Consider the following 72,089-nt stretch of genomic DNA (forward strand, 5'->3'; position numbering starts at 1 on the left):
TTGGATGAATCCAAATTCTGTGAATCAATCATTTTTCATTTTTTAATAGAGAATAAGAAGTTGGCCTAGTAAATGACTTACGTTTGGAAAGTGGGTTGACTTTTTGGCTTTTTGGCTTTTTTGGCTATTTTAACCTGGGCTAAAAAATTTGGTTTGGGAAGAGTTTTTTAGCTTTTTGACTTTTTTGACTTTTTTTGTGAGAGAAGAGTGTAATGATTATGGGTTGGATGTGATGTTTTGTTTTTTGTGGCTAAAATAGCCTATTTTGTCTTTTGTGGCTAAAATAGCCAAAAAAACTCCAAAATTTTCTTCCCAAACGTAGGCTTAGAAGACCATATGTCTTGGGAGAGGCCGAGTCAAGTTCAAATTGAGCAAAGAGATACAAAAACAGCGCTACGTCGATTCCAAGGAAAGAAGAACAAGAAAGCTTTGGTCCATCTATTTTGTCAAAATCCAATCAAGTAAGTTCCAAATCAAAGCCTATTAGGTGATTGCACTCCTCACTTAAAGCAACTTTCTCTATATTTCCCGGCAAAACTCCTTCAAAGTGAATGATCAACCTAGCTTGTGTATGAAAGGAATATAACCCAATCCTCATTTCCATTGTTTGAACTCAAAGAGGGGAGTACCAAGCCAAATGGACTCCCTATATTCTCTTTGTAATTCTTACTGGTCCTGTTTGTATTTGTACTCCATATATATAGGGCTCAAGTTAAAGCAAAGTTGCCTGAGCTCTTAATCTGAACTGAACAGGATTTAGCATTCTTTTCTGTGGTGTATACATGAAAAAGGATCTCACCCTTCATCTGTGTGGTGGGTTCATTTGAGGTATTTTGGCTTCAAGCCTTCAACCACCGCCTCTCTCGAAGCATACAGAATCAGTAATTGGGAATAGAAAATAATCAAATTTCAATACGAGGTTGCTTAGCAAATTGCCCAAGCCAAACAGTCGTTCTCATCCAAGACCAAACCAAAAGCCTCAAACATCTCACCAAGATTTAGATGTTAGTGATCAACAACCATCAGAACAGAACTACACAAGAAACATTTGAAACTACAGGAAGTTCAGTGATGTTCCACAGAGTAGAATTCTAGACAATTATGACGTGCTGATAAATTATTTGCAGATTTGAATTACCTGAAAACTAAAAACAAGGAAGTTCTGAAGAAGCAGTATGAGGAGGTCACAGAATAGCTCAAGAGCTTTATAAAAATCACATTTTCAATTCAAAAGAAATTATGGTCCAAGTAAGACTAGAACAATGAAAAAAGCATTTTTATGCCCACAAAATGTAGTCACCCTAACTTAAATTGAGTAAATGCACGCACTGTAATTGGCAACAAAGGAATTGGTGTTACCACCCCTTCAATAACTCGGGATAATTCAAATCAATTCACAAAAGCAAGAGCAAGCTGGCCTGAAAAATTATTCATTATAGGTGCTAAAATCCATATAAAATCTACTAGAAGAGTACTAAATTCCGCACTGCATATCTAAAAAAAAATAACCTTGACAATTGAAAATCAACAATGTAGATATAATTGCAATACCAGTTCCCTATACAGTAGTTCATCAGACGCAGTCTCCAGAACTCAGAGGCAAGAGAAAATTGTGCTCCGAAAGTCATATGCAGAAAACCACAAAGGAAGCGTACAGCTGTTCTTCACGGAATACATCTCCTTCCAAAGTCTGCTATTTCGATAATACACCAACACCTGCTTATGGGTGGCCAAGAACACATATTGACTGGCCTGACTTATTGGAAAAATACCCGGCACCATTCCTCTGATACATCTAAGACTCACTCTATCCACCATATGCCATTCTTCCCTCTCGTAATCTTTCATAACCCAAATAGTCATCCAAGCCTCTGAAATCTGAACTACGGACAAGTCCCCATCCAGCTCCAACAAATAAACCCTATTTCCAGATCCGGAACACAATTCATCCGGCAATGAAATTTTCCTCCAAATGTCACAATTCAAATCAAGAACAAGTATACAAGAGCAACTACTGGTCAACCAATGCAACGAGCCATTAACATAAACAACCTGGTTCCTATTCATTTGGGTGAAATAATCATCTTGCAATGACACAAACTTCCTCCATCTGTTCGACACTGAATCAAATACCAAGCATATGAAAGTCTTATCAGGCCTATGCCCAAAGGATCGATGATAACCCGCTAAGACAACATTAAACCTTTGCATTGACAAATCACAAGCCAAACCAACAAGGGTGGCTTCACCATCTGGATAAAATCTAGTAACAGGTCTCTCCCTACTTCTGGGAAGCAGTTTATACTCTCTAGTCATGGGATTACATACATAATACACACCCTTATCAGGTATGCTAGAGCAACACAACAAGCCATTACATGAAGCCCTAACTTTGACTCTATCTTTAATGAAATCCAAAGAGAAATCACAAACACCAGACAATTTATCAATAAAGATCAAGCTTGATTTTGATTCAGATGACTCTGAGACCTCGACTAGTACCATAGGGTTCTTGACAGAGAGTTTATTGTAGAGTTGAATGAAATACTTGTCAGAGGACAATTTGTGCCATAGTTTGCAGACAGACTTGGATCTGAGGAGGTCTTTAACGGGTAACCTAGCAAGAATTTGGAGAATGACTTCATCGGGGAAAAACCCATGTTCTGAATTCGGACGATTCATGATATAATTTGCAAGAAAGATCGAGAGTGCAAGAAAATCGAGGAAAGCTCCGAATATGACTTACCCAATTACATCTCCCAGATGGGCATCCCGTGAAACTCAAGCTCGCGCAAATGAACCGAGAGAGAGAGAGAGAGAGTACGGTTGGATCTGAACTATAAAGAGAACAGGGATTTGAAACATTACAGAGGTAGGATGAGAAAATGAAATGAATGGGGAAGAAAAATCGAGATTCGTCGATGTGTGGATGCCATTTGCAATCAACGGTTGTCATTAAACTTCAGGTTAAGCGGATTTTGGCCCTGTTTGGTACAGCTTAATTTCAGCTTATTTCAGCTTTCAGCTTAATTTAAGTTATTTTGATGTGTTTGGTTTTGCTTATGGCTTATAGCTTATAGCTTTGTGGAAGTCAGAAAACAGCTTATTCTTTGAGTGGGGCAGGAGATGCTTTAAGAATAAGCTGGAAATCAGCTTAAGCTGAAAGTTATAAGCTATAAGCTGTTTAGGCATAAGCTATAAGCACTTTCCCACAGCTCTACCAAACAGGGCCTTTGTGGGCCGCGGATTTTGAATAGTAAGGGATGGTTTGGGATGATCTAAATAAGTGCACTTTTTGACTTTTTATGAAATATTGGTTGGATATGTGTTGGGTTTGAAGTGATGTGTTAGAGAGGTGATATGACTTAAATAAGATGATGTGACTTAAATAGGATAGTGACTTTTTGATTTTTTGACTTTTTTAGATCATGCCAAACAAGGCCTAAGTTAAAAGTAGGGCTTTTTTTATAAATTTTATTCTAACTGTTTTATTCTATAAAATTCAAATTATTTTTAAATATTCTATTAAGTCCTTTAATTATAAAAGGACAAAATAATCCTCTTCTGCCTCTCTCGCGTGTTACCGATTCTGCAAAACCCATTCTCATTCCAGCTATTCAATCCACAAAATTTCCAAAACAAAAACTAAATCCACGAAACCAGATTCACATCGTCTCCAGTAATCCTAGATTCACATCGCCTCACCAACGTCGTCGTCGTCCACCGTCCACTGTCGACCCCAGATTCCTCTTCATCTCATCGCTGCGAAGGTTCACATCGGAAGGAGGGTGCTTCGTCGTTCGAAAATTCATGTCGTTGGATTGAATTTCTTTCATCCACTGAGTGTGGTCCATACCCACCCACCATGAGGAACAAAAGTAAGCAATACCATTCTACCTTCTGCTTTTCAATCATAATGTGATCACCGATGTATACATCCATCTTCTGGTTTTCGGATTTGAGTTTGTAAACATAGATGTTTTCGGAATTAATTTTGTAAATATAGATGATGTAAACATTCACATTAGTGTTGATTGCTGGCTAAACTTACATTAGTAGATACTGATGTGAACATTCACATCAGTGTATAACGATGTGAATGTTCACATTACTGTCACTGTTGATATTGTTAATTGTTGATGTCCACAGAACCCCCAAACTTCACTCAACAATGTGATGGAATATGATATAAATATTCACATTGTGACATCAATGTCAAACTTGTTTGTGTTGTTGGGTGTTGTTTGGTGTTGTTAGTTTCACCCTTTGATTTTTAGCCAATTATAACATAATGTGATCACCCATGTAAACATTTACATTGCCCTATAACTGTCGTTATTTTCAGAATTGATTTTGCAAACATAGATGATGTGAACATTCACATTACTATACTGGGTAAACTAACATTAGTATACACTGATGTGAACATTCACATCAGTGTACAATGATGTGAATGTTCACATTACTGTCACTGTTGATTGTTAAATGTTGTTTGGTGCTTTTGGTTCCATCCTCAGCCAATTATATGTTCTTATTTGAACACTCAGGTCTTCCCCATAGATTTGATGGCAAGTGAAAGAGAGGGGAATCCCGTGCCAAAGCCAAACCTGATCAAATAGCTATTCCTAAAGAAGTGAACATGAAAAAAGTTAACTATCGGTCAAATATAACTGGATTGGTCAAACTGTTAAAGGATACAAAATTTACAAGTGGCCAATTGAAGTGCCTTAGAAAAACACCGTTTTGGCCATTATTTGATTGCTTGATCAGTAATTAAGTCGACCTCAACCACTGCATGAAATATGATGATGTCATTGTACATATAGTGCAAACATTCAAGCCATCTAGTGGGAGGTTTTACATTGGGGATAAGAACATCCAGGTTTTTAGAAGCGATGTATCATTGATTTTTAGGGTGGACTGCGGCACCAAGTCGATGGACCTCTCTTATGGTGCAAAACCAACAACCGGCATCATACACCGAATGTGCAAGGATGTTAGTTGGTTAAGTGCTGCCAAAATACGAGAAATTCTGAGCAAAGCATTAAAAGGCACAAAAAAACAAGACAATGAAGAGGTCACAAGATTAGTTTGCATACATGCGTCAAGCTATTCTTTTCTACGTTCGAAGAAACAATTGGATGGGCTTTTTACTCATACATGGACCCATTAGACAACATGATCGAGTATGATTGGGCTGAGAGCATCCGGACAACCCTGATGGATTCATTAGGCCAAAACTGTGGAAAACCAGGATGAGTCACCGGATGTGTGATGTTGTTAATGATAAATCTCATAAAACTTATTCTATGTTTAATACGAACATTTACGGGGTCTGCCCACTCTGATGTGAATGTTCACATTTCTGGGCAATGGTGTAGAAGTTGACATCAGTGATGTAAACATTCACATTACTGTTCAGTAATGTATAAATACACATTAATAGATGCTGGTGTAAACATTCACATTAGTATAGATTGATGTGATGTTAGCACCAAAATAAATGTGGAACATTCACATTACTGATGTGAATGTTCACATTACTAGGCAATGGTGTGAAAGTTGACATCAGTGATGTAAACATTCACATTACTGTTCAATAATGTACAAACACATATTAGTAGATACTGCTGTAAACATTCACATCAGTGTAGATTGATGTGATGGTAGCACCAAAACAAATGTGGAACAATCACATTACTGGGCAATAGTGTGGAAGTTGACATCAATAATGTGAACATTCACATTACTGTTCAGTAATGTATAAACACACATTATTAGCCACTGGTGTAAACATTCACATCAGTGTTAATTGATGTAAACATTCACATTACTGGCCACTGGTGTAAACATTCACATTAGTGTTAATTGATGTGAACATTCACATCACTGGCCACTAGTGTAAACATTCACATCAGTGTTAATTGATGTGAACATTCACATTATTGATATTTGTTATTTGTTTCAGTACTAGTTGTGTAAGCATACAATAATCTTACAACCCCGCAACCCCAATGCCATTCCGCGATGTGTAAAGTGGGACCTCACAACCTTATATAGAAACATGAAGTCCATATCTTTGGCTAAGCTTGGTTTAAATAAGGTAGAAGTACAACCAAAAATATTGTGCCCATTCACATAGTGAGACAAGGAACTATCTAACTAACATAATGTCTCCAACTGCAGGTATATGGCGGCGAGCTAATGGCATCCCCAACTGAAGCGAAGATATATCATCATACAAAATTGAATGTGGAGCCCAAACCTGAGATTTTGTCAAGTGCACCAGCAAAGAAAGATGAAAGCAATGATGATGAAAGCAAAGACAATCAACACAGTGACGACAGGGATGGATTTTCTGTCGATGCAATGGACCTGAATGATGTTGGACATGATATCAACCCCAGCTGTAACACCCCCAATGCTGAGAGAGGTATCATCATAGCACAACCAACTGAACCGGACATTGTGGATGTACTTATAAAAGAAAACCAAAAAGCTTGGGTCTTGTACGACAATAGGAAGCGAAATACAAACAGTTGGAAGAATCATGAGAGTTGAGGGCAAGGGTGATTGCTCCCCTTGAAGCCAAACTATTTGACCAATCAGGCCCATCCAATATGGACATGGACATGAAGAATTGAATGGAGTGGAAAGATACAAAAATTCAGCGGCTGACAAAGTTGGTCATCAACTTGGAATATGAAAAAACAATTCTTCAAGACCTTTTTGACGATCAGTCCATCCACATTATCACTCAAGTTGAAGTACAAAAGGTTCATGACAGCCTTAAGAAGCATCCCACTGCAGCATTGGAACACATTATCAGCCCACCATTGAGGGTAAAGCGCATCAAGCAGAAGGTAAGGAAAGAGCACCGGTGGATGAGTTTGAATACCCCAACTTGCCTAGTCAAAAGAAAGGGAATGAGGGAGCCGAAGAGCAATCCCACGCAGTCCAAATTGCACAAGATTTAGACAAGCATCCACAAAAAAAGCAACCAACAAAGTACAAGAAGTTAACCTTGAACAACAAACTGAAGGTTTGGGCCAACATGAGCAAACTCAACAAGCAGAAGGTTCAAAATTTGCACAAGAACGGCGGTGATGAGTAAGTGATCTTACATATCCCCAACTGGATTTTTTTTTCCGCTCATGTTCAGTTCACATACATACTTAATAAATTAGATCATTTCATAAATGTGCAATGTTGACATTAACGTTTTTTGTAATCACAATGCACAGGTTGCTAGTGTGGCGAGGGGACTCAAAGACTAAAGATGTGTATTTTGATAACATCATACGCATCATCAAGGAAGAATCAATAACCAACAACGTATGGCAACTATAAATGTGTACAAAACACACACATACTGTAAAGACATTGCAAATAATATACTGCCACCCCTCTGTTTCTGCAGGTGATAGATGCATATGGTGAAATTCTACTTGAACTACAAGGGCTAGTCAACCCAAGTTTGGAGGATTCAGCATTCATTTTTACAAGCACATATTTGGTAACCACTAGACTTTTGCTTTGTTTATGTTTCAATAGATGTGAATGTTCATCTCAGCATTATATGCTTATATTGTTAACTTAAATGATAGGCAGATGTGAATGTTAACAATAACATAAAATGACAGATGAGAAGATTCACATTGACAAATATGAGCATTAACATCATTCGCAGTGAACATTATATGCTTATTATGTTGTTAACTTAAATGATACACAGATGTGAATGTTAACAACAACATAATATAACAGGTGTGAACATTCACATCTGTAATACATTGCATGACTGTTTCACAAATTAATAGATGTAAACATTCACATCATTCACATCACTAATCATTAACAGATGTGAACATTCACATCAGTAACATCACTCATATTAACAGATGTGAACATTTATATCAGTAACATCACTCACCATTAGCAGATGTGAACATTCACATCATTCACATCACTCACATTAACAGATGTGAACATTCACATCAGTAACATAACTCACCATTAGCAGATGTGAACATTCACATCATTCACATCACTCACCATTAGCAGATGTGAACATTCACATCATTCACATCGAACATTGATATAAATACTTGGTACATCATTGTATACCCTTTGTGTGCAGAAAATCATGCAAGAGTCCCCCCCCCCACAAGAGAAATAAACTGATTGAGTATCAAGGCCAGAGATTCTTAATCTTCCCAATATACGACAACTTTCACTAGACAATTGTTGTGTACGACGTGAAAGAGAATGTATGGAGGCATTATAACTCGTTGCGCCCAAGAGAAGGCATACATGACCCACATATTGACAAAGCACAAATAGTAGTAAGTGGCTGACACATATAATACTTGTCATGATGTGTAATATTTGAACTTTGACGTATGCACTATGTTGGTTGGTGCCTGATATGAAATTTCATTGTTGGCAGAGGGACTACATCGAGGCTTTGGTGCACAACATTGGACCATCATCACCATTATGGACCAAATTATCAAGCCAAAATACTTTGCAAACAGTCATATCAGTAGACATCTGTCCTCAGCAAGCGTCAAATTAGTAAGCCTAAAATCGATTTGTATACATGTTCCACAACCATTACCCACCTAAATTTCAAAATCTAACAAGAAGTTTGCATTTTCAGGGTGGATTGCAGGCCTGCAGTTTGTGACATCATGAGGGCGCGTGTATACCGTGAAGACATTGTTGCCAGCCTAGATCGCTTTGAATGGTGTCAAATAAGAGACTCATTAGTACACCTTTTTCTGAACCACAGAAAGACAGTGCAATGTGAAAACCTATAGGTGGAGGGTGTCCACCTATCACGGTTACCCAAATCTGTTATCCACATTTAAGACAATTTAGTGTCAATAGATTTTACATATTGGAGCAGACTAGCTTAATTGTAAATCAAGTCTATATCACTGCTTGTACAGATATTTTTCAGTCAATATATGTATATGAATTTTCAGGCCTATTTTGCTTTGGTCATGCACATTGAGATTGTATTTTTTTTTTTTTTGACACATGACATGATGTGAATGTTCACATCACAGAATGATTGTACACTTTCTTATGTTTTAAACCATACTATATGGATGTGAATATTGTTTAAAATGTTCATGTAACACAACATGACAGGTGTGAATATGATATTTCTTAACACAAGTCAATATTCACATCTAATAATTTGATGATGTGAATATTCACATCATAACTTCTGATTATTTGAATGGCAGCAACGATGTCATGAATATTCACATCATAACTTCTGATTATTTGAATGGCAGCAATGATGTCATGAATATTCACATCTTATGAGTGGATGATATGAATGGTTACATTGATGTAAACGTTCATGTCATCTACTTTGATGCTGTTAACAGTAACAAAAATGTGAACATTCACACCATAGAAATGTTTAAAAGTTCAACCCATGTGCAATTATTCACATAATGTGATTATATTACACAAGTGCGAATGTTAACATCATGCATTCATCCAAAACACCACAACATAAATGTCAGATTGGTATCTTAAAAAATTAAAAATAAAACACAAATCAAATACTAATGCATTATTATGTTTGCCAAAGCAAAGTAATCTTATTGCAACACAATGTTTGTCAACACAACACAATCTTATTTCAAAAATGAATTTAAGAATCCAATGTAAAACACAATGTTGAAATGAAAAATGTACATCCTATATCGGCTCCGTACATGATTTCCGATTATGGCTCCCCAACTTATCATATCTTCCGCACCTTATTTGCTTCAGTTTCTCACCCCTTGATGGGATCCTATTCTTTTTCGGTCTTCCAGGTGGTCTTTTCACAGTTTGTGGGTATATAGAAGTCCATGGGATCAAAAGGCGGCTTCTCCACCGATGGTATAGGGAATATAGCACCCAAATAGGCTGCACGATATGTCTCTACATGAAAGTAATGTTCCACACAATCATTGAGATGGTAGCGGCTCTTCTGAATAGCAATAACAGCATGGTCACATGGGAATCCATTGATATGCCATTTGAAGTAAGAACATGTACGCCTCGCAACATCAACTGTAACAGATGGTATCGAATGAACTTCAAACACATCCTCATTGGCTTTGCTAACTTGCCAAGGCCTGCTGTCATTGAACGAATCCATAAGCCTTGTTTCGAATGTAGAACAAATAAGCCCATTCCATTTGTTTGCTTGGTCACACCGTGCAGACATTTGCCGCATCAACTAAGTACGAATTATGTCCACCATTTGAATGATAGGAAGATTACGTGCTTCTTTAATCCAGTTATTAAATGACTCCGCCGCATTGGATGTCATCTTCCCATAACGCATGTCCCTGCACAATATCACAAACATTGTACAATACGGAATTTAACAGGTCTGACTATTCACGTTGACAGATGTAAACATTAACATCATTCGTAGTGAACATTATATGTTTATTATGTTGTCAACTTAAATGATAGACATATGTGAATGTTAACAACAACAAAATATGACAGGTGTCAACATTCAAATCTGTAATACATTGCATGACTGTTTGACAAATTAACAGATGTGAACATTCACATCAGTAATCATTAGCAGATGTGAACATTCATATCATTTACATTGAACATGAAACACAATTGGAAGATTATTACCATTCTAAACTGAAAATTCACATTGCTACCATTCTAAACTTGATAAATGGAACGCCTTAGGAAACTATTATTACCTAAAGTATGAATTTTCCCAGTGCTCAGGTGCCAAATCCTTGAAAAAATTATGAGCTCGTTGTTTACCCTCCTCTTTTAATTTTGCAAGCTTTTCATGGAACCCTACCACAATTGGCTCATAAGCATAGTCACCCAAACTACTTACTAGGTGATCCCTGAATCCATTATCAATTCCTTTCATCCGGTCTCTTAAATTGCTCTTCAAGTGTTGTAAGCAATAACCATGGTGAGCCGATGGGAACACCTTTGGCATAGTTTCTAATAGACCAAGATTATGATCCGAAATAAAAGTAATCTGGCGCTTACCATCAACAACCTTTCTAAGTTCATGCAAGAACCACGTCCAATTGGTTGTGGTCTCTGAATCAACAATCGCAAATACAACAAGAAACAGACCTACAACACAACACCAATACACAACTGTTCACAATATTCCAAAGTGAATAGAAAACAGTACAAACGAAACAGGTCATGTGAATGCTCATATCTACATTGCCCTATTACTATTGTTATTTTTGGATTCAGGTTCGTAAACATCAACGATGTGAACATTCACATTAATGACCATTAATAATTCATTATTGATTGTTGAGTCATTGATAATGTGAACATTCACAGTACTGTTCATTAATGAATCAACTGACATTAGTATACACTGATGTGAACATTCACATCAGTGTATAATAATGTGAATATTCACATTACTGTCATTAGCAGACACAGATGTGAACATTCACATCAGTGCATATTAATGTCAATGTTCACATTACTTATAATTTCTCAATCACTCATTTGTCCAGACTATGCTGCTCAGAGTGAATATTGGCATGAATAGACAGCTAAAAAAAATACTAACCATTGTTTCCGTCTTTCGCTGTTGCCGCAAGTAGCTGACCTTTGTACTTTCCTTTAAGGAATGTTCCATCTAGGAATAATAAAGGCCGACAATAATTGAATCCAGAAATACACGCAGCGAATGACACAAAGAAACGACAAAACTGTTGACTACTCGCATTATAGTCAATATTGACATAACTCTCCGGATTGTACCGCATCACAGCATCCGAATACCACCTCAGTTGGTCAAACAATAATGAGTGATCTCCATGAATACCAGCCTTCGCTTTCTACACACCCAGCCATACGACATGGTAACTCATATCTAGCCCATAATCCCTCTTCAAAATAGTCACCACCTCACACGGCCAAGTCAACAGCTTGTCCCTCACAATTTCAGATATGGTACTCGACACCAAATCCGAACTAACTCACGGATTCTTCGACGTTCAGACATCTTGTGACAACCCTCACCTCTGATTAATGCTAAACTATGACTGAGAATGATAAGTAACTGATTTGACTGAGATTCTAAATTGATTGCAGAAGTATACTGTTTTAAATATATTTCAATCTGTTAGTCATTAAATGATCTGTTCATGTTTTATCTTTGAATTGCGAATTGAAGGTCCTATCGGCGACCGAATCAGAAATCGATTGGTGTTTTATGTTAATTAGAATTTATGTGATTTTATGGTAGCTTTAATTTGAAATTGATTTGGAATGATTAAATTAGATTAAATAATGTTGAATCACAGTAGTTGCTTTAATTACCCTTTTGCCATTAGTGGGCCACTACCTACAACATTGTTTTGGAGCCTTTTGATGCATCATTCTTGTTCTTCTCTAGAGACAAAACCGAGAGAAAGAGTGAGAGAGAAGAAAACTTAGCTTCAATTGAGAATTGGCTTGGAGACTTACGAGATGTGAAGGTTGATTGCATAATTGAGCTTTTATACCTAAAATTGAAGACCTAAGGTAGGATATTTACCTTCTTGTTTATGAATTCAAGTCATTTCTTGCATGTTTCATGGAGAAATAGGAGCTTAAGGTCAAGAATTAAAGTAAAGTGTTGAATTAAGAGTGGTTCCATGCATGCATGTTCATATTATGACATTTCAAAGTTGTTTTTCATGAAATCTTACATGCAAGCTCATGTTTTGATTGTAGTCCATGAATTCATCATGTTTTTTCATCAAATTGCCAATTTAATCTTGATTTGAGGTGTTGGAACTTAAAGGAGATCATGCATGTTGTGTTTTTGTTTTGTTCCTGAAATTTGGGTTGAAATTGTGTTCAATTGGCTTACCTTTGGGCTTGATTTTACAAATTGATCTTTAAAGACATGTTGTATTGTTGCTTTTCAAGTGTCTTCCAGAAAATTGGCCCAAAAGGTTGAGTTTTGAGGTGTTGAATGCTTGGTTTGAGCTTGGGAGGCAAATCTAGAAATTTCAGATTTTGGCTTCCACGCTCGAGCGAGCCCCTGTGTATTTAGAGGTCCGCTCGAGCGACGAAATGTTGGCTCGAGCGTGAATTGCAAGCTCTCAGGTTTTTGGTGTACGCAGACGCACGCTTGAATGAGAGAACCTACGCTCGAGCGAGGATTGTGTCTCACGCTCGAGCGAGCGTCGAGCGGAGATTTTCAACATCCAGCACTTTTTGCATTTTTACAGACCGCTCGAGCGAGGAAGTCCACGCTTGAGTGATCCCACTGTTTTGACAAGCTCGCTCGAGCGAAGAAAGCCACCCCTGTTTTCTGAAAATTTTGAAAAGTGTTTTAAAGTACATCTTTGCATCCTCATTTCATCCTAGGCATTCCTAGGCCTAGTTTAAGGCATCTTAATGAGGTTATTGATGTAGAACCACACCGAGTCAAGATAGGGACTAAGTTGTTGATTCCCAAGTGTGTAACTTAGTGTGTGTTCGTTCTGTAATTGTGTAGTGTTGGCATCCGAGGACGCTCATTAGCTGCTTATAGCCCAGTGCTCTGTGAGTAACAATGTTGTAAAGATATGTTTAATCATGAATATTTTCTGAATTATCTACTGTACTGCTTTCTGAAATGATATTTCTTACTGAATAAATGTTTGTCCTATTTGTGCACTGAATTCGTGACATCCATAGCAATCTACTGTTACTGTACTGTTACTGCTACGGTTACAGAGATCTCTGTCGGTTCCCATGTTTGGAACCATTACTGTTTACTGTTATGTTGGCCATCAATTGACTGTTCGGTCTGTTAAGACCTACTGTACTGTTTTGCTATGGGATGTACCACATATGACCATTATGGTTTCTAAATGACTGTTTTAAATACTGAAAGGACATTCATTCTTAACCCCTTTACGCATATGTTATTCACTTGGCTTTAGCTCACTGTTTATATTTATATGTAGGTGTCCAGGCACCGGACCGGACCTAGGAACGTCGGGTTAACTCCCATTTTGTCAAGCCAACCATTGTGCCTCACCTCGAGGTTCCAAATCTGACCGAGCTAAGGCTGTTTTAGGGTGTCTCAGTTTCACCCTTCCGTCTCTGTTTTGTAATACTGTTTAAGACTTGTACTGCACTGTGCTAATTAGGGATTTGGTCCCTAACCTGAATGTTTGTACATATGGTGTATATATGTTTTGCTTATGAATGTGAATATGTTCAAAAAAGTCTTTTTGCATACAGACTGTCACAACTCATTGGACATCTTTTATTATTGTTTTGGCTTCCGCCAGCCCCTATACTCTACCTTACTGTCTTTACTGTTAAGCAGGCCTTCGGTAATCACGGATTACTGGCCGGTTATGGTGCTAAACCCATAAGGGCGGGTTTGGGTCGTGACAGAGTGGTATCAGAGCGATATCAAACCACAAGTTATACCGCACACACGTGTCCAAATGAGCTATAGGATGTCCTAGAAAAGTGAATAGGGCATTGCATAAGCATTGAAAAAGTGTGTGTGGCCATGACATGAATATATGTACTAATGTGCTAATGTGTTTAAGTAAGCAATTCCTATATTTATTATTACTGTATTGCATATAGTGATATGGACAATGCAAGGAATGCCGATGAAATGGAATCATCTGATGCCAGAATGGTAAGATTAAAAAGAACAATTGAACTGTTGACTGAGGCCTTGAGGCTACAACAGAACCAACAGCCCCCACTTCCTCCAGTTCAACCCGGGCAGAATGTTAATGAGGATATAATTGCCTTGACACAGAAGTTCAGTAAAATGAAACCACCATCCTTTGACGGAGGCCTTGAATCGTTAAAGGCCGAAGCATGGGTTCTAGAAACAGATAAATTATTTGAAGTGTTTCCGTGTTCCGAAGCACACAAGGTATTGCTGGCTACCTTTACCTTACAAGAAGAGGCCAGAAGGTGGTGGATGCTTGTCCGTGACACCGACAATGTTATGATTTGGGCTCAATTTAAGGGAGCCTTCTTTGAGAAATATTTTCCTCAGTGTGTCAGGGATCGTAAAGTAACTGAATTTGAACAGTTAAAGCAGGGTACCATGTCAGTAGCAGAGTATGAATCAAAGTTTACCGAACTCGCCAGATATGCACCACACATGGTGGGCACTGATTTCAAAAAGGCCAGGAAGTTTGAAGGCGGCCTTAATGTATAGATACTTGACAGAATCAATGTGCTGAAATTACTGAAATATGTAGATGTTCTTGACCGAGCAATAATGGCTGAGTCAAATATCGAAGCATTGAAACAGACTGAAACACCAGTAACTGAATGGCGTGGTAAGAGACGGGATTTTAAGTTTAAGAAAGGCCAAAATAACTCATCGAATAAGAAGCAAAATACGGGGTCAATGACTAGTTCTAGTCAGGGGAGTGGTTCCATACCACCCTGCTCCGAATATGGAAAAAGACATAAAGGGATTTGTTATAAAATTTCTGGTGCTTGTTACAGGTGTGTCAAGGTAGGCCACATGGTTAAAGATTGCCCTTCCACATCTCAAGGCAATAGTAAAGCTGTAGCTAGCGCCGCAACATCGACTGCTCCACCAAAACCCAACCCCAAAGCTACTGGAAAAGAGTTTATGAGGCAAGGCCGAGTGTTTACACTTGTACCGGGAAATGTGCAGAATACCGAGACCGTTGTGTCAGGTATACTGTCAATTTGTGCTCAAAATGCATATATTTTGATTGATTCGAGGTCTACACATTCATATGTCTCGCATGTTTTTTCACGAAAATTGAATAGACCACTGGAACCCATGAACTATTTGTTAGCTGTATCTTCACCCATTGGGGGATCCATGACTTGTGCTTATATGTACCCTGTATGTGAAATTATTGTTGGGGATGTGCATTTGTATATTGATTTACTGCCTTTGAATATCGATCATTTCGATGTGATATTGGGAATGGACTGGTTAACAAAATATCATGCTACCATAGACTGTGTAACAAAACAAGTTATTTTATGTCCACCTGGATTGCCTGAATTTGTATTTAACGGAGTTGGTGTAGTGCCTCCCCCATATCTGATTTCGTCTATGAAAGCTTTTAAATTGATTAAGAAGGGATGTAAAGGGTATCTATGTTGTATATTGACTGTACCTACTGATGCTAAAGCTAATGTGGACAGTATTCCTATAGTCAGAGAATTCCCAGATGTTTTTCCAAATAATTTTCCAGGGGATTTGATTGATAGAGACATTGAGTTCACCATTGATGTGATTCCGAGTACACAGCCAGTTTCCAAAGCTCCGTACAGAATGGCACCTACCGAACTGAAAGAATTGAAAATTCAACTGCAAGAACTGTTGGATAAGAAGTTCATGAGACCTAGTACTTCACCATGGGGTGCTCCAGTTTTATTTGTGAAAAAGAAAGACGGCTCACTGAGACTTTGCATTGATTACTGTGAACTTAATAAGGTAACAGTGAAAAACAAATATCCATTGCCTCGTATTAATGATTTGTTTGACCAATTACAAGGTGTCCAGGTTTTCTCAAAAATTGACCTTAGATCCGAATACCACCAGTTGAAACTCAAACCAGAGGACATTGAAAAGACTGCCTTTCGAACGAGGTATGGACATTACGAATTCCTTGTTATGCCTTTCGGAGTTACTAATGCACCTGCCGCATTTATGGACCTTATGAACAAAATTTTTAAACCGTTCCTCGATGAATTTGTAGTTGTGTTCATAGATGACACTCTAATTTATTCCAAAAGTAGAGAAGAACATGAACACCATTTGAGGATTGCCTTACAAACCCTAAGAGAACAGAAACTGTATGCAAAACTGACAAAGTGTGAATTTTGGCTCAATAATGTTTTGTTTTTGGGACGTGTGATCAGTAAGGATAGCATTACAGTTGACCCACAGAAAATTGAAGCAGTGGTGAATTGGCCTAGACCGACTAATGTTACTGAAGTTCGAAGCTTCCTAGGCTTAGCCGGGTACTACAGAAGGTTTGTAAAAGACTTCTCCAAAATCGCCCTACCATTGACTCAGTTGACTCAAAAGGGAAAAACCATTTGACTGGACCGATCAGAGGGAATCAGCTTTCCAAGAACTGAAGACTCGACTGGTGACTACACCGATTCTCTCTCATCCTACCATCAGGTACGGATGGATTTACTGTTTTTAGTGATGCTTCTTATAAGGGTTCGAGATGTGTCTTAATGCAGAATGGTAAAGTTATCGCATATGCTTCTCGACAACTGAGACCGCATAAGAAAAATTATCCGACCCATGACTTAGAACTTGCTGCAATAGTGTTTACTTTAAAAATCTGGCGTCACTACCTATATGGGGCAACATGTGAGATGTACACAGACCACAAGAGTTTGAAGTACTTCTTCACACAGAAAGAACTGAACATGAGGCAGCGAAGATGGTTAGAACTGATAAAAGATTATGACTTGCAAATTTTATACCATCGGGGAAAGCTAACACCGTCGCTGATGCACTCAATCGAAAATCAGTTGGAAATTTAGCCTGTTTACTCACCAGGCAGAAAGAATTGCTATGTGACCCTGAAAAACTTGAAGTTGGGATTGTTTTGCGTGAACAAGGTGGAACATTAGCTGCTATCTTTGCCCAACCAGCACTTATTGAAGAGATCAAAGAGAAACAATAGCAAGATGATTTTCTGAAAAAGATCATTGATGAACGGGAGTCCAAACCGAGGCCAAACTTTAAATTTGAGAACAATGTGTTGCAATTTCAGGGGAGATTGTGTGTACCGAATGATTCTGAACTGAAAAGACGAATTTACAGGAAGGCCACAATTCGAAACTTTCCATCCATCTAGGAAATACAAAAATGTACCAAGACTTGAAACTGAATTTCTGGTGGCCGGGAATGAAGAAGGAGATTGCTGACTTTGTATCAAAATGTCTTCATTGCCAACAAGTGAAAGCTGAACATCAACGACCCACAGGCTTATTGCAACCCTTACCAATACCGGAGTGGAAATGAGAACATATCACTATGGACTTCATTGTCAGTTTACCGCGCTCTAGTAAAGGTATGGACTCAATTTGGGTTATTGTTGATAGATTGACTAAATCTGCTCACTTCTTACCTGTCAAAACAATTTACAATGCGGACAAATTGGCTATAATTTACATTGATGAGATTGTTAGATTGCATGGAGTGCCTGTATCCATTGTTTCTGATAGGGACTCGAAGTTTACATCGAGATTTTGGCAAAGCCTACAGACAGCATTGGGTACTGAACTGAGACTGAGTAGTGCATACCATCCTCAGACAGATGGCCAGTTAGAAAGAACCATCCAGACTCTGGAAGATTTACTGCGGATGTGTGTTCTTGATTTCTAGGGAAATTAGGAAAGGCATCTACCTTTAGCTGAATTTGCCTACAACAACAACTTTCACTCGAGTATTGGTATGGCGCCATTCGAGGCTTTATATGGCAGGAAATGTCGATCTCCTATCTGCTGGGCAGAAGTTGGAGATGGGCCCTTGCTTGGGCCCAAGATTGTACAGGAAACCACAAAAAAAATGAAACTGATTCAACAGAGATTGAAAACCGTACAAAGTTGACAGAAAAGTTATGCGGATGTCCGAAGGCGAGACAGGGAATATGAAGTAGGTGATCATGTTTTTGTTAAAGTGACACCAATGAAAGGGCAGACTCGTTTTGGAGTCAAGGGTAAGCTAGCGCCGAGATATGTCGGGCCATATGAAATCATTGAGAAGATAAATCCGGTGGCGTATCAAGTAGCACTTCCTCCTTAAATAGAGCATATGCACAGTGTCTTTCATATTTCTATGCTGAGGGATTATCTTCAGGATCCCTTCCATGTTATTGAGCCTATACGTGTGGTATTGAGTGATGACTACACTTATGAAGAACGACCTATTCAAATTATAAACCGTCGGATCAAGAAGTTGAGGAACAAAGAAATCCCACTAGTGAAAGTTGATTGGCAAAACCATGGTGGCACTTATGCCACTTGGGAAAGTGAAGATGATATGTTGAAGAGATATCCTGAACTGTTCCCCCTGAATCCAATGTTCTACCAAAATGAAGGTAATCCGAGTTTGGTGGGCCAAACTCTTTTAAAGGGAGAAAACTGTGACAACCCTCACCTCTGATTAATGCTAAACTGTGACTGAGAATGATAAGTAACTGATTTGACTGAGATTCTGAATTGATTACAAGAGTATACTGTTTTAAATGCGTTTCTATCTATTAGTCATTAAATGATTTGTTCATGTCTTATCTTTGAATTGCGAATTGAAGGTCCTATGGGCAACTGAATCAGAAATCGATTGGTGTTTTATGTTAATTAGAATTTATGTGATTTTATGGTAGCTTTAATTTGAAATTGATTTGGAATGATTAAATTAGATTAAATAATGTTGAATCACATTAGTTGCTTTAATTACCCTTTTGCCATTAGTGGGCCACTACCTACAACATTGTTTTGGAGCCTTTTGATGCATCATTCTTGTTCTTCTCTAGAGACAAAACCGAGAGAAAGAGTGAGAGAGGAGAAAACTTAGCTTCAATTGAGAATTGGCTTGGAGACTTACGAGATGTGAAGGTTGATTGCATAATTGAGCTTCTATACCTAAAATTGAAGACCTAAGGTAGGATATTTACCTTCTTATTTATGAATTCAAGTCATTTTTTGCATGTTTCATGGAGGAATAGGAGCTTAAGGTCAAGAATTAAAGTAAAGTGTTGAATTAAGAGTGGTTCCATGCATGCATGTTCATATTGTGACATTTCGAAGTTGTTTTTCATGAAATCTTACATGCAAGCTCATGTTTTGATTGTAGTCCATGAATTCATCATGTTTTTCCATCAAATTGCCAATTTAATCTTGATTTGAGGTGTTGGAATTTAAAGGAGATCATGCATGTTGTGTTTTTGTTTTGTTCTTGAAATTTGGGTTGAAATTGTGTTCAATTGGCTTACCTTTGGGCTTGATTTTACAAATTGATCTTTAAAGACATGTTATATTGTTGCTTTTCAAGTGTCTTCCAGAAAATTGGCCCAAAAGGTTGAGTTTTGAGGTGTTGAATGCTTGGTTTGAGCTTGGGAGGCAAATCTGGAAATTCCAGATTTTGGCTTCCACGCTCGAGCGAGCCCCTGTGTATTCAGAGGTCCGCTCAAGCGATGGAATGTTGGCTCGAGCGTAAATTACAAGCTCTTAGGTTTTTGATGCACACAGACGCACGCTTGAGCGAGAGAACCTACGCTCGAGTGAGGACTGTGTCTCATGCTCGAACGAGCGTCGAGCGGAGATTTTCAACATCCAGCACTTTTTGCATTTTTACAGACCACTCGAGCGAGGAAGCCCACGCTCGAGCGACCCCAATATTTTGACAAGCTCGCTCGAGCGAAGAAAGCCACGCTCAAGCGAAACCCCTGTTTTCTGAAAATTTTGAAAAGTATTTTAAAGTACATTTTTGCATCCTCATTTCATCTTAGGCCTAGTTTAAGGCATCTTAATGAGGTTATTGATGTAGAACCACACCGAGTCAAGATAGGGACTAAGTTGTTGATTCCCAAGTGTGTAACTTAGTGTGTGTTTGTTCTGTAACTGTGTATTAGCTGCCTATAGCCCAGTGCTCTGTGAGTAACAATGTTGTAAAGATATGTTCAATCATGAATATTTTCTGAATGATCTACTGTACTGCTTTCTGAAATGATATTTCTTACTGAATAAATGTTTGTCCTATTTGTGCACCGAATTCGTGGCATCCATAGCAATCTACTGTTACTGTACTGTTACTGCTACTGTTATAGAAATCTCTGTCGGTTCCCATGTTTGGAACCATTACTGTTTCCTGTTATGATGGCCATCAACTGACTGTTCGGTCTGTTAAGACCTACTGTACTGTTTTGCTATGGGATGTACCACATATGACCATTATGGTTTCTAAATGACTGTTTTAAATACTGAAAGGACATTCATTCTTAACCCCTTTACGCATATGTTATTCACTTGGCTTTAGCTCACTGTTTATATTTATATGTAGGTGTCCAGGCACCGGACCGGACCTAGGAACGTCGGGTTAACTCCCATTTTGTCAAGCCAACCATTGTGCCTCACCTCGAGGTTCCAAATCTGACCGAGCTAAGGTTGTTTTAGGGTGTCTCAGTTTCACCCTTCCGTCTCTGTTTTGTAATACTGTTTAAGACTTGTACTGTACTGTACTAATTAGGGATTTGGTCCCTAACCTGAATGTTTGTACATATGGTGTATATATGTTTTGCTTATGAATGTAAATATGTTCGGAAAAGTCTTTTTGCATACAGACTGTCACAGCTCATTGGACATCTTTTATTACTGTTTTGGCTTCCGCCAGCCCCTGTACTCTGCATTACTGTCTTTACTGTTAATCAGGCCTTCGGTAATCACGGATTACTGGCCGGTTACGGTGCTAAACCCATAGTGGCGGGTTTGGGTCGTGACACATCTGTACCACAACTATGTACATCACTAAACCTCTTGATGTAGAAAAAATCATTTGCTCGTTGTGCTCTGCAATGTATAGCCCACAATCAGCCTCTCTCCTCACGCATCGCACGCACAACAGTAACTCTTGTTGTCTCGTTCTTGACATACGTAAACTGAAACCCACATTGGATGGCATACTTACATAAAATATCACGAAATTCTTGTGCACCTCCAACAAACCGTTGTCCCACATGTGTAATACCATTTGCCTAATGGGCTAACAACAACACATTCTCCTTATGGTAGCAAAATCTCCATAGTGCATCAATATCTTCCTCAACCCCCACACGCAGCGATCCCGAGCTACTTGACTGACCAATATCACTTTTCAACTCAACCACAACTTCTACATGTTGTACCCCCATTGATTTAGCAAGCAGTAACATGTTCTGAAATTTTTTCTAATTGTCCAAATCACACCTGTTAATCTCAGGTAACCGACAGAACAATGAAATAGAACTAGCAGACAACTCCCCCCATTTTTCACACAAATAGTCCACCAAACGCGAATAACACAATGAGCGGGCAACATTTATTACAGTTGTACTGCAACCATATGCACACACCAACATCATAAAGGTATCCATCTCCTGTAAAAATACAACAATCAATAATAATCCAAACCGATATGAAAATTCACATTGTGCAAAAATTAGATGACTACGTGTACAGTTCAAGTGTTAAATCCATAATTCACATTAACAAGATGTGAATATTCACAATGATATATATCCTCTGAATTATATCACCTACACAGAGCCTCATTAACCAAACATCAAAGTGAAGTGAGAACATCCACATTCTTTCATTAAATTAACACGATGTAAACATTTACATTGACACATATACTCTGAATTATATCACACACAGAGCCTCATTAAGCAAACATCAAAGTAAAATGCAAACATCCACATTCTTCACATAATACTAACACAATGTAACACATTCACATTGTTCTATAGAAGATCCACATTCATCACTAATCTGATGACCTCCCCTCCACAGAACCACGATGTAAACATTCACATTGATCCATATACTCTGAATTATATCACGTATGATGCATATAATTGAAAAAAAAGAGCATCCGATACATTTCAATCAAAAAACAGAGCATCTGATCCATCATACAAATCAAAACATAAAGTGAACATGTATTCATAACCAAAATGATATTAACCTTAATCATGCAATCCTACAATCGTCTAGAAACTCGAAAACAACTGCTTTGAAGTAGTTATGCTCCAGAAAATCTGAGAACCGAACACCTTCAAATTCGTCGTCTTCACTTGAAAATCACCGAACCAGACTACAACAGCAACAATGAAACCCTAGCACATCAAAGCCTCAGAACGAGCATACAAGATAGAAACATATCCATTTGAATTAGAATGATAGAAACTGCCAAAACTGAATCCACGAAATCACAAAGAACGTGTTATGTATTAACACAGTATATATATATATATATATAAGGGCATAATAGTTTAGGTAAAAATATAAAATTAAAAAAATGGACTTTATAGAATAAAAAGAAAAGTATATGGGACTAATCAGGTTATAATATTCATTTGTGGACTTAATAAGTTATAACAACTCGAAGATGGATTTATCAATAAAAATCCCTTAAAAGTATAATTTTTTAGTTTTTTTTTTTTTATTTTTGAAAAAAAATTATGTAAAAAAAATAGAGAAATAATGTGATTTAAAAAAGTCAAAAAGTAAAAAAACTGTTTGAGAATTGATTATTTAGAAACCTTTTGGATTTTTATAAAAAGGTATATAAAAAAATAAAAAAATTAATATGATAATTTATAATAATTTTTTTTGACTAAAATTAAAAATTATCAAACCAGATGTTAAGCTCATACTTGGTTCACTGTTAACAAATTTTCATGATTTTTTTTTTTTTTTTGGGGGCTCTAGTTTGTAAATTAATTAATTAATTTCTTTGGTGTTTTTTTTTTAATTTTATTTTTAAATTCAGTTTAAATTAAGAGATCCTAATTGCTTTTTTACCAAAAAAAAAAGAAAACTTTAAATGGCTAAAGACGAGAAAATAAATCAAAAATTTTAACTCAAATTAAAAAAAAAAATCAGTAAAATTAAAAAATAAGTTAACTTATAAGCTGCAAGACCAAAATTCATATAAAATTATTGGTTTGAGAATAAACTATTTTAATAAATTTTTAATTTTTTTATTAAAATGTGGAAGAAAAAAATAATATTTGAAATAATTTTTCATAAATAAAATGTACAAAAACCAAATCTTAACTAGAGAAAGCGTGTCATTTGGAAGCTTAAGGTAGAATTTGAACCTACTAATTTCATAGTTTTGTATTTGAATTATGAATTTGTGTAAGAAATTATAAAAAAAATAAATAAATGAAAAAAGTGAAAGAAATTACGTTACACTTTTTGTACTTTCTATTTCTTCCTTCCTTCCCCTTTTTTTTTTTTTTTTTTTTTTTTTTTTTTTTTTTTTTGGGGAGGGGGAGGGGGAGGGGGAGGGGGAGGGGGGCATTTGAAAACAAGGTAAAACTTGAAAAATAATTACAAATTAGTGGTAAATTTTATCAATATTAATAATTAAAATTATAAATTTTTCTACCTATTTGTAATAATTTTGTGAAATTGCCACAGACGGCTAATTTCCCCATGCCCCCCCTTTTTTTTACTCCACAAATTTCCATACAAATCCATAATCCTAACTTAGCCTTTAAGTTCTTAGCATTAGGTTTGAATTTTGCATTTATTTAAAAAAAAAAGAAAAAGGAAAAGGAAAGAAAATGAAATGTTTACACATTAAAAAATTAGTATATATAAGTACAATTTTTTTAGACATATCCAAGTTGCAAATATAACGTAAAGAAAACAAGAAAAAGAAAATAAGCGACATATTTTAGGTGAAAGGAAACATGCTTCCTAGTTGCCATGGTAATTTGTAATGGAACCTCTCAAGCTCCTATTCATTTTTCATATGTTTTCACATTTTCTTGAATATTAAGTTATGGACAACTTCTTTCCTGTTTTTCACTAGAACAATTCAGAAGTGATAGCAAAGTATAGCTGCATAAAAGAAATAAAAAAAAATCCCCTACTTGGCCTAAACTTGTTTCCAAAATCAGATTTGAGCAATATTCATGCCATATTCTAAAAACTCCCCATCCTAGGGCTAAACTGTTGTGAGAAGTACATACTCTGATCACAAAAGGGCTGATAGCTGTACACAACTCGAGATATATCTAGACACCAAATTTACAAGAGCAACCAAGTTTCAGCACATCATTCCAGAGGCGTCGGTTAATTATTAGTAAGTAAAATGCTACACCTATCGGCTCAGCTACTGAAACCATTAAGACCATCAATTCCAATAAAATTTGGCTAATGATTTATCGATGTTGTTTGAACACCTTCTCTGCAATTTAAGGTTGCAAGCTTGCATGAATAACCTTTCACACTTCATTCAATTTTCATGACTTTTGACCCTGCAAAAGAACCCAAATACACAGCATAGTAGACAATAAATTGGATTATGAAAAAGATTTGCACGGAAAGTACACAGTTAAGGAAAATAAAAGCATACTGATAACCATACCCTCAAATGGACCACCCATTTACCGTCAGTCCAATCTTGATGAGGCCTCAAATCAGAATGTTGAAATTCCAATACCTCATTAGTGCTCCTGATGTAGACCGCATACTTTGAGCCCTGGAAGACTTTGGAGACACCTCCAATCCACCACGCATCATTATACCAAGCATCAACTTCTTCAAATGGTTCATAAGGATCAACACGTTGAATTACAGGAGGGCAAGGCCTTATGAACAAAGCATAAGCCTCTTCTTTAAGGAGTTCCATTTCATTACCAGTTTTCAGTGTCCTGTATTCTACCAAATGCTTCCCAGTCCCTTTAGAGCCTATAATAACTGCTGGGTACCAAGAATCTGAGTAACCTTCTTCATCACTTCTGACTTCAACCTTCATTCCCTTGGTAAAGCAGTTTGGCTCCAGTGCTCTCAAATCATTCTGCCTCTTCAACTTTCCTGGTCTGGGCTTCAGTGGCAACTCAGATGACCTTCTCTGCATTTCAAGCTTTCAAAGATTTAGAAGACATGCAAGCAAACAAATGAAAATAAAAATATCTTGATATCTTTATTTATTTTTATTTTTTTGCATATGATGTTATCTAAGAATGAATATCATGTTACACACTATAAAAAAATCCACCAGAAGGAAAATTTTAAGTGATTGAAAAACATAAGTAATACCATGAAATCAGCAACAAATTTTCCGGCAATCCATTCTTGATGAGGCCTCAGATTAAAATGACCAAATTCTAATACCTCATTGGTGTTCCAGAAATAGACAGCATAATTTAAGCCAGGAAGAACTCTGTAGATAAGACCCACCCACCATCCATCATTATACCATGCATCGACTTTCTCTAAAAGTTTGAAACGGTCCAGCCGTTGTATAACAGGAGGACAAGGCCTAATGTGTAAAGCATCTGCCTTTTCCTTAAGGAGTTCAGTTTCATCCTCTGTTTTCAGTGTCTGGTATTCGACCAAGAACTTGTCCTTCCCAATTGAGCCAACAATTACTGCAGTGTACCAAGAACCATGGTAACCTTCTTCATTGCTTTTGACCTCCACCATTGTCCCATTGCTGAAATTTGCTTCTGAAGTTGTTCCACTGTACTTTGTCTTGAATTTTAGCTCTCTCGCTCTGGACTTCAATTCCAACTCAGATGCACTCTGCATTTCAAACTCTCAGATATTGGTGACATGTAAAACCAAACAAATTTTAATTAATCACTTCAACATGAGATGACTTGGCTTTGGAGCAGTAAATTAGTAATTTTGGAGGATATTCAAGGTGGATGAACAGTTTTTGTACTGTATAGCATATCTAACTAGAACAGGTAAAAAAAAGAGTAAAGAAAAGAAAAAGACATTAATAGTGTGTTTGGTTGGGGAATTTGGGGAGAGATTTGGAAAGGGAAAGGGAAAAGGTGTGTGAAACTATGTGAAATATATACATATTTTATTCACATTTCACCTACCTTTTCTATTTCCCTTTCCAAATCACTCCCCAAATCCCCTAACTAAACACAAAGAGAATACAGAAGTCATACCCTGGAAGTAGCAACCCATTTACCATCAATCCACTCTTGATGAGGCCTCAATTTAGAATGTTCAAGCGTGATTTCCTCATCTGTGCTCCCCAAATGGACTATGTACTTGCATTCATCAAGAACTTTGAAGATATGACCCACCCACCACCCATCATTATACCAAGCATCAACTTCTTGAAACTTGTCAAAATGGTTGATCTGTGGAATCTCAGAGGGACAAGGCCTGATGAAAGAAGCATCAACATTTTCTTTGAGGAGCTCAGTTTCACCATCTGTCCAGAGTGTCTGGTATTCCACCAAGAACTTGTCATTCCCTATTGAGTCAATAATAACAGCAGTGTACCAAGAACCCTGGTATGCTTCTTTGTTGCTTCTGGCCTCAACCATTGTTCCCTTGCTGAATTTTGCTTCTGATGCTCTTCCGCTATACTTAATCCTGAGTTTCAACTCTCTGCGTTTCATATCCAACTCAGATGACTTTCCCTGCATTTCAAGATTTCACACAAATAAAACCACAATAATGGAAAATTGAGGGTGACATAGAAATGTATAGAAATGACAAGCTTTAAACAATTAAATATTGTGCACATAGCTTACTTTAAATACATCTCATGCTAAATATTAGCTGGACGAAACCTAAAGTCATGCACATGATATGCTATTTGATTATGATTTGTTCCTTAATTTACCATTAGTCTTTTGTCAGCATAAAGTTGTGGGTTTTGGTTGGATGATGAAGAAACGCACCACAGGCCATAGACCAAATATCTAGTCTTGGCACCTCTCATCGATGTTGCAAATTTTTTTTTTTTTTGATTGGCACTGGGTGTCCAAATCAAAATCTAACTAATCCCCAAGGGTACACAGCCACACAGCTCTCGGCAAGGAGTTTCTCGCAAATGTACCACGGTTAATTCAAGGTTTTCCCCCAGTTCGATAGCCCCAAGAAATTATTAACACCTATGAGGGATGTAGCAAACTTTTTGTAATGGAGTTTCCCTAGAGTCAGGTTTATTAGAGCAAACCTCCCAAAAATATGAATGCTTTCTTTACATAAGATTATGCAATTCAGAACAGCCAATCATCCGCCAGATCCAGAAACATAAAACACATCCTACCAGGGAAGACCAAGTGTCTCACAAAATATTTTTTTTCCTACTTCAGTTTAAAGCTTTCAAATAATCTTCTTCCTCATGAAGTTTATAATTCTAATTTGTATATATTATTTTACCACAATCCAGCAAAAATTAAAGTAAACAAATGAAATCACCAAAAGAAAGAAGGGACAAAAAAATGAAAAAGTAAACACATTGAATCAATCATTTTTGAGAAATGTGATCTTTGATCTAAACCCCCAATTTTTAGGTATCCATACTCAGCTAAGTGATCGTAACGCACAAGAATAGACCGCGGAGCTCAGACCTGTGCATTTGAAAGCTTAAAAAAAGCAATTCAATAAAGGAACAGCACTAGCAACCAAGAAAATATGAAAAAATAAACCCCATATTCTCTTTCTCTCTATCGCTCGCTCGCTCGCTCGTTCGCGTGTGTATATATATATAGATGTATGTACCTGTAGCTGTAGGTCGAGAGGAGGAATCCAGGAGCCATCATCCCAATCGCGATGAAGCCGCAAATTCCACAGTTCGAACTCAGCCTTCTCATGAACTCCGCCGACGAACGAGACAGAGTACTTGGAATTCTCAAGTATGTCATCAATTGTTCCTTGACGCCAGGCGTTCCGGCGAAATGCGTCGACATTGTCTCCAACCTTGAAGTACCGGTGGAGCTCTATAGGAAGCGAAGGCCTGACTTTGGCAGCAGAGACGTACTCTCTGAGGCGTTTGGTCTGAGTCTCGTCATCGGCGGAGCCGGAGGAGTTGAGAGTCTCGTACTCCACGTAAATCTGGCCCCTGTGCTTCACCGGCACTGATCGGATTACGATCGCCGGGAACCACAGAGACGCGTCGTCGTCGTCGTCCCTGTTCACCTCTACTTTGTCACCCTTGTCGAAATGTCTCGCCGCCGGCATTGCGCATCAAACCCTAATTATACGTATTGAGAGAGAAAGTGATGAGAGAGAGAGAGAGAGAGAGAGAGGCGGGGAGAGGAAGATGGTTGTTCAGTGAGCAGTGTGGCGGCAGAGTATGGTGGCACATCGTCCGAATTGGCAAAGGTTACTGCTAATTTTCGTTTCCGTAAAAAGATCAGTTTAGGCTTCTCAACTAAGCACTGGTTTGAAATGTTGGACGGGGTATAAAATAAATTTTTTAATTTTAAATTAAAAATGTAACATTTAAATTATAATTATTTTATTTTTTTATAAAATTTTTAAAAAAATATAAAAATATATTTTAAATGAAATTTTTTAGTTTACCATGAAGTGAAAAATTAAAAAGATTAAGGTTTAATTTGGCATAATTTAAAAAAGTCAAAAAATTAATATCTTATTTAAATTATATTATTTTATTTAAATCACATCATTTCTTTATTACATCATTGTAAATCTGACCTATAATTTATATTTTTTTATAAAAAATTAAAAAATACATTTATTTAAATTATTTCAAACAATTTCCAAGAGTCACAAAACGACAGCGTACTGGCCCAAAACGGTCCAAATCCATATAAATGTGATCAAGCTTTGTTTCTCATTCGTGCCTGCCTCCTATTCCTATGCTATTGAACTACACCGTCACATGAAAAATTGGTGGCCGATGGTTCGAATGGTTCAAATATATTAAGATATCGTCTTTTACCCTTAAAATTACATTATTTTGAGATATTCAAGTCATAAAATTCCGACCACCTGCCATTGTTGAAAAAAATTATTGATTGATACAAAATGTGACGTACTTATGTCTCTCCCCGTCATAATTTTATAAGGTTTATTTATTAAGACCTCTTTTGATAGGTAGATTAAAAGTAATTTCTTAATAGTAAAACCTTAATAAAATTCCCAATTCAATTTAATTTGATTTTTGTTTGATAGCAAAATTAAAAATTAGTATGATGCAATAGTTATATTTAAATATAAGCTCAAGTTAACTACTCATTCCGTCTCAAAATAATAGTCAATTTTAAGAAATTTAATTTTTTTTGGTAGTATAATTATTATACTTAAAAAAATTGAAAGGGTAAATTACAAATATATCCCTTGAGATTTACTTATAGTACAGATTGTCCCTTGTATTTTGAAAAATTACAAATACTTCATTGTTAGTATTTTTTTTTAACAGAGTTAACTAAAAAAATGAAATTCATAATTGCTCTCCTATACAATAATAAAATTACCCACATTATTAATTGAAACATATTTCTAACATCATTAAAAATTGTTAATTGACTTGATGATTTATCAATAAAATGGACGATTTATTATTTGAAATGTAATTTCTAAAATCATAAGGGTGATTCGTATTTTAACCAAATCTCAGGGATATATTTGTAATTTATCCATAAATAATATATAAAAACTGTTATATATTATTTGGTTTTTTTCATCGCTTTGAATCACTGAATCACATACCAATATATTATAGTTGTTATTAATTATGTAATAATTATTTATAAACAAATAAACTAATTATGAATATTCATATAAAAGATGATAGAAAATAAAATTTATAAGAAATTTTTAACATAATTCAACGTTTAAAGAGATAAATTAAACATATACACACACATATATATATATATATATATATATATTTTAAAAAAGGCAAAAAGAAAGTAATGATAAAAATTTTCCAACATTATTTGAAAGGTTTAAATTGAAATAATTTTTTTGTGTTTGTAAAGTAGTTTTTAAGATAAAAAGTACAAAAACTTATTTGGTTTAATTACTCTTAAAAATTCGTTTGCAGAGAATTTTTTCCAAATTTTTTTTCTGAAAAACAAACCAAACAAAAGTATAATTTCCCAAAAGTTAAAAGGGACACGTGACCCCAGACTACACGTGCCTCCGTCCCTGCTCACAACACCTGAGATGTAATTATGCCTAGAACATTAACACCTTTAGGTCCCGTTTGTTTGGGGTTATAGGGAGGGGATTGAGATTACTAATCCCTTTTGAGTGTTTGTTTTGAGAGATAGGGAAGGGACTATTAATCCCTTGGTATTAGTAGTCCCCTTGGAAGAGGGATTGGTAAGGAGGAGATAGAGATGGTATTAGAAAAATAGTGAGGGTATTAGAAATTTTTTTATTTTTTATATATTGGGAATTTTTTAAAATATTGATGTTTAATTTTTTATATTTTTTTGTTTGTTTTATTATTTTATATAAAAATAATTTAACAATTCCTCACTATTAATCCCCTCACTATGAATCCCCTCACTAACAATTCCCTCACTATTAATCCACTCACTATAAATCCCCTCCATTCTATCTCTGAAAACAAACGAGGCCTTAGGGTCCGTTTGTTTTCAGAGATAGATTCAGTAAGATTATTAGTGTGGGGATTATTAGTGAGGAGACTGTTAGTGAAGGGACTAGAAAATTTGTGTTTATTTGATAACTAGTGGACTAGCAATAATTCCTGTTTGTTTTGAGAGATAGGAGTAGGATTAACTAGTAAAATTTCATAAATACCCCTGTTACATTATTATGAAATTTGAATAATAATAGAGAATCAAAAGAATTATTTATGATAAATTTTAATAAATTATTATATTATTATATTATATTAAATTATATTATTATTATATTATTATATTAAATTATAATAATTATAATAATTTTATCTTGACATTTATTATGATATATTTTAATATTAAAAATTATGCCTTATAAAAATATGATTGGGGAAATTAATTTTATAAAAATATTATTATATTAAATTATTTTTATAAAACATATTTATGTAATAATTAGAGAATCAAAAGAAAACAAATCCAGCCCATGGTTTTCCAAACCAGTTCATGGTTTTAAATAGTGTGTATTGAAGTGCTTTAATTCACTTAGGGTGTGTTTGTTTGGACGGACTGGATAAGGGGGGTTTGTAATCCATCGGACTGTTAGTCCCGGAATACATTGTCCCGGACTATTTGGTTGGATTGAATTTGTATCCTATGTTTGTTTAGTCATGGGATTAGATGTCTGGATTGGACTATTTTTAGTGAATCAAATATTTGGTTAGATGGACTGAATAAGAATAAATGTTCAAAAGACTATTTTACCCTTGTAATTTATAATTTTTATTTAATACATAATTTTAAATTTGTAATCTATAATTTATAATTTAACAACACTAAAAAAATTTAATTTATAAGGCCATAATTTTTAATTTATTATTTTCAATTAAATTAAATTTATAATTTATAGTTTATATTTTTTATTTAATATATAATTTTAAATTAACGACAATAAAAAATAATTTTATTTAATATATAAATTAAATTTTCAACAACACTAAAAAAATTTAATTATTATTTTTAAATAAATTTAATTTATAATTTATATTTTTTATTTAATATATAATTTTAAATTAACAACACTAAAAAAATAATTTAATTTAATATGTAAATTTAATTTTTTAACAACACTAAAAAAATTTAATTTATAAGGCCATAATTTATAATTTATTATTTTTAATTAAATTAAATTTAGAATTTATAATTTAAATTTTTTATTTTATATATAATTTTAAATTAATGACACTAAAAAAATAATTTATAAATATTCAAAAGACTATTTTACAATTTTCTAATTGTTTGCTAAGTAATAGCATGAGGTAAAATAGACATTTCAGAGCCTAATCCAATGGGATACCAATCCTATGGAAACAATCCCACCCCCCATGGGATAGGATAGTCCCACAAATATGGGACTAGTAGTCTGGGGGGAGTATTAGTCCGGAGCAAAAAAAATGAATCAAACAATGGACTATTGGTCCGGTGGGATTAATAATCCAATCCCACACCCTAATCCTTCAAACAAACACACCCTTATTGGCTCATTCATCATCACTTTGCCTACCCTGTTAAAAGAAAAAAAAACAGAGCTTCGTTTTGCTTTCGTCCATCAGCACCGCAACGACGACGATGACGCTGATCTTCATTGTCAACGACGACGACGACGACGCAATGACGCCGATCATCACCGTCAACGATGACGATGACGCCAATCTTCGCCGTGAATGCGAGTTTGTTTTTCTTACAAATTTCAATTTTGTATATCATATATGTCTTTGATTTGTATCTCTTTTGTCTGATTTAGTCAAAGATCGGAGCATCATCTTCAATTTTACTGATCTAATTTGTAATTTGTCTACACTTTTGTTTGGTTGGTGAGAAAACCGAATTTGGAAATTATTGATTGTTTCTGAGTGTGGTTAAAAATTTGTAGGAGGGATCTACTATTCTAAACATAAATTGTATTAAAATAGAAACTCCAAAATAAAATAAACAACCATAATTAACTGATATTATCTACACCAAACAATTCTGTTGTCTAGACTATATTGTTGTGTTTTTGTTTTTAAAATATGAAAAATAAAAAATATTCTTTGTTTTTTGATAAATGAAAATAAAAAAAAATGAAAGTACAATTAAACATGAATTACTCACAATGAAATGAAATAGTGATGATAATGACAAGTTATGTGATTCAACTAAATGGATCAAAACGAATCTCATTCATCCCCTCTTTTACTTGTTTGTATGGTAATGAGAAGAGGAGTAGGATGCTTCATTCCTTTTTTTGCTATACATAATTAAACGACTCAAGTTTAAAATAACACCTTTTTACTTTCAATTATATATTGTAAAACTTTTAATTTTAAAAACTTGAACCGTTACAAGCTTATAAATTTTTTATGAAAAAAGGCAAAGAATTGTAATTGATTCATCAAAAGTTATTGATAATTTGTTGATCAAAAGGCCTATTTTACATCATTTAAGTTTTACATTGAAAAATTAGGACTATTAAAAATCACACAAATCATACTATTTTTTTGCGGTAATGTAAAAACAAATGTTAAATACTCTCCAGTCACTTATTATCAAGAAGCTAATATATATTAGAAGCCCCTTGCTAATAAGTGCTCTATAACACAAGTAAAAGACAACATATTTATTGAACACAATATATTTTTCATTAATTTCAATAATAAAAATTTGAAAACTAAAACAGAACTCAACCAATGCCAAAAGAGTGAGAACCAGCTTTAGCTTTTGCTTTTTCTCTCTCTCCCTTTCTCACACACACATTCGCCCTTCACATTTTTCAAAAAAAAAAAAAAAAAAAAAAAAGTGAGAACTCTAACAAGTTGCCACAGTTTGTATTGCGTCTGTTATTTTATTTTTTTATTTTTTATTTATTTTTTATTTACTTCATCATCTTATTAATAATGGATTTAAAACTAAATTAGTGATACCTAGTACCCCATTTTTCAAGTGAACAACATTCCTACTAAAGGCTAGCCCTTTATCAGGAAGAAGTAAGTGTCCACAATTTCCAACCTTGTTGCTGCTTCCCAACAAAATTGATGTTTGCTGACACCCTGACAATTACTTAGCAAATATATTTAGCCGTCTTTGAACAAGTGACTTTTTTAATTAAAAAGTTAAAAATTATTAAAAAAATTAAAAAATTAACAATTCATATCAAAAAAATTAAAAACTCTTTTTTCTCTTTATTTTTTGTACATCTTTTCATAAAAAGTTAAAAAATCATCCCAAATATATTAATTTTTTTTAATTCATATTTTAGTCAAATAATCAAAAAGTTACTAAATTAACATGTTCCCAAACGATGCCTTAGTTATACTTTGAAAAGTTGGTAAAAAGTTGATATTTTGACTTTTTATGATTTTTAAGCTTTTTTTGTGTTAAAAAAATTGATTTTTTTGTATTTTTTTGTTTAAAAAAATTAAAAAAACCATAAAATTGACTTTTTATCAAAGTTTCCAAAACACCCTTTAGTATGAAAAAATCACCTATAAGCATAATTTTTATACATATATATATTTTTTTTTATTTAAGATGTAGTATTGATATATATTTTTTAGGAAAATGATTTAGAGCCCTAAAATCCCTCCCCCTAATCCCCCTAATTTCCTTTTCTGGAAACTGTTTTCTTTTTCTTTTCTTTTTTTCTTTTTTTTTTTTTTTTACTTGAAATGGCATTTCGGGGGATTCGAGTTCCCCCGTTTTCGGGGATGAATCACTGCCGTATTTTTTAATTGATTTAGTATTTTGGGTTAAAATATAAAGACTATTGGAAAATAGTTTTTGTATAACCTTATTTTTTTATTAACTTTGAGTATTAATTAAGGTGGGACCCAAGTGTTATTTTTAACGTTTCTAATTGGGTTCATGTTTAATGCCGCGTAGTGAATAAATTCATGTATTTGGTTGCTCAAAATCATTTCTGGATGAATGAGAATTCAACGCGCGTTTTTGGGTTCGTGAAATTAGGTTTTTGATGGATTTCCTATACATTTGTGAAATGTGCTTGTCCCACATTAGAAAAGCTTGAGGTTTTGAATGAGTTTATATACCTTAACTTGGGATACTTGGGATGAGCCCCAAGGGGTACCTAAGTTTGTGGGAGAGTGAGGTTATGGGTGAAGTGGGCTAGACCCAAAATTAAAACCACATACGTGCGACCACCAGATGGGCTAAGTGCGGTTGCGTGGTTGGGTTGGGCTTGTCCGACTCAATACTTATCTTTTTGGACCAAAAACAATTTTTATTTTTTAATTTCAGCTTCAAAAAAATTAAAATAATTCTGGTCCAAATTTTTTTTCACCCTATTGGTTTCCACCCAAACAAGTTTGAACCTGCTGAATCCTTTCCCGAATAGATCTGGAATTGTCCAAATAGTTCAAACATATTTTCTATCCGAACAAGTTTGAACCTGTTGAATCCTTTCCCGAACAGATCTGGAACTGTCCAAACAATTCAAACAGATTTTCTATCTATTGAAATCTGTCTGAACAGTTGCCTATCTGTTGGCACCTGTTCGAACAGCCACCATTCTGCCTATATAAAGCCTACTTCTAGTAATTCATTTCATTCAATTTTCCATCAAAATTTCGTCATTCTTCTTTGTGTTTCTCTGTATCTTTTCTACATTTATTTTTTAAGAAAAGAAAGAGAAAGTGTTACAACATATTTTGGTTCGCAAGGTTGGTTTTTTAGTGCTGCAAAATTCAAGTTTTAGTCGTTGCATCCTAGGAAGCAGACGCCGTAACAACTCGAAGCACTGAAACGATGACGAAATCTACTTTAAGGAGATTGTGTCCAACACAAGTCTCGACATTATTTTCTAAAAGCTTTTAATTCGAAAAATAATTTATATAATTATTTTCCTGAATTATTTTATTTTATTATTTATTTAATTTATACATTTAATTTACACACACACACCTTTGTGGGTATAACAATCTTAAAGTAGATTATTTTTATTTTTATTTAATTGGGAAAATTACAAACACCCCCCTCAAGGTTTGGTAAAAATACAGATTCTCCCCTGAGGTTTGAGAAATTACAAATTGCCCCTTGAGGGTCAAATTTTCATGACAAATTAGAGGAAATTAGAGGGGGGAATTTGTATGAAAATAAAAACCTCCGGGGGCAATTTGTTATGGAAATATAAACCTCAGGGAGTGGGATGTAATTTCTCAAACCTCAGGGGAGAATCTATATTTTCACCAAACCTCGAGGGGGTGTTTGTAATTTGCCCTTTTATTTAATTTCTGTGATAGGCAGACGAATATTTTGTTTCAGGAAATTAAATAGTAGTCATATACTGTTTAATTTATTAAATAATAGTAATATACTGTTTAATGATTTCTTTAATAATATAGTAGTAATATACTGTTTATCATTGGAATTTTGTTACAAAATATTATTTTGTTTATTTTGTGTGTGAATTATTTTTTGTATAAATTTGTGATTGGTATATTATTTTTATTTCGTCAGAATTATGACAACTGAAATTAATTGTACTAAGACTGTTATTACTCCGACCCCCACACCTGTTGTGCCAGTGATGACTCCGACAGTACCGGTAAATCATGGGGAGAAGTCAGAAAAATCTAATGGAAATGATTTTAAAAGATGGTAACAAAAAATAATGTTTTATCTTACAATATTGAATTTGGCTCACTTCACTCATGAAAAGGCACCGGCATTGAATAAGAGAGAAACTGACCGACAAGTGGTTGTCGCAGTCCATGCATGGAAACATGGTGATTTTCTGTGTCGGAATTATATCCTCAATGGGTTAGATAATACATTGTATAATGTGTACAGTGTTAAAAGCATTGTTAAAAAACTGTGGAAATCTCTAGATCATAAGTATAAAACAGAGGAAGCTGGTACAAAGAAATTTGTTGTCGGCCGTTTTCTAGATTTTAAAATGATAGATTCCAAGATGGTTATTAGCCAGGTTCAAGATCTCCAATTAATTCTCCATAACATACATGCGGAAGGGATGGTTCTCTGTAAATCTTTTCAAGTTGCAGCAATCATTGAAAAATTGTCACCATCTTGGAAAGAATTCAAGAATTATCTAAAGCATAAGCACAAGGAAATGAAATTGAGGAACTGATAGTGCAGCTCCGAATTGAGGAGGACAACCGTGGTTCCGATAAGAAGTCAGAAAACCATGTTATGCAGGCTAAAGCAAATGTTGTGGAACATGGACAAGGGCAAAGCTCAACAACAAGAAGCGGAAGCATGATGGCAATGGTCCCAAACAAGAATCCATTAGTAAGATTAACAAAGGGATCAACAACTGGTTCAACAAGAGGTTCAAAGGCAAGTGTTTTGTGTGCGATAAAGATGGACATCGTGCTAAGGATTGTCACGTTCGCAAGGATGGAGGAAGTTCGAGTAAAAAGCCAGCATAAGCCAACATAGCTGAGGATTTTTATCTTTCCGATGGAGTGGCAGACATCAATCTTGTTGCAGTAATCTCTGAAGCAAACTTGGTGGGCAATCCCAAGGAATGGTAGGTGGATACTGGAGTAACCCACCATATCTGTGCAAATAAGAAGATGTTCACAACCTACAAAGTGGTGGAAAGTGGGGAACAACTTTTTGTAAGAAACTCTCTACATCAACTATGGAAGGACAACAAAAGATTGTGCTGATAATGACCTCGGGGAAAGAACTTATTCTTAACAATGTACTCCATGTGCCAGAAATTCATAAGAATTTGATTTTTGGATCATTATTGATCAAGAATGGATTTAAATTAGTCTTTGAATCTGATAAAGTTGTCCTCTCCAAGAGTGGAATGTATGTGGGGCGCGGTTCCATGAGTGATGGGCTTTTTAAACTCAATGTAATAATTGTTGTACCTAATTTGGCTTTTAATAATAAGAACACATCTTCTATTTATATTGTTGAGTCTTCTTTTTTATGGCATATGTGACGACCCTGGCCTTCAAACTAGTACATTATATAATTTAAATGAGTTTAATTGCATGATTATGTGTTTAATTGTGTGATTGCATGTTTAATTCTATAACTATCTGTTGATATATGGAATATCTGTTTAAATTGACAACTTAGAGTCCGAAATTGGGAGCCTAAACGGCTTCAGAAACTGAAATTGACTAGCCCAATAGGCTAATTAGAATATTTAGATTTATATGGCAACTTTAATTGATATTTGATTTAGATCAAAATAATTAGAATATATTGATTGAATTAGTTAGGGTTAAGTCTAATTAATTAATCTTAACCACATTTGATTAAGCTAACTTAATCACACCCTATATAAGGCTCTAATTAAGCTTATAGGCTCATTTCCATAACACTTAGCTGAGAATTGAGAGAGAGGAGAGGAGAGTTCAATATTTACAGAGAGAAAGAAGAGAATTGTAGAGAATTAGTGGAAGATTCAAAGATTGGAGCCATAATACACTTGAATTCAACATTAGGTGCACCTCCAAGGCTTAGTGTCATCGCAAACCACTGTGAGTAATAACTTTGTAAAGTTATGTTTGACTTTAATTATTTTCTTATGATATAAAATGATCAGTTTTCTGAAACGCTACGTTTTGAATGAATGAATGATTGTCCAACTTTTCTTTGAAACGAAATTGTGGTATCCTTAGCAGAGGCCCTCGCCCAGGGGACATAATACTATGACTTATGGTCATGAGACCCTAGCTCGGGGGATAATACCGTGGCCCAGGCCCTCGCCCGAGGGAAACAATACCGTGGCACAGGCCCTTGCCCGAGGGAAACAATATCGTGACCGATATATGAGATATGTTACTCGGTACCGGAGGGTCCTTCGTGGAACTTGATATGCTTGACCAAAGAGACATGTTTATGCTAATAGATGTACCACACATGATTTGAATATGGATAAGACTATGATTCTGTTTCCACAACCTGATTATGATTCTAATTCACCATGAGATTTGAAGTCTGTGCTGGGCATCATTCATTAAAATTCTTTACTTTGTTATTACTCATTAGGCTTCAGCTCACTATTTATATTATGTATGTATGTGAGCAGGCACGTGACCAGGCCTAGAGTTGACGGCCTATGTTTCAATTTTTGTCAACTAACCTTTGTGCCTCACGAGGAGGTTCCGGATGAAGTCAAGTTTTGTGGCTGTTTTTGGAATCATATTAGACTTTGTTTGTGTTGTTGAGCTTTTGGACAAGATTTATGATATTATACTTCTAGGAGTGTTATGTAGATGTTATATCTTTTGACATCACTCATAAGTTTATAAAAGTTTTAAATTATACGTCTCATGTATGTCTTCACAGCTCAATGGACTACGTATATTTTGTATATTTGCTTTCGTAGCCCCTAACTATATGTTAATATATCAAGAGGCCTTTGGTAATTCAAGGATTACTGACTGGTTACGATACTAAACCCATAGGGACGGGTTTGGGTCGTGACAACATGGTAGATTAGGACATGTTAATTTTAATTCTTTGCGTAGACTTATTGCTTTAGAATGTTTACCAAACTTAGAATTTGATCCTAATCGTAAATGTGATGTTTGTGTTGACGCAAAACTCACTAAGACATCATTTAATAAAGTTGGAAGAAGTACTGAACTTCTAAGTTTAATTCACACAGATATCTATAATTTAAAATTTGTTCAAATTAAAGGAGGTAAGCAGTACTTTATTACTTTTATTGATGATTGCACTCGATATTGCTATGTTTACTTATTGAGAAGTAAAGATGAAGCCGTAGAAGCTTTTAGGCAATATAAACTTGAGGTTGAAAATCAACTTGGCAAAACTATTAAGATAGTAAGGAGTGGAAGAGGTGGTGAGTATGATGCACCATGTAAAGAATTTTGTTCTGAACATAGTATCATTCACCAAACCACTGCACCCTATTCTCCTCAGTCAAATGGAGTTGTTGAGAGAAAGAATCAAACCCTTAAAGAGATGATGAATGCAATGTTGATTAGTTCACGATTACCTCAGAACTTATGGGGGGAGACAATTTTGTTTGCTAACTTTATCTGTGGAGAAGTGGTTTGGAAATACTCTTCAGATCCTGGGAGACGCTAGTGATCTTCAGCTAGTCACCTGAAAAGATACAAACACTCCGGTCGGGGGTGCCAGAATTAGCACTCCGACGGACAAGTCAGTTCAGACACTCAGGATAGCTTGTTTACTAAGTTAAGTGAAGTGATTCTTACATACCTTTCTCAATCCATTATTCCTGTATTTATACCTGTTCCTATTGATCCTTGGGGCCAGGGCCTACTTTTTAATCATTGTCCTTTCTCTTATTCGGCTCTAAGGATCTACACTTATTCGACACATATATTATATTCGGCTTCCCATTCTCGTAGGATACAGCCGATTAATATCAGTCTTCTAAGGTACGCACCTTCTGATTTTGCCATTATTCGGCTCCCACAATTGCCCCCCGAACTTCCCATTGATGGTAGTTAATCGGCGTGTTTGGTCTTGAATTGGGAAAGTCAAAATAGGTCAGGCGGCTTCGCGTACCCCAATACAGATGTCAGAATGCGCACACCTTTTCGATCATCATTACACTTTCCCGTCTCATTCGTGTGTCTCGCATTTATTGCGATTTGAAATTGCAGTCCTTTCGAGTGCACATTTCGTCGAGTATTCGAGACTTTTGGACCGCCAGCGGGTATCCCTTCTCTAACTCGCATTTTCTGCAACTCTTCTCCATCTACCCTCGTCCCCCTTGCTCCTCGTAAGTTTTCTTCTCTTTTCTTTGCAATCCTACTTTCTGTTTGTTATTTTAATTTTGGCGAACCCTTGATTCCCCGCGAAAATGGCTAAACACTTGAAAAACCTCTTTTCTGAGGGTCGTGTTTCCGGATTCCGGTGACACTTTTCCATCCCCGACGATGTTCATCTGTCTCTAGTGATGGACAATACTCTGGATATGGAGAGAGAGGATCGAAATTCAATCGTCTTTCCTTTCCTATCCATTGCAGAAGGCGGGGTCCGTTTTCCCCTACATCTATTCCTTAGGGCTGTCCTCCGCCATTGGGGTCTGATTCCTTCTCAGCCCAACGTGAACTTTTTTCGAATCGTAATGGGGATCGTAGAGTTGAATCGGCGCCTCAGGATCAATCTTGGCATTCCGGGCATTCGGCACTGCTATGCTTTAGCCAAATCTTCCGGTCGGCTTGGGCGGTACTTTCTTAGGGCCAAGGATACTGACCATCATTTGGTAACCATGCTTGCCAGTTCTGGTAAGCGTGTGGACGACGTAATGGTCAATGTCTGAGGGAACTGGGAATTTGGCGAAGGCGAGGGTCGCCTAGACCCTATTCCCAGACAGAGGGGTGAACTAGGTTGCCGTGTGTCTCCTTGCGTTTATTGAACTTTTCTTTCACTCGGCCTTCTCTCCATATTTAACCTTTTGTCTTTGCAGGCAGTAAATTGAAGAAGATTCTGGTTTCTACTAACGACGCAGCCCTTGCGCAGATTGCAACTGCACTCGGATACTTTGGCCGTCCAAACGTACAGAAGCAAAGGAGAGTGGCCCACATACTTCTTCGATACGAGCCTACTTATACTACTTTTTCGGCCGCTGACAACATTCCGATTCCATCCAGTGATCAACACCTTACGGCTCTTATCTTCCCTAGCTTCAGGAGCCTTAGGCAAGTTGGTCTCGAAGCTTCTTATTCGGGGCAAAACGTGGAGCCGGTGGTAGGGGTAGTCGCCGAACTAGCCAGAGAGTTCGCTGAGGAGGCCGAAGAGGTTGACGAGGCCCTAAACACGGCGTTTGAGGCAGCTAGACTTAGTCAGCCTACCCCGCCGTCCACTTCGGGTCGGGCGGAGTTTTCTTCTGGAGATATTTTTGGAAGTTTGGGAGACCTACCCGGCAATTTTTTTGAAGGTATGGCTGGGGAAAACCTTACGCAGATGGCTCGAAATAAAAATGCTAAGCGAATGGCCGCCCAAAAAAAGGCCGAGGCCACCCGTTCTGGACCTGCCTTGATTGAGTCTTTCGAACCCGTTATTGAAGAGCCGGCTCAGATTGTTGCGGCTGAAACGGCGAAAGAGGTTGAACAACCGGTCATTGAAGAACGGTTGATTCCGGAAGAGCGGGGCAAGAAGCGTAGCGTCGAGGGATGGGCCGGTTCGAAAGATAGTCCTGCTGAAAAAAGGTTTTGCTTAGAAGAGTCGGACGTGGTTATTCCTTTCATTGTTCAGCCAAAGATCAGAGACACGCTGATTTCCTCTGACGCACCCATCATTATCGACCCAGCGGTAGCTTTGAGCCTGGCGGCTTCAATCTCCCTACAAACTGATAAGGCATCCTTTCATGCCGTGCCGGATTTGGTGGCCGTAGCCCTATCTGCGCAGTCGGCCCTTTTGGTAGGTGAACTTGATTTATTTTGATTTTGGTTGCCTATGGCATCTAACGATCCCAACTCGTTTTGCAGACGGTCGGCAGGATCGCTGACTTGGACCGTCGCCTACACGATGCCCTTGACAGGATTGACCGTTTGCAGTTAGAAGTGGGCGATCAAAAGAGCAGGGTCGAGTTTGAGATGATGAGAGCCGCAATGGAGACTGTGCGAGCCGAAACCGAAGTAGAAAGGGCTCGAACTGCCGATCATCTCCATTCTGATGCCGAAGATAGGGCGAACGCGAACAAAGAATCGCTTAGGCTAGCCGAGGAGGCGCTTAACAAGGTGGAGACTGAGTTAGCAGAGTTGAAGGCGGCCAAAGAAAAGGTAGAATCTGAGGCTTCTGCCGCATTCGAAGCAGGAAAAGGCGCCGCCTTCGAGGAATACGTAAATGAAGTCCCCAAGTTTGAGAATCGGGAATTCAAACATGGGTGGCTTAAGGCTCTTGATGCCGTTGGGGTTACATTGGCCTTGCCAATTCCTTTTGAGCAGGTGGACGTTGAGCCACTTGAGTCTGACCCCGAGGATTGATCTGGGAGTCATTCGAATTTTATGAAATGCTTTCCCTTTTGATGTATGTTTTTGTTTTAAGCACTTTTGTTGGTTCCAAGTAGTTTTCATGTATAAATTGGTTACTGTCTACGCTCAATTTATTAATGAAAATTACCTTGTCGTTTCACTACTACTTATGCGCAGTTTGTGATGTTATGTTGGTGAAGAATTTTTGCCTTTCACTACTTTAGATAAAATGATTACTCTGTTGAGCTTTCTACGATTGAATGTCTTGGCAATATTGACTTATCATTCGTATGCCGAATAGTTTGTGGGTATTACGCTGGTGAACCAATTCATGGGCCGGCTAGGGCACTTAATCCGAATAGATTGATTAATCTGCCCTTGCCACAGGCGGTGCATGATCATTCGGGCGCCAGATGAGACGAACTCAGGAGTTTTGAAGTCGATTCATGGGCTGGCTGGATCACTTAAGTCGAATATATTTGATCACTTAAGCCGAATATATTGATAAATCTATTTGCCCTTGTCCCAGGCGGTGCATGATCATTCAGGAGTTTTGAAGTCGATTCATGGGTCGGCTGGAGCACTTGAGCCGAATATATTGATTAATCTGCCCTTGCCCTAGGCGGTGCATGATCATTCGGGCGCCGGATGAGACGAACTCAGGAGTTTTGAAGTCGATTCATGGGTCGGCTGGATCACTTAAGCCGAATATATTGATAAATCTATCTGCCTTTGCCCCAGGCGGTGCATGATCACTCAGGAGTTTTGAAGTCGATTCATGGGCCAGCTGGAGCACTTGAGCCGAATATATTGATAAATCTATTTGCCCTTGCCCTAGGCGGGTTGATCCAGTCAGCGCCGGGTGATTGAGGTTTTCACAATTAATGAGATTACCTCGAGGGTGCTGCCTCTATAAAGGATAAATGATTAAAGGTACAACTTTTATGAGCACAGTAAGCAACTGACTCCAGCTTTTGAAGGTATCGTGTGAATGTCGAACAGACTCTTCTTTAACAGCAGAGAGGAAGCGAGGACGCTAGCTGAGCTAGGTGGAGACATGAATCGAGGTGGTGACCCTTCGCGCACAGGGAGTAGGAGTTCTATGGATCAAGAGAGGCGTCAGTCTCCTCGACGTCGAAGCAGGTCGCCCAGGCGGGACAAGCAGTCGCAGGGAAGATCTCCTCAACCTCGAGTCGAGAGGGGATCTCACGCGAATTTGTGCCCATTAAGCTTTGCGGTATTTGTAGGGAATAGACCCATGACAGAGGCGGACTCGATCGTTCGAGACCCAAATGTAGCGGTCGAGTTTGCTCGACAAATTTTTCCTCCTGAGGTTCAACAATTGATGGTAGGTCGACAGGACTATGAAGTATTTCGTGAAGGCATTCACGGGGCGGTGAAGGGGCTTTATACTGTCTATAAAATCGGCATTCGACTGCGCGCTGCCCGCCGAGAAATGGAGAAGAATGAGGAACGTATTTAAAGTTTGGAGGCTCGCGCGGAGGCGGCTGAGCGCGAGTTAAGGAAGACCAAGGCGGCTCAGGCACAACCCACCGGGCAGGGAAACCCAATCGTGGAAGAAAGGGTTACCAGTCGGCTCATCAGTACCGCGCTCGCCGATCGTGAGACGGCGAGTATGTTCGCAATGAAGACCGCGAAGGGAAGGGCCTATGAAAAAAGGTTTTCATAAAGGCCGAAAGTTTGGAATCGAAAAGACCAAGGAGAAACTTGCCGAAGAAGTTTGCCGATGTGAAAATCATGGATTTAGACACGGTTGGATCAAGGCATCTCAAGCCGCATAAGCTCTTCGAGCGTCGGGCATTGATTCGGCATCGCCACTTTACCACAGTAAACATTTTTCATTTTCTGCTTTTGAAGTCGAGAAGAGTGAGGATGAGGGTGACGCCGTATAAATATGCCTATTGTAAGGTTGAAACGCAGATCACGTTCAAAACTATGTAATTTATTGTTTGTTTGATTGAATAGAAACGTTCTATTATAAATATTTCGTTGCAGTTCGTATTCAGCATGTATGTGTTTCGTTTTATTGTATACATGTTTGAATGAATGTATAAACGTTGATCGGTCTGAGTATCTGTTAAGTGTCCAGTGATACGCCGGTTTATTCCTGAATGAGACCATTGTAACTTGAGGAAGCCGAAAACCAGTGAGTAGAGTGACTGCGGCAAATTTGACTCGGCTCAGGGCCTAGATTTTTGGCCAGTGCCGAATGGATAACTAGGCCGTGGCGAATGTCAACTGATGTTTGTCTCATGGAGTTTAGCGTTAATGAAATCGCCTCGGGATTGGGGCCTCGAGATAGTTGCCAGTATTGAAAATAAAAGGAGTGGGCGCTTCGCGCAGATAAACAATCACTTATTATGTGAGGTGAGATAAGTGGGGATGTTAGTTAGAGAGGCTCGAAGTTCAGCCGAGCTTGGTGTTGCAATGGAGTGCGGCAGGGGACCCATCCATATGGGAGGTAGGGCGTCCAAAATTTGGCATGAGTCTTCAAGTCATCGAAGCAGATCACCCTGAAAGGAAAGGCAATGACCGTTGGGTTTATCATTCCTTGTCCTGGATCTTTGCCTTGACATTGTCAATGGTATCAGGGGAAGTTTGGCAATGCGCAAGTCATGGGCTTGGGCACAGTTGGCTCAAGGCATTGCAAACCGTGGAGGACTTCCGGGTGACGGGAGTTGATTCGGCGCTGCCGCTTTACCAATGTGTCTTTTCCCCTTTTTAGCTTTTGAGGTTGAAAATGGGTATTGCAATGCTCAAATGCGGGTTGCGTTTATGTAACAACTGTTTGATCAAATAAAAAGTTTTATTTCAAACATTTGCGTCTTATTCTGAATTTTTTATATGCTTAGTTAAGCACCTTATTTCGAATGTTACCGTGTTTTGTTTTGTTTTGTTTTGTTCGTGCCAAAGGGTACTCCGAATATGGAGACTTAATCGGCCCTAAGGTGTCATGCACCAAAGGGGGCTCAGAATCCAGAGACTTAATGTGGCCAATCGTGATATCCACGAAGGGCACTCCGAATCCGGAGTCTTAATCGGCCCTAAGGTGTCATGCACCAAAGGGGGCTCCGAATCCGGAGACTTAATCGGTCCTAAGGTGTCATGCACCAAAGGGTGCTCCGAATCCGGAGACTTAATGTGGCCAATCGTGATATCCACGAAGGGCGCTCCAAATCCGAAGTCTTAATCGACCCTAAGGTGTCATACACCAAAGGGGGCTCCAAATCCGGAGACTTAATGTGGCCAATCGTGATATCCACGAAGGGCGCTCTGAATCCGGAGTCTTAATCGGCCCTAAGGTGTCATGCACCAAAGGGGGCTCCGAATCCGGAGACTTAATCGGTCCTAAGGTGTCATGAACCAAAGGGGGCTCCGAATCCGGAGACTTAATCGGCCCTAAGGTGTCATGCACCAAAGGGAGCTTTGAATCCGGAGACCTAATGTGGCCAATCGTGATATCCACAAAGGGCGCTCCGAATCCGGAGTCTTAATCGGCCCTAAGGTGTCATGCACTAAGGGGGCTCCAAATCGGGAGACTTAATCGGCCCTAAGGTGTCATGCACCAAAGGGGGCTCCGAATCCGGAGACTTAATGTGGCCAATCGTGATATCCACGAAGGGCGCTTCGAATCCGGAATCTTAATCGGCCCTAAGGTGTCATGCACCAAAGGGGGCTCTGAATCCAGAGACTTAATTGGCCCTAAGGTGTCATGCACCAAAGGGGGCTCCTAATCCGGAGACTTAATGTGGCCAATCGTGATATCCACGAAGGGCGCTCTGAATCCGGAGTCTTAATCGGCCCTAAGGTGTCATGCACCAAAGGGGGCTCCGAATTCGGAGACTTAATGTGGCCAATCGTGATATCCACGAAGGGCGCTCCGAATCCGGAGTCTTAATCAGCCCTAAGGTGTCATGCGCCAAAAGGGGCTCGAAATCCGGAGACTTAATCGGCCCTAAGGTGTCATGCACCAAAGGGGGCTCCGAATCCGGAGGCTTAATGTGGCCAATCGTGATATCCACGAAGGGCGCTCCGAATTCGGAGTCTTAATCGGCCCTAAGGTGTTATGCACTAAAGGGGGCTCCGAATCTGGAGACTTAATCGGCCCTAAGGTGTCATGCACCAAAGGGGGCTCCGAATTCGGAGACTTAATATGGCCAATCATGATATCCACGAAGGGCGCTCCGAATCTGGAGTCTTAATCGGCCCTAAGGTGTCATGCACCAAAGGGGGCTCTGAATTCGGAGACTTAATGTGGCCAATCGTGATATCCACGAAGGACACTCCGAATCTGGAGTCTTAATCGGCCCTAAGGTGTCATGCACCAAATGGGGGCTTTGAGAAATGAATTGAGTGACGAAGAAAAATGGTTTGCATTGCAGAAATGATATATATACAAGTATCAAAGCCCACAGGTCGGGTCAGTGATAGGGTTTTCATAAAATCTCTGCTTGTGCCGATTGCGGGGAGCCACGGATTTCTTCAATGCCATGGGCTGTCGGGAAGCGCACAAGTTGATGATAAGTACTTGGAACGACCTTCATAATATGTAACCAGGTTCGCCCCATGATGACATTATACGGTGAAGGGAGCTTTACGACAAGGAATTCTACTTCGACCGTTCTGGAGCCCGCTCGAAAAGGTAGTATGATCTTCCCTAACGGGTACTCAGGATTTGTATTAAAGCCGGACAATGGGTGAGGCGCCGGAGACAGATCTGACTCGTTGAGGCCGAGTTTGATGAAAATTTTGTAATACATAACCTCTAAAGTACTCCCTGAGTTTATAAGAATGTGTTCAATGGTGAACCGATTTACGCGTAATTTGATGACCAATGGATCGATATGGGAGGCTGTTGTGCTGCTAAGATTGGAGCCATTGAAAGTAATTGTCGGAGCTTCTCTGGGCCATTCGGTCGGAATACGTTACTTTTGGAGGATTGGATGCGATTGAATTGTGTGCATGGTTGGGGATGCAGGCAGGCTGTAGATTATATGGATCACGCCAAGTGGAGGTGAGTCCTGCCTCAAGGCTAATGCCTTGATTGGCTTTCCCTTCTCACGTACTGTTGCAGTCGGCCGTCTTGCACCAGTTCTTCCAGGTGATCCTTTAATGCGTAACAACTCTCGATTTCATAGCCCTGATCTTTGTGATACTCGCACCGCCTATCCCTTTTTCGTGTGTCGGGTGGCCCCACCATCTTTGACGGCCATTTGAAGAATGGAAGGTGTCGGACTTTGGTCATTATTGCAATGATTGGTTCTGATAACTCTGTGTACTTCTTGTCGGCACGCCTCGAGCGCCTGCTGTCGACTTGCAGTTGTTCATTCGTCTGGTAGGGGCATTGATCGCTTGATCGGCGAAAGTCCCGCCTTTTGTCTCATTTAGCGCGTTACCGTGGCTCAGAGCTCGGAGGTGGCACAGAAATTATTGGTTGAGCAATTTCAAGGGGGGCCGTTTTGTTGGACATTTGTCCGGCTTTTATTCTCAAGGCATCATCTTCCACTGTGCAATACTCTTCAACTTTCTTCATCAACGCCCAGACTGTTTTGGGGGGTCTTCTAGTCAGGAAACTACAAAGAACACTGTCAGGACGTAGTCCCATTTTGAAGGCGGTGATGGCCATGGAGTCGTTGCAAGCGTCGTCGACGAGGTTGAAACACTCCCAATAGCGCGCCGAATATGCTCTGAGCGTTTCTCCTGACTGGATCTGCATAGCCCAGAGAGAGTCGGCTTGTTTCAGCTGTACCTCGTTGGTGATGAACCTGGCCCTGAAGGATTTCTGTAATTGATGGAAGCTTTTGATCGAAGCCGGCTCCAGCTTGTAATATCACTTGACAGCTAATGGCCCCAGGCGGCTGGGGAATATTCAGCACATGAGGGCTTCATTGTCTGCATGCAATGTCATGGCCTGCTTGTAGTGACGGATATGATTAGTGGGGTCTGATTTTCCATCGTAAAGAGTAAATGACGGAGGTTTGAACTTCTTAGGCAGGGCCGCTCTTGCAATCTGTCGGACAAAAGGATCGTGCCAGTCCTCTTCGTCTGAACTACTTCTTCTGCGCTTGTTTCTTGTATGTAGACTCTTTTCGGAGGAGCTAGAAGTTTCGGATCGTCCTTTTTTGTTGAGCTCCGTGGGTAATGAGTTGGAGTCGCTATCGGTATCCTTTGGTCGGGCTCGAGATCGTTGTCCACCTGCCCTCGGAGGTCATTCGGGATCTTGGCGCACGGCTTCTCTGGATTTTGCTACTTCCAGGGCCAAATCTTAACGAAGACGTTCATTTTCAGCGATCATGTTCTCCAGCCTTTGTTCATTCTTCTTTGCTTGTTCCATGATCGCTTGCATTGTCTCTTGCGCTGAAGTCGTTGATGAGTCAAAGTTCAAGGCGCGTCTTGCAGCGATGGTTTCCTTTCCAAGCATATTTGCTGGAGTGAGGTCATCTCTCTGTGCGGTCTTGTCAGTGGCTATCGGAGTATCTTCAGTCACGCTTGCCATGGATGTATTTGAGTATTCCCATAGACGGCGCCAATTATGGAGAAGTGGTTTGGAAATACTCTTCAGATCCTGGGAGACGCTAGTAATCCTCAGCTAGTCACCTGAAAAGATACAAACACTCCGGTCAGGGGTGCCGGAATTAGCACTGTGGGGAAGTGGTTTGGAAATACTCTTCAGATCCTGGGAGACGCTAGTGATCCTCAGCTAGTCACCTGAAATGATACAAACACTCCGGTCGGGGGTACCGGAATTAGCACTCCGACGGACAAGTCAGTTCAGACACTCAGGATAGCTTGTTTACTAGGTTAAGTGAAGTGATTCTTACATGCCTTTCTAAATCCGTGGTTCTTGTATTTATATTTGCTTTTTAAGCCTCGGGGCCTGAGCCTACTTTTATCCCATTTCCCTTTTATTTATTCGGAGCTACTGATCTCCGGCTATTCGGCCTTCCTAACGTATTCGGCATCCTAGTCACGTAATATGGAGCCGAATAATATCTGATTTCTGGGGTACGCACCTTCCGACTATTCTATTTATTCGGCTCCCACAATTGCCCCCCAAGCACTTTACCAATGACAGTTGGCTGGAGTGTTTGGTTTCGAATTTTGAAAAGTTAGAGCCAAAATTCGGCGGTTGGCCTCATCCTCATGCGGATATCTAAGCGCACCCCTTTCGGTTGTCGTGTCGACTTCCCGTCCCCTCGTACGTGTCTATTTATTGCGATTTAAAATTTTGACGTCCTTTCGAGTATGTATTTTATGACGCTCATCGCTGGATTTCCTTTTGAATCGTCCCTGCAATTCTCTTCTCCGATATCCTCTTCGTCCTTTAAAAGTTCTCTCCTTCCTTACTTCGAAGACTCTTTCTGGTTTATTCCTTCCTTGGCATATTCTTATAAACTGTAGGGTATGGCGAAACATTTAAAAGACCTTCTCTAGTCAGATTAAATTTCTGGCTTTAAACGCCATTTCTCCATTCCTGATGATGTCCGTCTGTCGTTTGTGGCAGACGGCACTCTTGATATGGAGAGGGAGGACAAAACCACGATTGTCTTTCCTCTTTCGTCACTCGTAGAGGGTGGAGTCCGTTTTCCCCTTCACCCGTTTCTTAGGGCTATGCTTTGCCATTGGGGTTTAATCCCTTCCCAATTCAATGTGAATTTCTTTAGAATTATAACGGGGGTTATAGCGCTCAACCGTCGCCTTAGAATTAACCTTGGCATTCCAGCCATCCGGCATTGCTATGCCTTGGCTAAGTCTTCTGGTCGGCACGGGCGTTTCTTCCTTAGGGCCAAGGATATCGACCATCAGCTAATTACTATGCTTTCCAGTTCTGGGAAACGAGTTGATGATATTATGGTCGTTGTCCAGGGTAACTGGGAATTTGGCGAAGGGGAGGATCATGTCAACCCTATTCCTAGACGGAGGGGCGAGCCAGGTGGCTGATTACCTTCTCACTTTTATTATTTGTTCATTTTTGTTATAAAGCCTCTTCTTTGAAATGTTATGGCTTGGCTTGTGCAGGGAACGATTTGAAGAAAGTCCTGTCTTCGACTGACGACGCCATTCTTTCGGATATCAAAGTTGCGCTCAAGTATTTCAGCCGTCGAAGTCTTCAGAAACAAGGGAGGGCGGCCCACGTTCTGCTTCGTTACGAACCGACATATACGACATTCTCGGTGACGGAAAATATCCCGGTTCCGAAGGGTGAAGATTCTCTTATCGCTCTTATTTTGTCCGACTTCAAAAACTTGAGGCAGGTTGGTTTTGAAGGGTCTGATTCAGAGCGGGATGTAGCTAATGTTACCGAATCAGATCAGTATGAAACCGAGTCTGACGAGGTATTGAATTCGGCCGATCCTCCATCCACTTCGGGCTGAGGGAATCTTTCACTTGATGGCGTTTTTCACGGCTTAGAGGATCTTCCCGCCGCAGGCCCCGAAGACATAGCCGAGTTAAGCCTGACAAAACTTGCCAGGAAGGCGAATGCGGAAAGGTTGGCCGCGCGACGATGAGCAGATGCCCTTCCATCTGAAGTACCACCTATCACCGAATCTCAACTCTCCCTGCCTATTAGCGAATTAGAGTCCTTGCGCGTTATTGAGGTGGAGACGGCAAAAAATTGGAATGCCGAATCTTCTTTGATCGTGCAGGCCACCCAAGAAGTTGAGGAAGAGGCAGAGAAACGCCCTCCTGAGTTTGAGGCTGGCTCAGAAGAACAAGGCGGCAAACGTCCTCAATTAGAGGGATCGAATGTGATCGTTCCTTTTGTCATTCAGCCGATGATAAAAAACATGCTGGTTTTTTCTGATGCTTCAGCGCTTAAAGATCCAGAAGTTGCATTCAGCTTGGCTACGTTCGTGTCGTTGCCGTCTGACAGGGAGGCTTTTTGGGTGGAATCAGATCTGAATGTGACAGCACTAGCCGCCTAATCGACACTTTTGGTACATATTCGGACTTTGCTTCACTTAATCCAAATACTGTTGAAGTTATGGTTTTAAATTCTTGTTTTGCAGACCGTTGGAAGGATAGCCGATATGGGCCGTCACCATCGCGACGCCGTCAAACAGATTGGTCGTTTACGAAAGAAAATTGAGTGCCAGAAGAGAAGGGCCGAGGTCAAAGCTTTGAGGGCGAACAAGGAAGCCTCAAGGGCTGAGGTCGAGGTGGAGAGGGCTCGTAGCATGGATCAATTGAGATCGGATGCAGAGAAGGAGGCGGACGCGAGCGAAGATGCGCTCAAATTGGCCCAGAAGGCGGTCTCCAAACTTGTCACGACCCAAACCCGCCCCTATGGGTTTAGCACCGTAACCGGCCAGTAATCCGTGATTACCGAAGGCCTGCTTAACAGTCAAACAATAATACAGAGTACAGGGGCTAGCGGAAGCCAAAACAGTAAATAGACAATGTCCAATAAGTTGTGACAGTCTGTATGCAAAAAGACTTGTCATATAGATTCACATTCAGAAACAAAACAATATGTACAATCATTCAAGACAGGGACTTAATCCCTATTAGGACAGTACAGTAACATTCAGTTTATACAGATTATAAGCAAAAAGGAAAAATCTAAAACTCCCCAAGCAGCCTCAGCTTGAACAGATCAGGAACCTCGAAGTGAGGCACAAAGGTTGGCTTGACAAAACTGGAGTTTACCCTGATGCTTCTAGTAACGGTCCGGTGTCTGTACACCTACATATATATATGAGCAGTGAGCTAAAACCCAGTGAATAACATAATGCGTAAAGAGGTTAAGAATGAATGTCCTTTCGATATTGAAAACAGTCAATTGATTCAGTGTATCAGTCATTCACTCATAACAGTCATATGTGGTACATCCATTAGCAGAACAGTACAGTAAACAGTAGGTCTTGAAAGACCGAACAGTCAATGATGGCCATCAGTAATGGTTCCAAATATGGGAACCGACAGAGATCTCTGTAACAGTAGCAGTAACAGTAACAGTAACAGTAGTTGCTAAGGATACCACAATATAGTTCAGAATAGAGGACAAACATTCATTCTGTTAACAGTAAACAGTTCAAAAAACAGTTCAATTGATCATTCAGAAAATATTCATTTTCGAACATATCTTTACAACATTGTTACTCACAGAGTTCTGGGCTACAGATAAGCTAGTACGCGTCTCCAGATACCAACCCTACACAGTTACAGAGTGAACACACACTAACCTACACAGTTGGGAAAATAATAACTTAATCCCTATCTTGACTCGGTGTGGTTCTACATCAATATCCTCATTAAGATGCCTTAAACTAGGCCTAAGAATGCCTAGAATGGAATGAGGATGCAAAGATGTACTTTAAAAATATTTTCAGAATTTTCAAAAAACAGAGGTCCCGCTCTAGCGTGTCTTTCCCCGCTCGAGCGGACATGCAAACAAAAGGGTACGCTCGAGCGTAAACTTTCCCGCTCGAGCGGACTGAAAACGTACTGGATGTGTGAAAATCACGTTCAATTGGGCGCTCGATACTCGCTCGAGCGTGCTCGAGCGGACTGTAAAACAGTGTGAAGTGCTGGATGCATGAATTTTACGCTGGAGCTCCAGTTACTCCGCTCGAGCGTGAGTCCAAAATCTGGAATTCTCAAATTTGAACCTCAAGCTCAAAACCAAGTTTCAATGTACCAAATTCGATCCTTTTGGGCTAATTTTCTGGAAAATACTTCAAAACCCATAGTATAACATGTTTCAAAGATCAATTTGAGAAATCAAAGCCCAAATTTAGTTCAATTAAATCCAATTTCAAACCAATTTTCATGAACATAACTCAAACGTGACATGCATGAGTTTAAACCAATTCAAAGCTTCAATTACATGCTCTAGTGAGCTAATTCTTCCAAAAATATGATGAAAACATGGTCCAATGCAAAAATATGGACATGCATGAGGAATTTCATGAACAATAACTTCAAAACTCAAGAATGGCAACATGCATGCATGATTTATGCTACAATTCAACATTTTAGGACCAATTCTAGGCTCAACTCTTCAATTTAGAATGAACCATGCAAAAACTAACTCAAAGACACAATCAAGAAGGTAAAGGCTCTACCTTAAGTCTTCAATTATAAGAAGGGAAGCTCAATTTGCCAATTATCTTCCAAAATCCCTAAGCCTCCTAGCAAAATAAGATGAATTCATTCTTCTAAGTCTCTCTCTCTCTCTCTACTTCGGTTTTTTACAAGGAAATGGTTGAGGGAAAAGTTGTCTCAAGAGTGTATGAGGTGGAAGTATACAAGTCCTAGAATTGCCCCACTAAGTGGCAAAGGTGCAAATAAGGCCAATTAGTGCAATTTATCAATATTTAATCTAATTTAATCATACCGAATCACATTTCAAATAAATATGCCATAAAATCACATAAATTATGATTAGCACATATCACTAATCAATTTCAGATTCGGCCGCCGATAAGGCCTTCAATTTGGAGTTTAAAGCATACTACATAAACATAAACAGATAATTTTAACAGTTAACAGATATGTATGCACTTAAATAGATACACTCAATCAATCAGTTTAGTGATTTCAGTTAATTCAGTCAATTATCATAATCATTCTCAGTTTAACAGTAATTAGTGGTTTATCAGTAAACAGTGGTGAGGGTTGTCACAAAACTGGAGGCTGAGTTGGCTGAAATGAAGGCGGCGAAGGAAACAGCCAACTCGGAGGCTTCCAAAGTATTCGAGGCCGGGAAAAATGCTGGACTCGCCGAGTATTTGGACCAAGTCCACAAGTTTGAAAATCGGGGATTCAAATATGGCTGGCACAAAGCCCTTGTTGCTGCTGAAGTTTCATTGATTATGCCAATACCATATGAGCAAGTGGATGTTGAGCCATTGGAGTCTGATTCTGATGACTGATTTGGGCGACTGACATAGTTTTTAGGATGTCGAATGTATTTTTACAATTTTTAATTTGGTATTTTTCATGTGTTGCTACAGTCATAGTTTTTTGCTAGGCATTTTCATGCAGGCTTGTAGCTTTTTGTTTAGTAATTTGCGTATATAAAATTTCATGAGTTGTGCTCAACTTGCTAAGGAAAATGTTGTTGATGAATGATATTGCTTTTAGTTATGGTTAGATCGGTTGCTTAGCTTAGGTATTTGGCCGACCAGATTAGTGAATCTGCCCTTGCCTTAGCCAGGGCGCGAGCTTGTGAAGCCGAATGGGCCTAACTCGTGGGCTGGCTGAGGCACAGATTGATCGGCGCTTGCGCTTGAAAACATGGCGGACCAGATTAGTAAATCTGCCCTTGCCTTAGCCAGGGCGCGAGCTTGCGAAGCCGAATTGGCCTAACTTGTGGGTTGGCTGAGGCACAGATTGATCGGCATTTGCGCTTGAAAACATGGCCGACCAGATTAGTAAATCTGCCCTTGCCTTAGCCAGGACGCGAGCTTGGGAAGCCGAATCTTGGGCAGCCGAATGGGCCTAACTCGTGGGCTGGATGAGGCGCAAATTGATCGGCATTTGCGTTTAAAAACATGGTGAACCAGATTAGTAAATCTGCCCTTGCCTTAGCCAGGGCGCGAGCTTGCGAAGCCGAATGGGCCTAACTCGTGGGCTGGCTGAGGCGCAGATTGATCGGTGCTTGCGCTTGAAAACATGGCGGACCAGATTAGTAAATCTGCCATTGCTTTAGCCAGGGTGCGAGCTTGCAAAGCCGAATGGGCCTAACTTGTGGGCTGACTGAGGCACAGATTGATCGGTGCTTGCGCTTGAAAACATGACCGACCAGATTAGTAAATCTGCCCTTGCTTTAGCCAGGGTGCGAGTTTGGAAAGCCGAATCTTGGGCAGCCGAATGGGCTTAACTCGTTGGCTGGACAATTGTCATCCGTCTTTTGACGTTTGGGATTACTGACGTTGCCTCGGGAGAGCTGCACACATTGAAGGATAAATAGGGCGGGTGCACGCCAGAGGCCCTACTTATTTCCATTCAGGCAACTTGGGAGGGACGAAGATTGGCTGAATTAGACGCCGCAATGAGTTGCAGTAGCGAGCCTATGCGTACGGGAAGAAGAACGTCCAAGGATCAGGAAACACAGCAACCCTTTAGTCGTCGAAGCAGATCGCCCCGAAAGGACAGGCAACAACGAGGAAATTTTCCGCGCCCGCGACCGAGAATCGAGCCCAATTCGACGCTACGACCGTTGAGTTTTGCGGTTTTTGTGAGGAATAGACCAATGACGGAGGCGGATTCTATCATTAAAGACCCAGGTGTGGCAGTCGAGTTCGCTCGATAGATCTTCCCGCCAGAAGTCCAACAATCGATGGTCGGATGTCAAGATTTTGAAGTATTTCGAGATGGCATACATGGGGCTGTGAAAGGACTATATACTACTTACGAAGTCGGCATGCGTCTGCGGGAAGCGCGACGTGAGAGTGAGAAAAAGGACGAAAGGAATCGCAGTCTTGAGATTCGCGTGGAAAAGGCTGAGCGTGAGCTTCGGGAGTTGAAGAATGTTCAAACGAGCGCGTCGGTGGCGGCCAGTCAATCTAAATTGGTCGTTGAGGAGAGAGTGACCCAACGGACCTCGGGTTATGAAAAGGGGTTTTAGGACGGCCTGAAGGTCGGGATAGAGAAGACTAAATGAGACCTTGCCGAGGAGGTCTGCCGATGTGAAAATCGTGGATTCAAGCACGGCTGGATCAAGGCCCTTCAAACCGAGAAAGCTCTCGAAGCCGTGGGCATTGATTCGGCTTCGCCCCTGTATCATCGTCACTACTTACCCTATTCCGATTTCGAAATTGAGAAGAGCGACGATGAGGGTGCCGAATAAATAGACTTTGGAACGCGAGAACAGACTTCGCACCGAACAAATAGAATTTCTTTTATTTTCAACGTTCGTATTTGGTCTTGAAATGTTATGTGCTTAATTAAACGTATTATTTCAACTTACTGGAAAGTTTTGTGTTGTGTGGTGCAAATGTTTAAACATACATTGACCGACTCGAATTAAGAACAATTCTCAGTGAATATTTATTCGGCCAGTGAAGTGGTCCGAATGCATCTCTCACAAAGGCTCCGAATCCGGAGACTATTTTGGCCAATCGTGATATCCACGAAGGGCGCTCCGAATTCGGAGTCTTAATCGGCCTTAAGAGGATTAATCGGCCCTAAGGTGTCATGCACCAAAAGGGGCTCCGAATCCGGAGACTTTATTTTGGCCAATCGTGATATCCACGAAGGGCGCTCCGAATCTGGAGTCTTAATCGGCCCTAAGGTGTCATACACCAAAAGGGGGCTTCGAATCTGGAGACTTTATTTTGGCCAATCGTGATATCCACGAAGGGCGCTCCGAATCTGGAGTCTTAATCGGCCCTAAGGTGTCATACACCAAAAGGGGGCTTCGAATCTGGAGACTTTATTTTGGCCAATCGTGATATCCACGAAGGGCGCTCCGAATCCGGAGACTTAATCGGCCCTAAGGTGTCATGCACCGAAAGGGGCTCCGAATTCGGAGACTTTAATTTGGCCAATCGTGATATGCACGAAGGGCGCTCCGAATCCGGAGACTTAATCGGCCCTAAGGTGTCATGCACAGAAAGGGGCTTCCAATCCGGAGACTTTAATTTGGCCAATCGTGATATCCACGAAGGGCACTCCGAATCCAGAGACTTTAATTTGGCCAATCGTGATATCCACGAAGGGCGCTCCGAATCCGGAGACTTAATCGGCCCTAAGGTGTCATGCACCAAAAGGGGCTCCGAATCCGGAGACTTTATTTTGGCCAATCGTGATATCCACGTAGGGCGCTCCGAGTCCGGAGTCTTAATCGGCCTTAAGGTGTCATGCACCAAAAGGGGGCTCCGAATCCGGAGACTTTATTTTGGCCAATCATGATATCCACGAAGGGCGCTCCGAATCCGGAGACTTAATCAGCCCTAAGGTGTCATGCACCGAAAGGGGCTTCGAATTCGGAGACTTTAATTTGGCCAGTCGTGATATCCACGAAGGGCGCTCCGAATCCGGAGACTTTAATTTGGCCAATCGTGATATCCACGAAGGGCGCTCCGAATCTGGAGACTTAATCGGCCCTAAGGTGTCATGCACCGAAAGGGGCTCCGAATCCGGAGACTTTAATTTGGCCAATCGTGATATCTACGAAGGGCGCTCTGAATCCGGAGACTTAATCGGCCCTAAGGTGTCATGCACCAAAAGGGGCTCCGAATCCGGAGACTTTAGTTTGGCCAATCGTGATATCCACGAAGGACGCTCCGAATCCGGATTCTTAATCGGCCCTAAGGTGTCATGCACCAAATAAGGGCTCCGAATCCGGAGACTTTATTTTGGCCAATCGTGATATCCACGAAGGGCGCTCCGAATCCAAAGACATAATCGGCCCTAAGGTGTCATGCATCGAAAGGGGCTCCGAATCCGGAGACTTTAATTTGGCCAATCGTGATATCCATGAAGGGTGCTCCGAATCCGAAGACTTAATCGGCCCTAAGGTGTCATGCACCAAAAGGGGCTCCGAATCCGGAGACTTTATTTTGGCCAATCGTGATATCCACGAAGGGCGCTCCGAATCCGGAGTCTTAATCGGCCCTAAGGTGTCATGCACCAAAAGGGGGCTCCGAATCTAGAGACTTTACTTTGGCCTTAGAAGGCTTAATCGGCCCTTAAAGGCTTGGGAGCGAGCTTGAGAAAACGAGAAGCTTTGTATTGCAACGGTGGAATATGTACAAGTATCATGCCCACAAGTCGGGTCAATGATAGAATTTACGTAAATGTGTTGAATTCCAAGGCCGTGGCAGGCTTCTTTGTCACGACCCAAACCCGGCCCTATGGGTTTAGTACCGTAACCGGCCAGTAATCCGAGATTACCGAAGGCCTGCAGAACAGTAATACAGTAAAACAGAGTACAGGGCCTGGCGGAAGCCAATACAGTAAAGAAACAATGCCCAATGAGCTGTGACGGTCTGTATGCCAAAAGATTTTTCATACATTCATACGTAAACAGTACAGAACAGTATGCACAATATTTACATTCATTCAAACTAGGGACTCAACCCTACACAACAGTACAGAAAACATTCAGTCTATACAGAACAGTAAGACAGTACAGAAGGGGGAATTGTAAAACACCCCTAAGCCTTAACACGATAGGCTCGGAACCTCGCAGTGAGGCACATAGGCTGGCTTGACAAAACTGGAGTCTAACCCACGCTCCTAGCTCCGGTCTGGTGGCTGAGCACCTACATATATATATAAACAGTGAGCTAAAGCCCAGTGAATAACATAATGCGTAAAGGGGTTATGAATGAAATGTCCTTACAGTAATGAAATCAGTTCATTAAACAATACTTCAGTCTTTCAGTCAGAACAGTTATTCAGTCATATGTGGTACATCCATTAGCATAGCAGTAAACAGTAGGTCTTAAAGACCGAACAGTAATGATGGCCATCAGTCAGTAAACAGTAGTGGTTCCACGAGGGAACCGACAGAGATCTCTGTAACAGTAACAGTAAACAGTAGGTGCTAAGGATGCCACAATACAGTTTAGAATATAGGACATACATTCATTCAGTAAACAGTATCAGTTCAGTAAACAGTTCAGTTCAGTATTCAGAAGATAATCATTTTGAACATATCTTTACACAATTGTTACTCACAGAGTTCGGGCTACAGTAAGCTAGAGCATGTCTCCCCAATCGCCAACCCTACACAGTTAACAGATTGAACACACTAAGCTACGCAGTTGGGAAATATAACAACTTAATCCCTAATGCCTCGGTGTGTTCTACCTCTATATCCTCAATAAGATGTCTTAAACTAGGCCTAAGAATGCCTAGGATGGGATGAGGATGCAAGGAGGCACACTAAAAAGCATTTTCAGAAAAACAGATTCCCGTTCGAGCGCAGGTTTCCCCGCTCGAGCGGTCATGCAGTAAAGGTACACGCTCGAGCGTAAACTTTCCCGTTCGAGCGTACTGTAAAAGTACTGGATGGGTGAAATCTCCGCTCGACGCCCGCTCGAGCTTGAGACATGACTCCACTCGAGCGCCCGATCCTCCGCTCGAGCGGACTGTAAAACAGTGCAGAGAGATGTTGGATGCTCGAATTCCACGCTCGAGCGGAACTTCCCCCGGTCGAGCGGAAGTGCGAAATCTTGAAAACCCAGATTGCACCTCCAAGCTCAAACTCAAGTTTAAATGCATCAAAACCGATCCTCTTGGGCTCATTTTCTGGAAAACTCTTGTAAACACATGGAATAACATGATTCAAAGCTCAATTTTGAGAAATCAAGGCCCAAGGGTGGTTAATTCAAACCCAATTTCAAGAACAATATGAACTTGCAAACATGCATGAATTCAAATCATTTTGAAGCTTCAATTTGATGCTCTCAGGAGCCAATTCTTTTCAAAACATGGTGAAATCATGGACTTAAACATGATTATGAACATGTATGTAACCTTTTGCCATGAAAACAACTCAAACATCTACAATACAAACATGCATGCATGAAATGAGCTTCAAATCAACAACAATGAACCAAAATATGACTTAGTTCTACAATGAAGCATGACTCATGCAAGAACTAGCTCAATGGCAACAATAAGAAGGTGAGTTTCCTACCTTAGTCTTGTATTCAAGGTTTAGGGGCTCAAATGTGAAATCTACACTTCAATCCAAGCAATTCTTCAAGATGAATTCCAAGTTCTCTCACTCTCTCCCTCTCTTGGTCGGCTAGAGCAAGAAAATGGCTGAGCAAAATGTTGCCTAAGTGTATATTGAGGCTCAAATATGTTATATTGAGTGGGCCACTAAGGGTGGCAAAATGGTAATTAAGTCCAACTCTTTAATTAGCTTAATTTAATCTAATTTAATCATACCTAATCAGTTTTCAGGTAAATACACCATAAAATCACATTAATTATGACGGTCATAAAACATTAATCAATTCCGGATTCGGCCGCCGATAGGGCCTTCAATTAGCAGTCTAAACATATAAGCATGAACAGATAATCATACAGTCAAACAGATAGAATGCAATTTAACTAACATATACTCAATCAATTCGGTTTCCAATTTCAGTCAGTCAGTTCAGTACTTTTAATCAGTCCAATTATCAGTCATAATCAATTCAGTTTAACGGTAATCGATGGTTATCGGCAATCAATCAGTCATTAATCGGTAAACAGTATGAGGGTTGTTACATTCTTCCTGACATGTCTGAGAGCCGGTATGCCCATGTTCCTACGATGGATTCTATCCGATAGGGGCCGTCCCAGTTTGGACCCAATTTTCCATCGGCCGGTCTCCGGTCGGCTGGAAGTACCTTCTTTAGGACCAACTTTCCTGGCGTGTATCGGCGCAACTGAACTCGCTGATTATACGGCTTGGCAAGCTGCTACTGATACCGTGCCATGGATGCCAGGGTGCGGTCTCTTCGTTCTTCGATTAGAATCAGATCCAGGGCAAGCATCATGTCGTTTTGGCCCGTATAAAAAACTTGTGATTTCAGAGTTGGGAGGCCGATTTCCAGGGGTAAGATTGCCTGGGTTCCAAAGTATAGAGCAAACGACGTTTCTCTAGTGGATCTCCTCGGCGTAGTACGATGAGCCCACAATACACTCGGTAATTCTTTGACCCATTTGCCTTTAGCTTTTTCCATCCTCTTTTTGATGCCGTCCAAGATGGATTTGTTAGAGGCTTCGGCTTGACCATTGCTTTGGGGGTAGGCTGGTGTAGAGAAGTAAGGCCGAATGCCATATTTGCTGCATAACTCTCGATATACGCCACAATCGAACTAGGTGCCATTGTCTGAGATGAGAGCTCTCGGAATGCCGAATCGTGTTATGATGTTTCTCCATACAAAACGTTTAATGTCGACATGTCGTATATGTGTTAAAGCCTCCGCTTCGACCCATTTTGTGAAGTAATCTGTCGCGACGATTAAGAATCGTTTGTTCCCTGGGGCCCTCGGCAATGGTCCTACGATATCAAGTCCCCACTGAGAAAATGGCCAGGGACTGGTGATAGAGTTCAACCCTTCAGTAGGCAGATGGGTTAATGGGGAGAACTTTTGGCACTGTTCGCATTTTTTTACATAACTCTCCGCGTCAGCTCTCATTGTCGGCCAATAATACCCCTGTGTTATCGCTCGATGGGCCAGGGAGCGTCCACCAGAATGGGCACCACAACTGCCCTCATGTATCTCTGTCAAAAGCTCCTCCACTTTGTCGGGGTGCACGCATTCCAAATATGGACCAGAGAGGGACTTTTTATAAAGCCCTCCTTGCGGATCCAGATAGTATCGCAGGGCTTTATTTCGCAGCTTGTTTACTTCTTTTTTGTCCTCTGGGAGTTGTTTAGAAGAGAGGAATGCAGCAATGGGGTCCATCCAGCTTGGTGCGGATTCTATAACGTTGACATGGATTTCCTCCGAAGGTCCAATACTCGGCTCTCGGATAAAACCTACTTCGATGGTCCATTTGATCTCAGAATTGATGGCGGAGGCTAGGTACGCCAAGGCATCCGCGTGTGTGTTTTGGTCGCGTGTTATTTGGTTCAGTTCGTGATGGTCAAATTTTGCCAGCAAGGAATTGGCCATTTTCATGTAGGTCGCCATACGATCGTTTCTTGCCGCGTACTCTCCCTTTAGCTGACTGATTACTAATTTTGAATCACAAAACACAAGCAGACGCCAAGCGCCGAGAATGTACGCATTCCGCAGACCGGCTAGAAGGGCTTCGTATTCGGCTTCGTTATTTGATGCTTCGAAGCCAAGCTTGATGGCCTGCTCAATTACTGCGCCGTATGGAGACATGATTACAACTCCGGCGCCGCTACCCCTTTGGTTAGCCAATCTATCACAGTATAATTGCCAAATATCCCCGACATAAATTCTCCAGTTCGGCTTTAGTCGAACTTCAGCCTTTGGTCGAACTTCGTCAGGTTTGAGGTTGGCAAGCTCGCCAGTGAATTCGGCAACAAAGTCGGCCAACACCTGCCCCTTGATTGCGGTTTTAGGTAAAAAATAAATGTCGTATTGGCCGAGTTCAAGAGCCCATTTTGAAACACGTCCTGATGCTTCTGCACTCCGTAGTACTGATCGGAGGGGATAATCTGTTAGCACCCCAATGCTATGTCCCTAGAAGTAATGCATCAGTTTTCTTGCCGCCATGCTTAGGGCTAAGATGAGTTTTTCCAGCGGAAGGTAGCGTGTTTCGGCGTCAACCATTGCCTTGCTCACATAATACACTGGCCGTTGCTCCCCCTCCTCCTCTTTTAGCAGTACGGCGCTGACGGCCCTATCAGAAACTGCTAGATATAGAATGAGCGGGTCACCAGCGGCAGGTGTTGTCAAGAGAGGTACTGAGCGGAGGTAGGTCTTGAGTCCGTTGAAAGCTATTTCACATTCGGCGGACCATTCAAAAGCCTTACCCTGCCGTAGTGTCTGAAAGAATTGTCGACAGCGATCTGTAGACCGGCTGATGAACCTGTTGAGTGCAGCGGCCATCCCCATCAACTTTTGGACTTCTTTTACTGAACGGGGGGAGCTGAGTTCCAAGATTACTGTGACTTGCCTCAGGTTGGCTTCGATTCCTCGGTGATTGACGATGTAACCCAGGAATGTGCCAGAGCCGATTCCGAACGCACACTTGGAAGCGTTCAGTTTCATTCTGTATTTGCGTAAGATGTTGAATGTCTTTTCTAGATCGGCTATATGATTCTGTTCTTCTTTGGACTTGGCCACCATATTGTTGATGTATACTTTCATAGTGTGGCCAAGTTGCTCTTTGAACATGGCGGTGACCAGTCTTTGGTAGGTTGCCCTGCATTCTTTAGCTCAAAAGGCATAACTTTGTAGTAGTAGGTTCCTTTTGGGGTGAGGAATGTAGTTTTGTCCTGGTCATCTGGATGCATGACGATTTGATGGTAGCCTCTGTAAGCATCGAGGAAGCTCATGCGTTGATGGCGTGCCGTCGTATCGACAAGCTGGTCGATTCTGGGTAGAGGAAAACAGTCTTTGGGGCAAGCTTTGTTCAGATCCGTGAAATCGAGGCACACTCACCAAGTCTCATTTTTCTTCTTCACCACCACTATATTGGAGAGCCACGTAGGGTAAATGACTTCTCTAATTGCCCTGGCGTCAAGCAGTCTGTCTACCTCCTCAACAACGGCGGCAGTATGCTCCGCGGCTGACCGCCGGCCTTTCTGAATGATCGGCTTACATTTGGGATCGAAATTCAGATGGTGCTGTGAAACTGACGGGTCTATTCCTGGTATTTCGTACGGAGTCCACGTAAAGACGTCGAGGTTGTTGAGCAAGAAAGAGATCAGCTGCTGCCTGTCGGCCTGATTCAGAGAAGCGCCGATCATGAAGAACTTTTCTAGGCTTCCATCGATGTCAACTCGGTCTAAACCTTCCGTGGCCTTCTCATTTGGATGCCGCCCAACGTCATCAAGGATCTCCCGATTTGGCACCTCAATGGAGTTTACTTGCAGTTCCTTTGGCATTTTGGCGGCAAGGAGATAACATGCTTGTGCCAATTTCTGGGAGCCGCGGATGTGCTCAATGCTGTGTTCTGTTGGGAAACGTAGCAGTTGATGATAGGTGCTTGGGACGGCCTGCAAGGTATGCAACCACGATCACCCTACGATGAGATTGTACGGCGATGGCAGCCTGACGACCAAGAATTCCACATCCACCATTCTGGAACCTGCTCGAACGGGTAAGCTGATCTTTCCCAATGGGTACTCTGGATTGGCATTGAAGCCGAATAGTGGATAAGGAGCCGGAGTCAGGTCTGACTCGTTGAATCCGAGTTTGATGAAGGTTTTATAATACATAACCTCCGAAGTATTGCCCTGGTCGATAAGAATGCGTTCGACAGTGAACCGGTTTACGCGTAGCTCAATAACCAATGGATCGATGTGAGGGAGTGTTAAGCCGATCAAATCAGAGTCGTCAAAGGTGATATTTGGTGTTTCTCGGAGCCGCTTTGCTGGCGTGAGTTGCTGTTGGGGGCCTGGATATGATTGGATCGTATGCACGGCCGGGGCTGCTGGCAGGCTGTATATCATGTGGACGGTGTCAAGCGGAAATGCATCCTTCAGAAGGGTAGGTGTTTTGATCGCACTCCGCCGGACGCATTATTAGAGACGTTTGTCCTTTGCCAACTCCTCAAGATGATCTGTTGAGGCGTAGTGGCCGTCAGTTTCTTACTGTCGGGCTCGAGATCGTCGATCATCTGCCCTCGGGGGTCGCTCAGAAGCCTGGCGCACTGTTTGTTTGGATTTTGCTATTTTCGAGGCCAGATCGCGACGAAGGCGTTCGTTTTCAGCGATGATGTTGTCCAACCTCTGTTTGGTTTGCCTAGCTTGTGCCATGGTCGCTTGTATTGTCTTTTGCGTTGGGTTTGAAAATGAGCAGAGGTCCAAGCAAGTCTTGCTACGATGGTTTTTGGTCCAAGCGAGTTTGCTGGAGTGAGGTCATCTCTTTGTGTGGTCTCGTCAGTGGCTATCGGAGGATCTTCAGTCACGCCTGCCATGGATGTATTTGAGTATTCCCACAGACGGCGCCAATTGTAGGGAAGTGGTTTGGAAATACTCTTCAGATCCTGGGAGAAGCTAGTGATCCTCAGCTAGTCACCTGAAAAGATACAAACACTCCGGTCGGGGGTGCCGGAATTAGTACTCCGACGGACAAGTCAGTTCAGACACTTAGGATAGCTTGTTTACTAGGTTAAGTGAAGTGATTCTCACATACCTTTCTAAATCTGTGGTTCTTGTATTTATACTTGCTTTTTGGGCCTCGGGGCCTGAACCTACTTTTATCCCATTCCCCTTTTATTTATTCGGAGCTACTGATCTCCGGCTATTCGGCCTTCCTAATGTATTCGGCATCCTAGTCACGTAATATGGAGCCGAATAATATCTGATTTCTGGGGTACGCACCTTCCGACTCTTCTATTTATTCGGCTCCCACAAGCACTCTGACGGACAAGTCAGTTCAGACACTTAGGATAACTTATTTACTAAGTTAAGTGAAGTGATTCTTACATACATTTCTCAATCCATTATTCTTGTATTTATACCTGTTCCTTTTGATCCTCGGGGTCAGGGCTTACTTTTTAATCATTGTCCTTTCTCTTATTCGGCTCTAAGGATCTACACTTATTCGGCACATATATTATATTCGGCTTCCCATTCTCGTAGGATACAGCCAATTAATATCAGTCTTCTAAGGTACGCACCTTCTGATTTTGCCATTATTCGGCTCCCACATTATCCTTAGCAGGGTACCCCACAAGAAACTCAATCAAACATCTTATGAATTATGAAAAGGTCGATGACCTACTTATAATTACCTCAAAGTGTAGGGAGGTGTTTGGCTAAGGTTGCAGTCCCTAGTCCCAAAACGACTAAGATAGGACCAAAAACTATTGATTGTGCGTTCATTGATTATGCAAATAATAGTAGTGCATATAGATTTTTAGTTCATAGATCTGAAAATCTTGATATGCATATAAACACTACTATTGAGTCAAAGAATGCATCGTTGTTTGAACATATTTTTCCTAGTAAGGAAACTGAAGAGAAAAGTTCAAATAAAAAAAATTTTGATACTGCTATGGGTAGTAGTAAAGACCACAATGATAATGAATCAGATGAACCTAGATATAGCAAGAGGACTAGGATCTGTAAATCATTTGGTCTAGATTTTCTGACATACCTGTTAGAAAATGAGCCTCAAAATTTCAAGGAAGCAATGTTAAGTCCTGAAGCTCCATTGTGGAGAAAGGCTGTGAATAGTAAAATTGAATCAATACTGCAAAATCATACTTAGAAACTGGTGGATCTTTCACCAGGATCTAAACCTCTTAGATATAAGTGGATATTCAAGAGAAAAATGAAGCAGCTGGTTCAATAGATAAATACAAGGCTAGAGTTGTTATTAAGGGATATAGGCAGAAGGAAGGCCTTGATTACTCTAACACCTATTCACCGATGACAATAATAACATCTATTCGCATGTTGATTGCGATTGCAGCTTTGTATAATCTGGGAATACACCAAATGGATCTTAAAACAACTTTTTTTAATGGTGAGTTAGATGAGGAAAGCTATATGGAACAACCGAAAGGGTTTCAAGTTCTTAGCCACGAGAAAAAGGTTTGTAAACTTGTCAAATCCCTTTATGGATTAAAACAAGTTTTGAAATAATGACATGAAAAATTTGATCACGCTATGCTTTCGGATGGTTTTAAAATAAACAAATGTGACAAATACGTCTATGTTAAAAGCACAGACAAATGCTATGTCATAGTTTGTCTTTATATGGATGACATGCTCATTATTGGAAGCAATAATGACATGATTAAACCCACAAAGAAAATGTTGAACAAAAAGTTTGACATGAAAGATATGGGAGTAGCAGATGTAATCCTTGGAATAAAGATTATTAGAACATTTGAAGGATATACTTTATCTCAGTCTCACTATGTTGAGAAGATTCTGGAGAAATCTGGAAAGCATGGCGACTGTCCTGCTAAAACACCTGTTGACATTAGTCTTCATCTGTCAAAAAATACAGGAGCAAGCATATCACAATTAGAGTACTCTCGGATAATCAGAAGCTTGATGTACTTAATGAATTGCACTAGGCCAGATTTAGCCTATGTTGTAAGCAAATTGAGTAGGTACACAAGTAATCCAGGATCCGATCATTGGAAAGCGATAATTAGGGTACTTAGGTAGGTAAGACATACCCAGAATTATGGCTTATATTATACCAAATATCCAGCAGTACTCGAGGGATACATCGATGCAAATTGGATGTCGGATACTAAAAACTCAAAATCCACTAGTGAATATGTCTTTACCTTGGGAGGTGCTGCAGTCTCTTGGAAATCCTTCAAGCAGACATGCATATCAAGGTCGACAATGGAATCTGAGTTTATCGCATTAGATAAAACAAGAGAAGAAATAGAATGACTTTGTAATTTCTTCGAAGACATTCCAATGTGGCTTAAACATGTGCTAGCTATATGCATTCACTGTGATAGTGAAGCAGCAATAGGACGGGCACATATGTATAACGGTAAGTCTCGACACATTCGTCAAAGACATAATACCGTTAGGCATTTTCTCTCACATGGAATAATTTTCATAGAATATGTAAAGTCAAAGGAGAATATTGCGGATCCATTGACTAAAGGGCTAGTCAGAGAGCAAGTGTACCATTTATCGAGGGGAATGAGATTAAAACCTATTACTTAAAAGTCGCCATAATGGCAACCCAACCTAGTTGACTAGAGATCCCAAAATCTAGTTTCAAAGGGACAACCGAATTATGAATGACTTCATGCATCACTAAGGGGGTTTACTCCTACCCATTTCTATGATAAGAAGAGTGACACTTACAACGTTAGCAGGATAAGCTTTGTTTTTAATGATTTTTAAAGCTTGAACATCCAAGTGGGGTATAGCAAGATACTCTTAATAAGAAATCACCTCTATGAGTGTGAACTGGGCCGGTTCTGTAAGAATTAAGAAGGCTAAATTCTCTAGAGCACTTATGAATTACCAGGCGTTGTTCAGGGCCAAAATGAGCACAATCGTAAGAACCAAATCGTGTCTGTGGATACACTATGTGTAGTCTATTGTCTTGGCTCACACAAACAGCTGAACAGTTCAAGGTATCGTGTCCACTGGTTAACCAGTAAGTCCGATAGGCTTTCACAGAGGAGGTTCAAAGCCAAAAGCTACCTATCTCGATGTGGTGTATCTTCTTAATGTACTATTTTTTTGTCTGCATCTTGTTGCATGTCCGTTATCGTGAATTCCATTCATGTGGGGGATTGTTGGAAAATGACTTTTGTATAACCTTATTTTTTGTTAACTTTGAGTATTAATTAAGGTGGGACCCAAGCGTTATTTTAACGTTTTTAATTGGGTTCATGTTTAATGCCGTGTAATGAATAAATTCATGTATTTGGTGCTCAAAACCATTTCTGGATGAATGAGAATTCAACGCGCGTTTTCAGGTTTGTGGAACTAGTTTTTTGGTGGGTTTCCTACACATTTGTGAAATGTGCTTGTCCCATATTGGAAAGACTTGAGGTTTTGAATGAGTTTATATACCTTAGTTTGGGATACTTGGATGGGCTCCAAGGGGTATCTAAGTTTGTATAAAGGTGGGGTTATGAATGAAGTGGACTAGACCCATTGGACCCAAAATTAAAACCACACGTGCACGCTGCCGCCGTCTGTCCGGTCGGTCGAGCAGGTTGGGCTTGGGCGCAGGTGCGTGGTTAGGTTGGGCTTCTCCGGCCTAATACTTATCTTTTTGGGCCAAAAATAATTTTGGTCCAAATTTTTTCTTACTCAAACAGGTTTGAACCTGTTGAATCCTTTCCCGAATAGATCTGGAACTGTCTAAACAGTTCAAACAGATTTTCTATTTGTTGAAATTTGTCCGAACAGTTGCCTATCTGTTGGTACCTGTTCAAACAGCCACCATTTTGCTATATAAAGTCTACTTCCAGTAATTCATTTCATTCAATTTTCCATCAAAATTTCGTCATTCTTCTCTGTGTTTCTCTGTATCTTTTCTGCATTTATTTTTTAGGAAAAGAAAGAGAAAGTGTTATAATATATTTTGGTTCGCAAGACTTGGTTTTGTAGTGCTGCAAAATTCAAGTGTTAGTCGTTGCATTCTGGGAAGTAGATGCCGTTACAACTCGAAGTATCGAAGCGAGAACGAAATCTACTTTAAGGAGATTGTATCTAACACAAGTCTCGACATTATTTTCTGTAAGCTTTTAATTCAAAAAATAATTTATATAATTATTTTAACAAAGACCATATCGTTTTGACTAAAATGCTTAAATTTTGAACTTATCGTTTTCGAACTTTTTCTGTTGTGTTATACACTTGATTGAGAGTACCTCTGAAGATAAGTAAGAGTGAATGAGTGAGGGTACAATAATTTTTCATAAAAGTTCTCCTTAATGCTGATCGGGAAAAAAATATTAAAAAAAAAAAAAAAAAAAAAGGTGAAAAAGAGGATAAAAAAACAACATTATGATCAAGCCATGTATAGTTAATAAAATCCAAATTCAAAATTGAGGACAGCTCTAATTTTCTTCTGAAATACTCTGTTTCTCACTTTATTCCCAAATGGACAAAAGAATTTATTAACTCGACACCTAACATTGTCCTGTGTGCAGTTAGTTATAAGGGGAGAAGACTAAAATAAATAGAAATGATATTGTTGAAAAAGCATTAATAAAATTGAAATGCTTTTCCAGCATGACACTATTTCCACCCCTAATCCATTAATATATGATTTTCCAATATATAATATGTTCATGTGGTGTCAAAAATTTACATTCCGAAACTCAATATGCTTATTGAACAAACGATAAACATATATAAAAGCACACAAACACATCCTCTAAGGTCATGTTTGTTTGGATGGACATGAGCTTGTGATTGGACTAATAGTCCAATAAAATTATTAATCCGATATGTGGTTAAACAATTAAACTACAGACTAATTATTTTAAACTTGACTATTAGTTAAGATATGATACATAATCCAACGGATTCGTAGTCCTAGGACTATTAGTCATGGGAATGCTAATCCAGTCCGTCCAAACAAACATGGCCTAAGTGTGTTTGATTGGACAGACTGAATAAGGGGTGATTAGAATCTATCGGACTTGAATCTTGGGATTGTGAATCTCCCGGACTATTTGGTTGGATTAGATATGTATTTGTTTTCTCATTAGATTAGATGTTTGGAAATGACTATGTTTAGTTGGACGGACTGGATATGATAAATGAGTAAAAGACTATTTTACCATTTTTCAATTGTTTACTAAGTAATAGCAATATTAAACATATCTTTAATATTTTAATTATTTTTAGCTAGATTAAATAAAAATTTATTTTATTTTATTTTTTACATAATAAAATAAATAAAATATTAATAAAAATATATGTTATTTTTTTAATTAAAATTTTAAATAATTTTTTTTAAAAATAATAATTAAACAATGAAATTAAATAAAACATCTATTAAAATTTTAAAATAAAACATCAATAAAATATCTATAAAAAATTATTTAAAAAAAATTAAATAAATAAACATCAATAAAAAATTAAATAAAATTATTTTATTTTTAAATTGAGACATTTAAATTTTATTGAATTTTATTAAATATAATATATAATTAAATAGTAGAGGGTCAAAATGGTCATTTTACTACCTAATCCCAACGGTAAACAGTCCCTCTAAAATTGTCCCACACTTCCCCTTGGGATGGTATAATTCTCATATGGAGGATAAGGAGTCCGGACAGACTAAAAAAATAAAACAAACGATGGATTACTCACTCCTTCAGATAAACAATTCGAACAGTAAATAATCTCGCGTTAATCCCCTAATCAAACACACTCTAAGAGCCTCTCCAGTGCGATCGTTAAGGATTCATTGCGTTTGGTGTGCAAAATGTAGCTATTAGCCAATGCAGTAAGACTCGATGCTCCCTAGTCCATTAACTAAAGCGAGGGACTTGATAACTGAGTTTTACCATAACACGCATTTAACACCTCTATTGGAATACTTGTTTTAAATTAACAAATACTTAACATAAAAAAAGAATCCCTTGCCACTTTCATCTCTTTTTATTGGTATATAACGCACTTTCTTTTAACACATAATTAGCACATAACCCATTTGAGAAAAACACTCAGAAATTGCTTTCAGATTTTAGAAATTCCACACTACTGTAATTGTGCGAGTAAAGTGCCACCTTTTGTCAGATAAGAATCATTGACAATGCTCAATCAACACTTAATAATTAAGATAGTATTTGTCATCACAACTCATGTCATATTTATGAGCATTAGATTAAAAAAAAAAAAAAAAACAGCCGGTTCAAATTATTCTTTTATTAATTAAGGGAATAACAAACAAGAATACTACATATGGATAATTTTTTGCTGTGATGCTTTTAGTTG

The 72,089-nt window shown here is 39.3% G+C and overlaps 3 protein-coding genes across 4 annotated transcripts; all 3 read right to left on the reverse strand.

Annotated features, from left to right (window-relative positions):
* Positions 1 to 1,414: 1,414 nt before the first annotated feature.
* Positions 1,415 to 2,946, reverse strand: LOC114281994 (F-box family protein). Its single transcript, XM_028224618.2, has one exon. It carries the CDS (start codon positions 2,680 to 2,682, stop codon positions 1,594 to 1,596), a length of 1,089 nt encoding a protein of 362 aa, XP_028080419.1. The 5' UTR covers positions 2,683 to 2,946; the 3' UTR covers positions 1,415 to 1,593.
* A 7,306-nt stretch (positions 2,947 to 10,252) lies between these two features.
* Positions 10,253 to 11,801, reverse strand: LOC145794004 (uncharacterized). The gene is made up of 5 exons (XM_082876924.1): positions 11,603 to 11,801; positions 11,251 to 11,385; positions 11,053 to 11,142; positions 10,746 to 10,848; positions 10,253 to 10,364 (listed from the first exon to the last, which is right to left on the reverse strand). Exons 1-5 carry the CDS (start codon positions 11,799 to 11,801, stop codon positions 10,253 to 10,255), a joined length of 639 nt encoding a protein of 212 aa, XP_082733050.1.
* Positions 11,802 to 24,684: 12,883 nt separating this feature from the next.
* Positions 24,685 to 28,944, reverse strand: LOC114282002 (protein AGENET DOMAIN (AGD)-CONTAINING P1). Of its 2 annotated transcripts, none has more exons than XM_028224625.2 (5): positions 28,267 to 28,944; positions 26,694 to 27,176; positions 25,828 to 26,313; positions 25,154 to 25,639; positions 24,685 to 25,043 (listed from the first exon to the last, which is right to left on the reverse strand). In XM_028224625.2, exons 1-5 carry the CDS (start codon positions 28,723 to 28,725, stop codon positions 25,029 to 25,031), a joined length of 1,929 nt encoding a protein of 642 aa, XP_028080426.2. In that variant the 5' UTR covers positions 28,726 to 28,944; the 3' UTR covers positions 24,685 to 25,028. The 2 variants fall into 2 exon arrangements, with proteins under 2 accessions (XP_028080426.2, XP_082732003.1); XM_082875877.1 differs by having other exon boundaries at positions 25,154 to 25,651.
* Positions 28,945 to 72,089: the final 43,145 nt, after the last annotated feature.

The sequence above is a fragment of the Camellia sinensis genome, chromosome 6 (assembly GCF_055761805.1).
Source record: "Camellia sinensis isolate YWXY chromosome 6, ASM5576180v1, whole genome shotgun sequence".
Classification (NCBI taxonomy): Eukaryota; Viridiplantae; Streptophyta; class Magnoliopsida; order Ericales; family Theaceae; genus Camellia; species Camellia sinensis.

Coding starts and splice junctions, on each gene's coding strand:
- LOC114281994 (XM_028224618.2), bottom strand. CDS start 2,682: ATGAATCGTCCGAATTCAGAACATGGGTTTTTCCCCGATGAAGTCATT.
- LOC145794004 (XM_082876924.1), bottom strand. CDS start 11,801: ATGCGGTACAATCCGGAGAGTTATGTCAATATTGACTATAATGCGAGT. Junction 10,849..11,052: donor ACTTAGAAAGGTTGTTGATG/GTAAGCGCCAGA, acceptor CAATTGTGGTAG/GGTTCCATGAAAAGCTTGCA. Junction 10,365..10,745: donor TGGGAAAATTCATACTTTAG/GTAATAATAGTT, acceptor GATATTGTGCAG/GGACATGCGTTATGGGAAGA.
- LOC114282002 (XM_082875877.1), bottom strand. CDS start 28,725: ATGCCGGCGGCGAGACATTTCGACAAGGGTGACAAAGTAGAGGTGAAC. Junction 27,177..28,266: donor CTCTCGACCTACAGCTACAG/GTACATACATCT, acceptor CTTGAAATGCAG/GGAAAGTCATCTGAGTTGGA. Junction 26,314..26,693: donor AATGGGTTGCTACTTCCAGG/GTATGACTTCTG, acceptor TTTGAAATGCAG/AGTGCATCTGAGTTGGAATT.